General features: G+C 40.3%; 5 protein-coding genes and 2 long non-coding RNA genes across 9 annotated transcripts; 5 read left to right on the top strand and 2 right to left on the bottom strand.

Annotated features, from left to right (window-relative positions):
* Positions 1-10,996: 10,996 nt before the first annotated feature.
* Positions 10,997-12,709, top strand: LOC117623011 (trans-resveratrol di-O-methyltransferase-like). Its single transcript, XM_034353846.1, has 2 exons — positions 10,997-11,866; positions 12,401-12,709. The coding sequence occupies exons 1-2, from the start codon at positions 10,997-10,999 to the stop codon at positions 12,707-12,709; spliced, it is 1,179 nt and encodes a 392-aa protein (XP_034209737.1).
* A 14,756-nt stretch (positions 12,710-27,465) lies between these two features.
* On the top strand, positions 27,466-29,399 carry LOC117621738. The gene is made up of 4 exons (XM_034352293.1): positions 27,466-28,230; positions 28,306-28,455; positions 28,539-28,727; positions 28,845-29,399. The coding sequence occupies exons 1-4, from the start codon at positions 27,466-27,468 to the stop codon at positions 29,397-29,399; spliced, it is 1,659 nt and encodes a 552-aa protein (XP_034208184.1).
* A 152-nt stretch (positions 29,400-29,551) lies between these two features.
* On the top strand, positions 29,552-30,915 carry LOC117621737. Its single transcript, XM_034352292.1, has 5 exons — positions 29,552-29,892; positions 30,056-30,140; positions 30,248-30,343; positions 30,464-30,627; positions 30,738-30,915. The coding sequence occupies exons 1-5, from the start codon at positions 29,552-29,554 to the stop codon at positions 30,913-30,915; spliced, it is 864 nt and encodes a 287-aa protein (XP_034208183.1).
* A 6,685-nt stretch (positions 30,916-37,600) lies between these two features.
* LOC117621736 lies at positions 37,601-38,734 on the bottom strand. The gene has a single exon (XM_034352291.1). It carries the CDS (start codon positions 38,732-38,734, stop codon positions 37,601-37,603), a length of 1,134 nt encoding a protein of 377 aa, XP_034208182.1.
* Positions 38,735-41,206: 2,472 nt separating this feature from the next.
* On the top strand, positions 41,207-43,908 carry LOC117623484. 3 transcript variants are annotated; one of them, XR_004585136.1, is made up of 5 exons: positions 41,207-41,645; positions 42,293-42,338; positions 42,494-42,592; positions 43,415-43,470; positions 43,563-43,908. It is a non-coding gene; the product is annotated as an uncharacterized LOC117623484 (long non-coding RNA). The 3 variants fall into 3 exon arrangements; XR_004585135.1 differs by having other exon boundaries at positions 42,476-42,592; XR_004585137.1 differs by lacking the exon at positions 42,293-42,338 and having other exon boundaries at positions 42,476-42,592.
* Positions 43,909-49,662: 5,754 nt separating this feature from the next.
* LOC117622973 lies at positions 49,663-52,066 on the bottom strand. The gene is made up of 3 exons (XR_004585056.1): positions 51,943-52,066; positions 49,875-51,773; positions 49,663-49,777 (listed from the first exon to the last, which is right to left on the bottom strand). It is a non-coding gene; the product is annotated as an uncharacterized LOC117622973 (long non-coding RNA).
* An 11,780-nt stretch (positions 52,067-63,846) lies between these two features.
* Positions 63,847-67,584, top strand: LOC117621735. The gene has a single exon (XM_034352290.1). The coding sequence runs from the start codon at positions 63,847-63,849 to the stop codon at positions 67,582-67,584; it is 3,738 nt and encodes a 1,245-aa protein (XP_034208181.1).
* Positions 67,585-71,617: the final 4,033 nt, after the last annotated feature.

Below are 71,617 nucleotides of genomic sequence, written 5' to 3'. Positions count from 1 at the left end.
AAAAGCCCTCATTTGGGCCAAGGTGGGGCGGCCGAGGATGACGTTGTACGCTGTGGGACAATCAACGATAAGGAAGGGGGTAGTGATCGTCGTCCGCTGGGGTGCGGCCTCAATTGATATAAGGAGATGAATGCTGCCAATGGGCTGGACCACATCACCCGAGAAGCTCACAAGGGGTGTGATGCTTCGGTCGAGTAGGTGAGACGGGACCTGGAGTTCATTGAAGGCGTTAGCAAACATCACACTGACCGAGCTGCCGGTGTCCACCAGGATACACCCAACGTCGAAGTTAGAAATGTCAGCACGGATAATGAGTGGATCATCATGGGGGAGGATAACACCACGCTCCTCCTCCTCGCAGAAGGTAATGGGGGCCCAGCCAGACCTGTGGGTCTTCGGCAAGCGTCCCTGCTCGGTGCTGAAGACCTGGTGCGCATAGGTGGAGCGGACATAATGTTTGATGGAGTTGTTGGAGGTGCCAGCCAGGGTAGGACCACCACTGATGGTGGAGATCATGTTGATCTGTCGTTGGTGAGGGTTAGGCGGGGGTGGTAGGTTGTGCACATAGTTGTCCAGCTTTCCCTCACGGATGAGCCCTTCAATTATGTTGCGCAACGCAACACAAGATTCGGTGTCATGGCCGCTGAATTGATGAAAGCGGCAGAAGACCCCCATGTTTGGCATAGGCTTGCTGGATGGTCTCCGGGGGGGTGGCTTGGGGATGATAGGGGCTTCACGCACCAGGATGTTCTCATAGGTGGTGTTGAGGGTAGTAAAAACCTCGAACCTGGGCCTTGGCGTGCAGGGAAGTGGGGCCCGATCACCAGTCTTGGGAGGGTTGCCTCCGCTAGAGTGGTGGTGGTTGCCATGTCTGCCACGTTTGTTATTGCTGAAGGGATGCTGGTAGCTATCCTTCCGTTTTGGTTGTTGGGTACCCTGGGTACTTGGGGCGGGAGTAGAATGCTGAGGTGGGGCTGAAGCGGGTGCTGAAGCAGGTGGAGGATCGGCGAAAGTGTTGTGCGCCAGGTTGGCTGGGCCACACTTGGAATTGAAGTATTCAGCCTTGGCATGGACCGCTGCCTGCTTCATTAGCTCTATATATGTGTTCCAACTGTTGCTATGAACCAGGTAGCGGAAGTTGGACTCACAGAGGCCACTCTTAAAAGTGCCGAAGGCAGCGCGATCGTCAGTCTCCGGGCAGCGGGAGTATTCGTGACTGAACGGGGCTGCATATTCCCGAAGGGGTTCGTCCTCAGCTTGTGGAAGCATATACAAGTCGTCGGCAGAGTATAGGCGATCAGTCTGGATCATAAAATGATCCAGGAACGTCTGCTTGAGACTATCGAATGAGTTGATGGTGCAGGGGTGGAGTCTATAGAACCAATTCAGGGCCGCGCGGCTGAGGGTGGAAGGGAAGAGGAGGCACATGCCTTCATCAGTGAGGCCTTTGCACCCAAGGGCAGACTGAAAGGAGTGGATGTGGGTGAGGGGGTCCTCCGTGCCAGTGTAGAAAGCGATGCGGAGCGGCTGGATATCTTTCTCCTGGTGGTAGTGGAGGATACGTTCAGTAAAGGGCCCCGGTCGTGGTTTTGCCCAGAGGGGTTTATGGCTGCGACGTTGTAGCCTCATGGCCGGGTCGGCATGAGGAAGAGTTTCGGGTGCTGAAGGCCTGGGGGGTGGGCAGACAGGGGCTGTGGAATGTTCCCAATCTTCCAACGCCTCGGTGTGGTAAGTTGGCCAGGCTTCTGAATTATAAAATTCCCAACTATCCGAGTCCCCGACGCCCTCCTCGTCGGGTAAGCGGGCGGGGCCTGGTGAGGGGCCCAGGTGTGTCACCCGCTGGTCTTCGAGGTTAGCAGGGATAGGGATCGGCCCTGGTTGACGGTCCGAGATGTGGTCCCTGCAGTCTCGGTAGATCCTGACTGGTTCATGGGGCCGGTCCTTTGGTGGGGGAATGCAAAGGAGTCGCGACTGGGTTAGCTCCGGATGAAGATGGCCTTTATCCTTGCGGAGCCTAGATTGGGCCGGGGCACTGTGGCTGGAATGTACTGGCTGGTTTGGCTGAGTATGCCCAACATTCTGGGTGAGATCTTGTTGGGCATCCTGGGTGTGAGTCCTCTCCCAGTTCCGCTTTAGAGCACGATGGTCATGCTCTAGCTCAACATTCCTGCAATGAAGATGCTTGTATTTCTCCGACATTTTAGTAATACTGTCGCGGAGGCGCTCCACTTCTGCCTGGAGAGTGGCATCTCCCGAAGATTTCCTTCGGGAAGTACCATCGCGGGGGGTATGGTGCTGGGTATCGCGGCTATCCTTGGTCAGCATAGCAGAGTGTGGGGTGAAGAAGAGGCGACGGGGCCTGATGGGTGAGGGAGCCAGCTGGGCTGATAGAGAAAGAGGGGATTCTAGTGTCGGTTTCCCACAGACGGCGCCAAACTGTTGATGCTCAAAATGGCCCGGCCAATATTGAGTCCAACTTAGTGATGAGGTATGTGGAGTCTTCAGCATGGAAGAGGGCTGAGGCCCTTGGTGGAATAGGCTGGTGGGAGACCTGCAGAAGACTAAATGGTAGATGCAATCGTTAAGCTTCGGACACCGGTGTGGTGCCGGCCGAAGGCTCTCCGATGCCTAAGTCAGCTATATGTGGTAACTTTTGCAGAGTAATAGTAAAAGTGAGAAAGTAGTTACCCTTTTTACTTGGGTACTGTTCCCTATTTATAGGGAGGTGAAAGTAGGAGGTTTGCACAAAGTTTCAATGTGGGACTTTGTGCAAGTCGTCGTGGTGGCGACACGTGTCCTGGAGATTAGGTTTGGCAGTTTGGAGCTTCGGCAGGTGTCTGGCACCTCGGAAGTGTGTCTTCCTTTGGCAGGGAAGAAGGCGTGGCTGCCTTGGTGCTAATCGCTTTGATGTTGGGTCTGCTCGGTTCACTATGGTGTAAACAGAGTTAATGATCCAGAGTTAGCACTAACTTGAATGGGGTCGACAAGGCCAATCATGTTCACCATAGTTGCCATTTTCAAAACATCAAATAGGCAGCTAAATATATGAAATGATCCCATGAGTTTTTTTTTTTTTAAAGAAAGGAGAGTGTGAAATGAAAATTTGATAAGGACAAACCTCATGTATACTGCAACCACAATAGCCCCAATTTCGTCCATGGCTACAAACTGTGGAATATCTTCAATCATGATGAAGGTTTGACGATCAAAACAAAACACCTCCTTCATCTCCACATAACGACATAGGGCTTGTAAAAAAGATGGCAAGTCTAGCTTTGACTAATCTTGTACTTCTTGTTCCTTCTCAGAAACGTCCAAGCACTTTGCTTTGTGTTTTAAGAAATAAAGAAAAATATATAAGACAACTTGTACAACAAAGTTATAAAAAAATATATATATATATTAAAACTAAACCGTTGTGGTAAATCAATGCACACGACGATTCATAGAAAACACCGCCGTTTGAATAAAATATAAACGACAGTAACTGAAAACCATCATAGTATATAACTAAAAACCATCATAGTACAAATAACAACAATTTCACATATATATATATATATATAGAGAGAGAGAGAGAGAGAGAGAGAGAGAGAGAGAGAGAGAGAGAGGGATTGAGTGAGTGAAGAAAGATTGAAAAACAAGTAACTAAATACGACACCAACTCAATCCTTTATACTGTCGTGGTACTTCAAACCCAACAACGGTTTATTAATAAAAGAGACGTGGTGTAACAATTCAAACTTCGGTAATGAAAAACAACGACGTCAAATGTAATTTCAAAAAACAGAGAAATGCAAAGTTTAGAGAATTTACCATTTCATCTTACTTTTCTCCATCTGTGGATTTCTATTTTAAGAACTAAACAATCTAAACCATCATGGTAATAAAATACAAAAGACGGTTCCTTAAAAAATGCGATGTTTAATGAAAACTTATACGACAGTAACTAAACACCGGCGTGGTGTAAAATTTATTACGTTGGTAAACAAGAAAGCTATCGTCTAAATCAAATTAAAACTTCACAGAAATGTATATTCCAGAGTGAACCAACATGCTTTAGCAAAAATATAGATAACAGCAATTGCACACAGAGAGAGAGAGAGAGAGAGGGATTGAGTTAGTGAAGATAGCTTGTAAAACAAGTAAACTAAATACAACACTAACTAAATCCTCTATACCATCATGGTATTGAATCCCAATGACGATTTTTTTTAAAAAACAGACGTGGTATGTTTTTTCAAACGACGGTAAATAAAAACTATTGTTGTGTTGTGATTCTAATGACTGCAATGAACAATAACGACATCTAATTGCTTTTCAAAAAACAAAGAAATGCATAGTTTAGAGAAGTTACCATTTCATCTTGGTTTTGTTCATCCTTGGCATTATGATCCTCAAAATTTAGGGCATCAAGCGCCCCAAAGCAGCTTGCTTTGTCTGACATTGGATTTTTGGGACTTTGCTCTTGACCTTGGATTGGAAAGGGGTTAGTTGTCAGTTTGAGCATGCTGGGATCAAAATTTGGAAAGAGTTGGTGCAGTTGATTCAGCAAATTCTCCCTCTCAGCTTCTACCAATTGCTTCATTCTAGCCTCCATCTTCAAAGTCTCTTCTCCAAGGACATCTCTTACACTTTCCTTTAATTGATCGGCAAACGTTACCCTTTGTTGTTTAGGTAAATTGAAGTATTGCCTAGTGGAAATCCCAGCCCCTACACCTCTAACTCTCCCTGTATGCTCGGGACCCAAAGCCATAGTCAACACATTATTACTTCCAGAGACAGTAAGAGTGCCTTCATAAACTTGTTTTTGCAATTCATCCTAACACAAAGACACATTAAAGTCAACAAAAAACAGAAAGTTAGTTCCACATGCAAGTCTAATTAAAATTCCAATACAGTTTAATACAAATTTAAAACAGAGTGAGTGAATTTAGGCTTACAATTAATTATGCTTTCTCTACAACCTTTGGAACGGGGATGTTACCGTGTTTGTCTTCTCTAGCTTTCTTCCATAAGGTAGATCGATCAATTTCTACCCTGGGCATGGTTTCCTCCAAATCATTCTCCAAACCAGCATATCCTTGTCGTGACAACCGATGATTGTGCTTGTATTTCTCCCTCCTCTTGCTTGTTCAGTATGCACAGACACAAATTGTTCGGATAACCTTGAAGCTACAAAGACATCCCAGTCTGCTTTCTTGACGAATTTATATAGTTTAGGGGGTTGTCTTAACTTCTCCTTCTCATTAATGAATGGAAGGATATGATGCCTCGTTAGTGTAGACTTGAAATCCTGCCATTTCTTTCCAGCAGATGATAACACCATTTTTTGCCCCCTTGACATACCATGTCAACGGCTTCCCAAATATGCTCTTTTATATTCTTCCGGATTTCAGTCCATTTCTTGTCCACAATTGGGACCCTGGAGCTTGCCAACACACCAATGTAGGACTGCATCTCAATATGTGCAGGCCATATGGTTTCCCCTTTTATTATACTAAATAACTGGCTTGATTTTCTGCAATTTTATTTTCACAACACGGGGCATTGTGTTTATACCCCCAACTTGACTTTGGCTCCTTAGAAAATGTTGTCGTTCTGCCTGGTTCTGTCTCAACAGATGAAACAAACTTCATCTTCTTCGTGGACTTGGTTTGAGGTTTTGAAACTTTAAGCTCCGTACATTGATTTTTTTTTCAAACTAGAATCCTTACTTTGCGCTTGAGAAACCATGGTTATAGAGAAATCAAACCGGCAAGTGAAAATATTTTAGATTTTCAAATAACAAAAATGACGGTTATTTTTAAAAATCCACCTAGTATTCAATTTCACTCAACCCTAGATAATAACAATCGATGTAATAAGGAATTTATCACGTCGGTAGGTAATTACCGACGTGGTATTACAAAAACAGAGAAGTGGTTCTAGACCCTTTCGTTCTTGTCTTTATGTTTTATCAAATTTTGAAAAACGTAAAATGATTTTCACCAAAAAAAAAAAGTAAAAAAGATTTTCAAAACAAAAACCATGGTTACAAAGAAATCAAACCTGCAAGGTTATGGTCATTTAAAAACAACAGCGTATTATATCATTTCACACGATGCCAGAATCAGAACAACTAAAGTAATAAAAATTTTCCTGGTGGTATTTAATTACCATCGTGGTTTATGATTTCAAACCACGTAAATAAGAAGCCACCTTCGTCTTATTTAGTTGAAATACAAAATACAGAGTAGTGGTGCCAAACACTTTCGTTCTTTGTCTGTATATTTTATCAAACTTGGAAAAATGTAAAAAGATTTTCACCATAGAAAACTAAAAAGATTTTCAAACCAAAAACCTATAATGATATGCACATGCAAAGCAGGAACAAAGAAAGTGAGAAATGCTTACCTTTTGCGTGCAATGAAAGTTTTCTCTTTGAGTTGGGAGTTTCAGTTCAAAGACGAAGACGAAGAGGAGAGAAAGACAATGAGATTCAGATATGGCGCTTTGGGAAGGAAAAATGAGAGGAGCGTGAAATTTTTTCTCGAGTTTGGAAATAGTAAAAGTGTAGTTCAGGTAAGGCGAAAAGTTTAAATTATTGACTAAGCGTTTCATAACATGACGCTATTAAAAGAAACCACCCTAGTATTTACTTTTATACGCAATATAGATTAAGTTACCGCCCTTGGTACAACACTTTATACGAAACCTACTTTTCCGAAAACACCGTGTTTAGATGACATCACACGACCATTAGTTCTTCCAAAACGACATTGCCTGCCGTGTTCAGTTTCAAACACAACGACCGTATATTAAATAATATCGACGTTAAAAATTTTATTTAGAACGACCGTTTGTTTATGGAAACCAACTTCTGAAATTCTGTTTAATACGGCACTTAATAAAAAATAAGCGCCTTGGAGTTTGTTAATTTGACGACGTAGTTAATAATGTGACTGATGTGGTTAGGAAAGATTAATTTTTTAAATTGGGGCTTTTCATGCGTTCTTTCACTTAGGTTTCCAAGTTGAAATAAAATCACATTCTTCTGGCCTTTGCTCTCTCTCACCTCTTTGGAGGCAATAATTTGGATGTTAACGAAGTATGTATTTTGGTGTATCTCAAAGACACCAAAATGCATACATTGTTAACTTTCAAAAAATTGTCTTTCTCAAAAAATTGTCTTTCTCAGTCCTCTCTCTCTAGTTTAAGGCAAATTGTTTGCATTTTGATGCGTATGTGCCTTTGTGTATCTCAAACACACAAGGACACATACGTAATCAATGCCTAAAATATTGTCTTTCTCATATTGGTGGTTCAATTATGATGAGGAACATAGCTCCCACTGGTAAGATTTCTTATCTCTTGGGATCTCATTTGCAATTGTCGGCTATGACTATTTTCTATATAAACCGTCGTTGTTTTTTTTTTCATTCTTGTGATTTTGTTCATCTACCATCGTAGGCTACAAAAATCCAAAAAAAATCTTAAAAAGCAAAAGACATATAAAACAAAGGCTTATTTATGTACATGCCCTTTGTGCTTTCAAAGTTGTCTCAGATTACCACATGTTCTTTATAATGTCTCAAAATACCACCTACACTTTTAATAACTGTCTCATGTTACCTATTCTGTCCCTATTAAGAGACGTTCCGTTATGTGATGGGCTTATTGAGTAATTTGGGGTCTATGTTGGTGGTGGGTGGAGATTTTTGGGAGATAAATCTTCTGGAGGTTGTTGTGATGAGTGGGTGAGGCTTGGTTATGGGTTCAAAGGTTGAGAGGGTGAAGAGGAGGAAGGTGATGGAGACCAAAAAGGCACATATGGAAATTGTGGATTGGGCTTTGGATAGAAGGAGATTATTGATATTGGTTCATCTGAAAATTGTGCATGTTTTTTATGAAGAAGAAGAATAATAAGAAGAAGAAGAAGAAGAAGAGGAAGGAGATGGGGAAGAGGATGATGAAGAAGAGAAAAGCTTGTTACTTTTGTCAACAATGGTTGTGTCGTTGTCTTCTGGAAAGAAGACTAGAAGCAAACCCATACCCCAAAAAGTGGGAGCCACATCACATAACGGAATGTCTCTTAATACTGACGAAATAAGTAACGTGAGACAGTTATTAAAAGTGTAGGTGGTATTTTGAGACGTTTCAAAGAACATCTGGTAATCTGAGACAACTTTGAAAGCAGAGAGGCACATGTACATAAATAATAAATATGACAGTAATAATTTTCAATTAACGATGTGGTAAGAAATGTTATACGACGCTATAACTAAAGAAACCTACTGTCGTGGTGTTCAAATTAAATTCGTCTTGACATAGTAAAAATACAACGTGAATATTATGAATTTAGACGTCGTTATCTACTCTTCTAGTGTCGAGGTTCACTAAACCCTATACGATAGTAGTTTTATAAATTCCGTCGTAGTACATATATGGTAAAACGTCGATCATTTTATCTTTATTGTCGTGGTACATGGCTTGAATATGGTGCATCTTACTAATAGTACTGACGTGGATTTTGTTAAAATTATATGACACTGATTAAGAATACATGGTGTGTAGACCTAGAAGTTAACATGACAGCTGTTTTTGTAAATCGTCCTTTTTTTACTTTCTACGTCGGTTGTTTCCTACACGCTGTCGTTGATTTTGAGCTTAGAATTTGAGTGAGGAGAAAACATCTTTAATAAGACGACGCTTGTTAAGTTTGATGCGTCGTGTTTTTGAAATACCCACGTCTTTTTTCTGTTACCGTCGTCTTTCTAAACATAATGATGGTATTATTTTCTTCCGTCGTTGTTTTTTGGTCGTCTTTTTCCCGTTTTGTACAAGTGTAAGTTCTCTTCATAAACCTTTAGATTAGTATCTCTGAATATCGAGGTTCTTCATGCTTCAAAATTTGAGAAAGAAGATGGATAGAGTAGAGAACCGAGAGAGAAGAATTTTTCTTCCCTGGGTAAGGAGAGAATATAATTATTATTGAAGAAGGAATACATATTATATATATATAAATAATATTACATATATGATAGGATTTTTAGAACCTGCGCAATAAGGTTAAAATCACTGAAAATACTTGCAAGAATATAAGGTAATTGTAGTATAAGTGCTCATGCAAGCTCGTTGTCCCCAAAGATTGTTTGACTAATTTGTAATTAAACTAACTCTTAATTAATAACTAAAATAGATTTTATCAAAGATTTGAAGTTTATAAATTTGAAAAGATTAAATTAACAATAAAAGAAATCTGAAAGTTGAGAAATTAAAAAAAAAAAGAAAAACATTTTTTTTTATAAAAACAATTTAGAGAAAACTAGGGTTTAGCCATCACCGTCACAATCCGATGCAATTCTATCACCTGCATATGAATTTCCACATATATGCTTTGAAGGTTAGGTTTTCCTAATGCATATTTTCCTTGTGATGTTCAAGCGAAAACGTATATCTAACATACAATCCGTCTGTGATGTTCAGATCAAATATAAACATGCAAGACTCATTAAGTTTGTGAAAACCCTTTGACAAACCATGCAACCCTTAAGAGCGTGATGTTCGCCTGAAGTGAACTTACAACTACTAATCACAAGAAGCCATCCTCAATTTCAGGGTGATGTTCCAACAGAAATTGCATCAAATTAATTGTCTACATATCCTAATGGTGATCAGTCATTAAAATAGATAGATAGTTTGAAATCCAGTGATCAATAATTCAAAGCAAACATGCATCCATTCATAAGTAAATTGTTAAAATTACATTTTCATGCTAAAGCTTATGGCCTCGCCCTAGCAATTTGAATTAGTTACGTATACTCATAATTAAAATCAAAGAAAATATCATTCGAATGAATAAGAATAAAAACACCTTGAAGTAGAAGCTCTTCAAAAACCCCAGCCAAAGTCTCTGTCTTCCGCAGAATTGCATAAAAGAAAAGTCCCCAAAATTGCTGTGAAAACCAACTTAAATACCTCCTAAAACCTAGCTGCCCAATCCCCACAAGGAAACTAAGTAAAATAAAATAATACTAGGAAATAAAATCCAAATTGGATTAGGAGAATCTGCCCAAAATCTGCCCAGCCACGTTTTTGCCTCAAATCTCCACCAAATCTGGCCCAAGATAGCTTGTTTTAAAGATAAAAATATTATGAACACTTCTCCAGAAGGTCAAGAACCCATCCGAGGTCATCTTGGGCTCCAAAAATGCAATAAAATCCCAAAACGTCACTATTCCAGCACCGCGCACTGCTCCTTTATTTTATTGTCAGAAAAATTCGCCCATTTGATTATGTTTTACTGCATAGGAAGTCGAAAGTCCTATATTGGAAATCAATAACGCTACGGGCACCAACTTGTTTACCAACTTTTGGATACCAACACATGTGGCACATGACATGGCAACCTATGTCATATGCCACCTCATTTATTTTAATTACATAATTTATTATATAAATAAAAGAATTTTCTTTTTCTTTTTCTTTTTTCTTTTTTCTTTTTTCTTTTTTCGGTGTGAAATTCTTTTATTTATATAACAAATTATGTAATTAAAATAAATGAGGTGGCAGATGACATAGGTTGCCATGTCATGTGCCACATGTGTTGGTATTCAAAAGTTGGTAAACAAGTTGGTGCCCGTAGCATTATTGATTGGAAATATAATTCAAAATATCAAAATTCTTCCAAAATATTAACCAAAATATACTAAGAATGAGGTTAAATATATAATATAAAATCGACTCATCAAAACACATAATAATTAGATGAAACTTCACTTTGTCAATTTCTCCCTCCCACTTCAAAGTTCAATCTACACTAACTTCCCTCTACACATGCATAGCATATATTAGCATATAAGAACGGCCCCTTCTAGTATTATTTACTTAAATAATTGGGATGTGGATTGTGTCGTCGGCAACGACTATATAAGCAGATCCCCAGTATAGAAGACTTAAAATAAGAGCCATCGGTATTCTTGAGCTACACATATAAACATACACACTTGGATAAATGGGTTTGAGTAATGATAAAGTGAGTGCTACTAGCCATGAGCTTCTTCAAGCTCAAGCTCATGTGTGGAATCATATCTTCCAGTTCATAAACTCCATGTCATTAAAGTGTGCAGTTCAATTAGGCATCCCAGATGTGATTCACAACCATGGCCAACCCATATCCCTTTCCAATCTCATTTCCGGCCTCAATGTCCACCCTTCGAAAGCTCATTTCATTGAACGCCTCATGCGAATTCTCGTCCACTCCAATTTCTTTGCACAAGACCAGCAAGTTCAGCTACCACTTCTTCCAAACAATAACAACAATGAGAATATTGTTCATCAGGATCTTGATGATGGAGAGGAGGAAAAAGCTGTTGTGGTGTATAGCCTAACACCAGCTTCCAGGCTTCTCCTCAAGGAAGGTCCATTCAGCACCACACAATTTTTACTTATGATTCTTGATCCAGTAGTAACAGATCCATTTCATCTAATGGGCACTTGGTGCCAGATGAACAATCATGGAAATCATGATCATCCAGCTTCCCCATTTGAGATGGCACATGGTAGGCCTTTTTGGGGTTTGGCTGCTCAGCAACCGAAGTTTGGTAGCTTGTTTAATGAAGCAATGGAGGCTGACTCTCAACTGCTCGCAAGGGCAGTGGTTGAAGAGTGTGAAGGAGTTTTTGAGGGTTTGAATTCCTTGGTTGATGTTGGAGGTGGCACAGGAACCATGGCCAAGGCCATTGCCAAGGCCTTCCAGAACATCAATTGCACTGTCTTTGACCAACCACATGTTGTTGCAAACTTGCAAGGGACTCACAATTTGGATTTTGTTGGAGGAGACATGTTTGAGAAGATACCCCCAGCAAATGCAATTTTTCTCAAGGTAATTATAAAACTCAATTATTTCTCTCATTTGTATTATTCCTTAATTTCCTAATTAATTATTACGTTCCCGTTAGCAAACACATCTCACACTTGCCTTTGCAGAATTTTCTAAACTCTTTCCATGTTTTGCTTGGCTTTCAATCCGAGCTCTGTATTTAAGGAATTTTTATGGAGTTTAATAATAAACCTCAAAACGAAAAGACAATCTTGTTGAAGAATGTAAAGTCACACATTGGAAATTTAGACAAAATGTATAACATATGCCCTTTTGTATAAACCCCACACCAGCTTGTACTATGCTAGTGGTTAATTTGGGGGTAAATCGATATTGCTAGTAGTGGTCACGGGTCCGTTTCTTTGAAATCTTAACAAACCTTACGATTCATAAGTGAATAAGTAACGATGACATGCCAATTGATGCATGTACAAAGTATATTAAGCAGGTACCATACGCTAAATCTATGCACGGATGTGATTGTAGGTAGAAATTAAAGTAATTAACCATTAATTAATGTATGGCATCAATGATCAGTGGATTCTGCATGATTGGAGTGATGAGGAAAGCGTGAAGATATTGAAGAAGAGTAGAGAAGCAATTCTGAGCAAAAATGAAGGAGGAAAGGTTATCATCCTGGACATAAATGTGTCTGCAGATAATAAGAAGATGGATAAGAAATCAATTGAAACTCAGCTCATGTTTGATATGTTGATGATGGTCGACCTCAATGGCAAAGAGCGTAGTGAAGCAGAGTGGGAAAAGCTCTTTCTGACTGCTGGATTCTCTCACTATAAGATTACACATACATTCGGCCTAAGGTCTCTTATTGAAGTTTACCTCTGAAAAAAACATCACACTTTTAATTGCATGTTAAGTGCATGCGAATTTCATGAAATAAACCCTAAATCTGCTTTACCTCTTCTGGTGTATATGCATATATTATCTAAGTTTGGATGTTTCCTTCGTCTTTGTAATCTTTAAAGTTTATGATTTAGCTCTTAAGAAATAAAAATGGTACGCAGTATCTCTCAGTCTAATAGTGTTTCTCAATGACAATGACATGGAAGAAGTTTTAATTTCAAAACACACCACCTCATTAGTAAAAGTTTAAAAAAATAATAATAATTTGTGCCCCCAAAAAGAAAATGGAGAAGCCCAAATGCATGATGGACCAATCACACGGCCATGAATGAGAAACAGATTACATGCTAGTTCCAATCAATTTTTGGGAGTTAATTTAAAAAATAAATAATTAACAACAATTGAAGCGTGGTTTCCTACGAGCCATGAAAAGGACCACAGTCCACGTTTAGCACTTGAGAAAACAAAAGCAAGCCTCGTGCAATTTGTTAATAGAATAAATAGTCCATAACAAACATCAAACAGCGGCAAGCAAAAACACATGTTTCCAAGAAAACCAATTGTTTATACCATTTTTGACTGGCCAATTAATGAATGACACGTGGAGACCAAGCGTTGGAATCAGTTTAGAAATATTTAACTATAAACTAAGCAAGGTAATTTTTTTTTGGTCGAAAAGATCTTATATTCAAACATTACATATTATCAAATTACAGATCTCATCTAAGTCTCCCTCACTCCCTTGTCTAGATTATGGCCATGCCTCTACATCTAATTTTACGCAAACTAATTTCACATCTACACCAGATTTTCAATTAATTTAACATACCAAAACCAACACAAGCAGAATATTTAAGAATTTTTTACTTAACCCTTGCACTTTGAACACAAGACTTGACCAATTTGCAGCAAGAAAAGAACCGAAATTTCAATCTTAAATATAAAACTAAGTCATACCCACCTGCAGTGGTGGACCTAGAAATTTTTCAAAGAAGGGGCAATATTTCAAAGTCTAAAACGATATTTAAAAAGGCTAAAAACACTATATTAATCACATTAACCAATTCACCATGTTAATTATATACAAATAAACACAACATTGAAATATTAATCATTTAATCAAACCACAACAATCTTTATTAATTAATTACAAACTAAAAATATATACAAATAAATAAATAAAAATAAATACAAAATAACCAAAACAAAAACTCAATCAATTAACCAAAGCCCAACAATCCATCCTAATTAATTAAAGCATAAAGAGAAATAACTTTGAAATTTGAGAGAGAAATTAATTTTCCAAACAAATTGTGGAGGGTTGGTCCATTGGTGGATGGCTTATCTCTTCTGGTTTTAGAGCTGCCATGGCTTATGCCCACTTCACAACCCTTCTTTTGCCTCTAAAACAAATGGGTTTCCACCAAATGAATAAAAGAATACAGAGAGGGAGAGAGATCCTTTCAGGGTGTCGTTGCTGAATGAATGTAATGGAATTTACTTATACCAATTTGAGAGAGTGAGAGATAGTCAATGATAATGAAAAAAGCCCAAAGAGAAAAGCTAATGGATGATGAAGGCAAAAGAGGATTGAGAAAAAAGGGATGTGGTTGGGGAGTTGGCCGGTGTGGGTAGTGGTGGCCCTTTCTTTTTATTTTTTTTTATTTTGGTTTCACTTGGACCAAAACTATGCGTTTTGGACATATCACTTTAAAAAAAAAGAACCCAAATGGCCTTGCGCGCTGCGGCCTGCGCAAAGAGCTGCTGCCTGGAGCTTCTTTGGAGCAAATAATCAAACAGCTGGTGGGCAGTAGAAGAGGGGCATTTCTAGCTTTTGTAGATCCGCCAGTGCCCACCTGCCCAGTAATCTTATCAAGTTCCTTGATCAAATAAACCATGTTCTATGAATCCTGCCACAGGCTACGTCCCAAAATTAAGGGGTGTATTCAATTGAGATTTTAAAAGATTATTTTATGATAAATAAGTCTTGTGGTATTCAATTAAGACTTTTAAATAATTTAAACAAGTCTTGTGGTGTTCCATTAAGACTATTAGGATTTTTAAAAGATGGTGTCAAAATCACGTGGTATTCAATCAAGACTTTAAACAAGTAACAAAAAGTCTTATAATATTTATAATAAAAAATTAATGTAGAATTGTGTGAGACTTTTTAGTAGGAGGTTTAAATACGAAACCCTATGAAATTTTTCACATGGGATTTTTTTTTTTTTTTTTTTCTCTCAAGAAAAAATGAACTTACCAATAGTGCGAAAAGGCTTCTCTCCTTGCGTCATCCCAGTGCCTGAGTGGGAAAAACCTCAGGTGGTGCAGGAGGCATGGAGAAAACTAAAAGGGTTTGTGCCTAATCCCATATCTTCCATTACCTTGAGCACTTGGAATGGCAGAGTAAGGTAATTCCACATCTTGATGGACTCCAAGTGATCGACTCGGGATGCAGTGCTCACCTTTCCGTGGTACTCTTGAGCTTCTTTCCCCCTGTCAGCTTTCAGTAGGTAGCAATGCACAATTTTGATGAAGCGTGTATTGCTGGCCACCCAAACCTGCGCCACGCAGTCCTTGAGAAGAGCAGAGTCAACTAGACTAGGGTTAATCTGATCGGCTGAATCGCTTTTATCAACACCAATTTGTTCTGCAAGAACCTTAACCATACAAAAGTGTGAGAAGCACTTTTCCAGTATGAGAAGCATTTCTTCTTTGTTCAGGATAAACAGTTCCGGGATTAGGGAGGATTAGTTGAGAAGACAAAAGGGTTTGCAATACGAGGAATGGATGTATCACAACGCATACTTGCTAGTAGTACATCAGTTCTTGGAGGTAGTGCAAAATATATGTTCTCCATTGGTAGTTCCATTGTTTCTGGAGAGCTAAGATTTTCAAATTTTTTTTTTAATCTCAGTTATGTTAGTTTCTAGATTTACTAAGAGGAAACAGAGTGGGAGAATTGAATACTTCATTAAGTGAAAGATGGCTGTTAAATAGCCTTACAAAAACAGAAAAGAAACTTGCACGACTGATAAGTGTATTATTTCCTATATTTTTATACCTTTTATATATAGGTTTTGTAGGGAAAGTTAATTAAAAAGAGTATTATTACTTTACTTTCCTTATTTTCAGCTATTCTGCGCTCTTGGAAGGATTTCAACTGAAAGTCGACTTTTCGAATGAATTTTAGTGCAAGGCCAATTGTAGAAGAAACTAAGACATTGAAGATCATTGTATCAAAGTTTCATAATTTTCTACCAGGCCAAATGCTCCAGACCTGCAAGTCAAGACAGCCTAAGTTGAAATCCCATTAGAACTGCACTGCTGTGGAAGATTGAAGATTTGAATAGTTTTCCGATTTTTCCTAGTGGCGTGTAATATATGTTGGAAGGCTTAGAGATAAAGCTACGTTTCTCATATTTTTCCAGAATTTTCTAGGAAGTAGAACGACGTCAAAACATGCATGCAAGTTGGCTGACGTGTTTCCTAGTCAAAGAAGGATTCTTTCCTAGTTTGTTTCCCTAATTGTTTGAGATTTTGTTTTGCTTTAAGAGAGTTTTTCTAGACCTTTTTATAGTAGGGTTTAGTTATTTTACACTATATAAGGTCACCCTAAGGATCTCTTCAGAGGATCAAATTTTCTATCATCTTCCATATACAACTTTCATACACCCACAAATATATCAGAGAGAGAGCCAAGAATTTGCTGTCGCTGTGTTGCTGTGGGTAATCCAGAGATCAAGTCCATCTGCCAAATCGGTTTTATGACAACAATTCTCTTGTTTATCTTTTTTTTTTTTTGTCATGAACTAATTTTCCTTGCTAGGGCTACGATGTAGCCTAACCATGAATACTTAATTTTTATAGTTATATTAATTTTTGATTACTATTCCATGTTGAGTATTTGTTATTGTTCTTAATGCTTTGAATATCTGGCCAATATTTAATTGATTTGATGATCCAAGCGGAGACCGAGAGGAGATGTTTGGTGTTTTCTTCTTATAACAGATACCATGTCTTGAATGAGTGCCCGAGAGGGACTAACATAACTCATTCAGTTTTCTTGCAGGTTCTCATTGAACTTAATGGGTTCTTGATTTTCTAAATCCGTTGCTCGAGAGAGAATGGGTTGTTAATTAAGAATACTTTTGGTTGAGCCTGAGAGGGGATATCGAATGAATTAGGAGAAACCAACTATCAACATGGGTAGTAATTAGGGTTAATTGGCTATAAGAATTAAGTGGAATTGGTTATGGTGAAATCGGATGCTCTAGTGTCTCATCATCTTGATTTCCAACATTAATTAAATTGCTATTTTTTATAATTGTTTTAGCTTACTTAAATCAATCAATCTTCTTAATCAACTGTTCAAATAAATTTTAAATTAATCATAATTGGTAGTTAATAGGAAATTACAGTCTTCGTGGGAACGACACTCTACTTATTTCTATATTACTTGTACGAATTGTGTGCTTGCAATAATTTCACAACAACAACTCCATGACCTGCTGCACGATCGCATGACCAACAGCTCCTAAATTTAAGGGATCTTCCTAAAGAAATGTTCAAACTTCAGCTACTTCCCTAAAACATAGGATTATTCCAACTAAACAGAAATACTTTAATAAATATTAAATAACTTCACATCCTCCCCTAAACTGAAAAGTAATTGAACTTTCAGTTTAAACTCGAACTCAAACAAATCCCAAGTACTTCTCGCATCCTTATGTAAGCCTCCAACTTTAATGGCTTAGTTAGAATATCAGCCACCTGCATATCGCTTGGACAGCGTTCTAGTTCAATGACTTCATCTCTGGCAAGATCTTGAAGAAAATGAAATCTAACATCAATATGCTTACTCCTCCCGTGCATTACTGGATTTTTTTGATAATTTGATGGTTATTATCGCAAATGATCACAGTAGGCTTTTCCTGTTAAAAACACAATTCTTCAAGTATCCTTCTCAACCAAACAGCTTGGCATGCACATGAGGCTGCAGCTATGAATTTAGCTTATGTTGTAGAGAGAGTGACAACAGGTTGTTTTTCTCGAAGACTCTACATCAGCTGAACTTAACAGAAATACATATCCAGATGTACTTTTCCTATCATTAAGATCTCCAGCATAGTCACTGTCGCTGAATCCCATCAGTTTTGCTCCAGTTTTCTTCTTGTAAAATAGACCAAGATCAGGTGTTCCTTTCAAATAGCGTAACACTCTCTTAGCTGCTTGAAAATGAAGTTCAGTGGGTGATTCCATGTATCTGCTAATAAGGTTCATAGCAAACATTAGATCATGCCTTGTAGCAGTTAGATACATTAAATTTCCCACTATTTGCTTGAAGTGAGTGCTGTCGACTTTCTATCCTCCCTCATCCTTGATGAGCTTTGTTCCTGGAACTATGGGATTTTGAACAGAATTGCAGCCTTCCATATGAAATCTTTTGAGAATCTCCTCAGCATATTTCTTCTGTCCAATGAAAATCCCATTGCTTGACTGCTTCACTTCAATTCCAAGGAAGTAGTGCATTTTCCCCAAGTCTGTCCTCTTGAATTCCTCCATCATGGACTTCTTCAAGTCTTTGAACATATCTGCACCATTTCCTGTGAATATTAGATAATCCACATAAAGACACAGAATGAGAATCTTCCCTTCTTTACCATGTTTGACAAACAAGGTATGCTCATAAGGACACTTGATAAATCCAGTCTTCAAGAAATGTGACTCTATACTACTATACCAAGCTCTCGGAGCTTGTTTTAGTCTGTCTAGAGCCCTTTTTAGTTTGTAGACCTTCTGTTCTTTTCCTTTTTGCACATATCCAGGGGGTTGATCAATGTACACTTGTTCATTGAGCTCTCCATATAAAAAGGCAGACTTCACGTCGAGTTGGGAAATGGACCAATCATTCTGTGCAGCTAAAAATATAACCAAACGTATGGTATCATGACGAACTACTGTTTGGGCCAAAAAGAAATCCACGTGCAAGCCCATCTTCGCAAAGAAAGGCCCACAAAAATAAAAAAGAACAAAGGACTGGACTTCGTTTCCAAAGAAAAGAGAGGCCAAATCCACATCAGAAGCCCACATATTTTACGAAATGGTAGCGTTGTAAAAAACTCCAAATCAAATGGCAATTGACCACTAAAGCATATCAATAAAAATCTAAAGAGGAATTGGATTGGGCCCATCTTCTAAATGCTCACCATTGATCTCAAAACCCAGAGTACAAAGTCAGCAGATCTTTTTGGAAAATCTATTCTCAGAACCCACGTGACTACCTGACTTTGAAAAGTCAACAATTTCAACTATCAGGAAGAGAGTTGATTGAGAATTAATGAAAGTAGGACATTAGCAGAAAGACTTCCCTCAAACTCTGGGGCCAAAAGATCAGAATCTCTTTCTATATAATTTTGCATCAGAGCACGCATTATTTCCAAGGGATAAGCAGACTACATTTTCTAAAGAGATAAGTAGGGAGCAGAAAGTTGTTCATCTAAAAAGCAAATTGACCATCATTGCAGATTGTGTTCTTTCTCTTTACAAGAAACAAACAGGGAACAAAGAAGAGTTGGTTTTTCTTTTAGAAAAAGCAAGGAAAAGACCTCCATGAAAGCTAATTGTTGATGGCCTTTCTCTGCCTGAACAAATAACTTCCCTTTTTTCTTTGCATTTAAAATAAAAGATTTTGTTTTTGAAAAATTTGCCACCCATTATTAAAAGATTAGAAAGCCCCACTACAGCATTTTCTATAAATATGAGAGAATGTGAACAGATCAGAGGACAGCTAAAAAATCAATCAAAAACAAAAAACTCAAAAATGATCACTTGATCTCAAAAGCCTTCAAAACACTGAAGCAACCAAAAGCTCATTAAGCCACAAGAAACAAGTCAGCTATAATCCAGAATCTCTAACTTCAATTCAGTTTCAGAGAAATGACCATCCGAAGCGAGATTTCTCTTGTTACAAATTTGGTTCAACATAAGCCAAATCAAGTAGAGTTCGGGTTTTACAAATATGAAAACCTCAACAAATTTATGGAGAGCTCTGATCAAGCAGAACAGGTACTACATTGCAGTTCTAGCTCAGTAACCATCAAATCCAACCACTTCTGCCCCTTCTAGACTGAAGAGGTCCCAATTTTGCCAGTTCAAAAAGCCTTCCAGGGCTTGAAATAGATTAAAGCTCTGCCAAACTCGAACGTTGGTACCGATTTACAGCTGAAACTTGACAGTTGAAGGTGTTGACAGTCCAATCCAGCACAGACATACCCAATCCAGCCCGAATCAGAAGCATCTATCGAGGCAGAAATGGAAGTCCAGCCCTCTTTTTGTCTTTCTAGAGTTGGTTTTTCCTTTTTGAGTTTTGAAAAAGGCACTTTTGCCTAAAACAGTTTGCTATCTTATCATTCATTCTGGCCAGAACTACCAATTTTGTAGAGTGAAAAATTGTGAAGTCCTCACCAGTTTGAGGCAAGAAAAGAACTTACTTGGGAGATATTCCTTACCCAAATTCACAATTGCTTGCTTAGAAATCAGTAACTTGGGGCGCAAGTAATCTATTTTTAAGAAGTCTGCTAGAATTCATATTGCTAGCAGTGGCACGTTCGCATGCTAAAGAAAGTTGACTTGTTGACCAGTCAATGGTTTTCAAGGCAATGGGGAACTTTACCCTACCGTCATAGGAACAAATATAAAACGGGTGAACAACTACGAGAGCAAATACTTCAGAATAATCAATACCATATTTTTTAGTATATCTTTTAGCTACTAACCTGGCTTTGTGCTTGTCAATCTCCCTATATTCTTTGAACCTAGTCTTGAATATCCACTTCACTCCAACTGTTTTTTCTCCTGTAGGCATATCAACCAACTCCCATGTGTTATTTCTTTCAATTGCTTGTATCTCCAGGTCGATGGCTTTTCTCCATTTCGAACTCTTTACAGCATCATCAAACGTGTTGGGATCATTGCCAGCAAACAAGGCAAATTGAGCAATGCTTTCATCATTCGAGAGCTCATCACCACTCACATAATCAGTCATCCAACCAGGGGGTCTTCTATGCCTTGGTAAATTTGAGGAGACTTAATTAAATCTTGGCTCAACAGGTTCATCTTCACCTTCTTCAACAATTTTCTCAGTTTCAGTCTCTTCAAGATAAACACTAGCTTCCTTCCTCAGTTTATCATTCCAGTTCCAACCACTAGCTTCATCAAACACCACGTCTCTACTAATTATGATTTTCTGAGTCTCTGGATTGTATAATCTGTAGGCTTTTGATTCGTTGTTGACTCCGAGCATCACACATTTTGTGCTCTTATTATCAAGCTTGGTTCTTAAATTATCTGAATTATGAGCATAAGCCAGACAACCAAATGTTCGAAAATAGCTTACTTCAGGCTTCTTACCACTCCATGCTTCCTTCGGTGTAACATCCTTCACAACATGAGTAGGACATATATTTAAAATGTGACAACTCCTGTTCACAGCTTCTGGTCAGAATTCTTTTGGTACCTTCATTCTCGCAAGCATACTTCTTACCATATTCATAATGGTACGGTTCTTTCTCTCAGCCACACCATTTTATTTTGGTGAATAAGCTGCTGTTCATTGCCTTTTGCTACTATTGGAGATGGGGTTGATTGGTCCACATATGTCAGAGTGCACTAATTGCAGCACCTTTGTGGCTCTCCAGCTACTTTCCTTTGGAAATGTTTCAAGATGTTGCTTTCCCACAATACATTCCTCACAAACCGTTAAGGGAGCTTGCAATAGAGGAAGTCCTTTCACCATGTTCTTTTGTTGGAGTGCTTTAAGGCCATTGAAACTCAAATGCCCAAATCTGCAGTGCCACAACCATGATTACTCTTCAGTTGTGGATTTGAAACACATTTGTTTCTTAGCATATGCTTCTATTTTGAGTTTGAACATACGATTAGAAGTCATATGAGCTTGAATAATCAAACCCTTGTCAGGATGATGTATGTGACAAGAGTTCTTTTTTATCAAGATGATCATTCCTTTCTCTTGCAACTGGCCAAGACTAATTAGATTGTTTTTCAACTATGGAACATAAAATATCTCAGTTATGCAGTGCATCACTCCATTGACTTCAATTCTTATGTTGCCTTTTCACATGACATACAGACTGGAATTGTTTCCAAGTTTCACATTATCTCTGAATGATTCATCCATCTTTGCAAACAGCTGTTTGTTTCCACTCATATGATTGCTGCAACTCGAGTCCAAGTACCATGTGTTGCAGTTCTGGTTATTTCTTTCGTCAATAGATGCCATCAGTAACATCTCCTCCTCTATCTCAGCCACATTAGCCTTGTTCTCCTTCTCCTTTTGAGGACACTCATATTGGAAGTGTCCAAGTTCATGGCAGTGGTAGCACTCCACAGTTGACTTATCAAATGGACCTTGATGGCCTCTCCCTCTTCCACGACCTCTGAATCATAGACCTGAGAATCTTCTCAATCACAATGACATCTTCCATTCTATCTCCATGTATCCTTATTTTGTTTGCAACAGTCAATGTTCGAACAAAATAGTAAGTGACTGTTTCTCCATTCTTCATTTGCAACATCTCGAACTCTTTGAGAAGAGCTTGCAGTTGTGCACGTTTAACTCTAGCCGTGCCTTAATACTTTGTCTTCAAGGAATCTCAGATATCCTTTGTCGTATCCTTCTTCAGAATTGTCTCCAAAATGGCTCGATCAATGGCTTGAAACATGCAATTAATGCTTGGCCTTCAAGTTTTTGAGCTTCTGATCCTCTAAGGTTTTGAGTTGAGCTTCTGTCAACACCGTTCCTCCTGCATATGTTGTGATTCCATTCTCCACGAGACACTCTAGTATTCTTTAGATCTCAAAAAATTCTCCATCAACATGCTCCAATGATCATAGTGACCATCGAAGCGTGGGATTGATGGTTGAACAAAGCTACTTCCTTCAGTCGACATTGATACTTGCTACGGCAAGAGTTGCTACTTTCCTTTGCTCTTTAGGCCCCAATTTGGAGCTCTGATGCCAATTGTTAGTTTCTAGATTTACTGAGAGGAAACAGAGTGGGAGAATTGAATACTTCATTATGTGAAAGATGGCTGTTAAATAGCCTTACAAAAACAAAAAAGAAACTTGCAGGACTTCATGACCTGCTGCACAACCACATGACCAATAGCTCCTAAATTTAAGAGATCTTCCTAAAAAAACATTCAAACCTCAGCTACTTTCCTAAAACATAAGGTTATTCAAACTAAACAGAAATACTTTAATAAATATTAAATAACTTCACAAGTTAATGGTATTCTTCTGGGTATTGTATTATCTGATCACATTTGGGTTTGGTGGAGTGATTGAACAAGTGATGAGTATGCTTCCAATTTCAAAGTCTGCGAGGGTTAGATGTGTTGAAGTTCTTGATGATGCTATATCTGGTGTTCTTTTGGCTACAGCTGAGATAGACATTTTTTAGGGATGTCTCAGATGGCTTTTATTAATATTGTACAAAATACATTTCTTGTACATTGCCACCGTTCTTGCAATCCTGAGCCCTATGTAGGTTCCCACCATTTGTTCGACTAAATGCCTCAAAGAGGCTATGTTGCAGCAACTAGGAACTGATATGGGTTACTAGCATAATTGCAATTAGCATTGTTAGTTTCAAAAAAACAAAACCAAAATTTATTTAGCTGATGTGGTCCATTAAATCCACGTGGTCCTTTCAAATTTTATAAATCTTGATATAAATCTTTTAAAATACATAAGTAAAAAAATCTTGATTATAAAAAATCCATAAATAAAATCCTATAAATAATTATATTATGCTTAAATCCACTAGACTTTTTTTAATCTCTAAATAGTCTTTAAAATCCCAATTCAAATCAGAAAATCTCCAGTTCAAACAAAAAGGGAGGGAACCAAAATTTATCATATATAGGTCGAATTTTTGCAAAATCAAATGAGGTGCAAAAGAAAAGAAAAGAAAGAAAAGAGCAGGGAACAAACCGACCAGCAACATAGATGGAAGCAAAGATGGCGGACATAGAGACCAAGTGTTGGAATCCCCGGATTGGAAAACACGTACAAAACTTGATTACACATGAATTACAACAATGGATCGGTATGAAATTGAAATTTAGGGTTATTAGAAAAAAGTAACAATTGGGGAAAAAGAAGAGAGTTGTGATAGAATTGGGATACGTACTTCTTCAGCAGAGATGGAGATCTCATTGGCCTTTTCCTTGGCTTCTTGGTGAATGAACCCCATCATGTGCTGGATCTAATTTGAGACATCTACGTCGCTAGGATTTAAGGGGCTGGTAAAGAGGAAAAGTGAAATCTATGACCCAAAAAAGAGAGAAGAAAGGGGAAAATGAGAGAGAGAGAGAGAGAGAGAGAGAGAGAGAGAGAGAGAGAAATCTATTCCATGAACACATGAAATCGTGAGAAAAATAAGAAAAAGGAAGAGATAGTTGAGAGGGATATGGTGAAAACGAGAGAGAGGGAGAGATCCTTACCCATTCGTACAATTTGCTAAGAGGAGAGAGCATGATTCATTGATTTGTTGGGCAGAGAGAGAATGAGGCTCAAAATCGATTGTCTAGGGTTCCGACTTTATCCCTGTTGTAGTCGATGGCATCACTGCATTGATGGTGTTGCTACATCGTAGTGATGTGAAAATAGGGAGATGAAGACTTCAAAGATGTGATAGAGAGGGAGAGATAGGGTTTGAACGTAGATAGGGAGAGGGCTTCATTAAGAGGTAAAGGACTTTTCATCGAACGAAGCGTGAAAAATTAGGTTAAGAGAGAACTTAAGTTTTAGCGTGTTTTTGAACCACATTTTTTTAAAATAACACTGACGTGCTTTTGACAACTTAAGTTTAGCGTGTTTTTGATCGACGTTCTTTTTTATTATTGAGAATTGACGTGCTTTGATACCCTACCATGTCGCTTGTATAAGGACCGATGTGGTTTGTAGCATATTTTACAACCACGTCACTTAAATGAAATTCTGACGTCTTTTAAGTGACGTGGTTTTAAAATATTGGCATAGTGAAAGGGACGAGAGAGATAGAGAGAATGAAGAAAATAGAAAGTTGAGAAGGGGCATGGGACCCCTTTGGTCCCTATGTGGCTCTGCCATTGTATGAGAGTTCGAACTTAAGACTATTGATGTGCAAGTCACACTCTTTTTCAATAGAGGCTACACCAATCGACACTACTTGCATGTTTTAAATTAGTGTTTTCTAGTGCGATCTGCACTAGATTCTCCTTACATGTTTTATGTTAATAACTAATATATATATATATATAGATAGTTTCCATTGAGGGATCCTTCAAATTAGCTTATTTGAGGGATATCATTGTAGGGCCCACTCTGTATTGTATTTCACTAATCCAAACCATCTCTTTTGTAGATACTCATTCAAAGATCATCTCCACAAAAAATTACTTGAATCCGATATCATTTGACCACTCAATTGAATTATTGAAATTTTAGTATTTTCTTGAAGCACTGTGTTCATTGATTTTGTAGGACACAATTGGATATCAAAACAGTTTCCGATTTGTCTAATTTTTTTCAAGGATGATCTATGAATATAGACTTAAAAAATAGATAGTTTCGATCGTTGAAAAAAAATTTGTACGGGACCCTAAAGGGTGTCCCTCAAATAAAATTATTTGAACGATCCCTCAATAAAGGGGACTGTATATATATATATATATATATATATTAATAACCACTTTATTAGCGAGTAAGGATGATGACTCACTACTACAAAATAGTTAAACCACAACACAAAATAGATGATGGTGCATCTTAAAACTGTCGTTATGTTTTAAAAGACGATATTGTTTTTAAAATCGTCATGATATATCATCTTATACACTTGTCACTAACAAGCATCATCTTTTAAAACACGCTGAACAAAAAAAAGGCCACTTGATTTTTAAAAGATGACGTCTTTTAAAACACGATAAAAAAAGGCCGCTTAAATAAATTCGCGCTCGACAAATTTTGGGAAATATGCTGATATAATCAGTTTTCATAAGTGGTGTTCTGAAATGATCAGGTTACAAATTGTGTTCTGATATAATCACTTGTGAACGTGAAATGACCAAACTGCCCTCCATATAAAAGCACATGTATTGGGGAGTTATTGGCCTTTGATTGCCGACCTAACGCTTCTGGCTTCTCTCCCTTTCTCAGCTCTCTGTCACGGTTTTCTCTTCCTCTCTCGGCGGTTTCTGTGTCCATCGACCACCACCACTCTATTTCTCCCTCTGTCACGAAAACCTAAGCAGCACTCTGTCGTTCTCTCTCTGCAGTCAATGTTAGGGTTTGGTGAGGGGGCTCTTGACGGTGAAAGAGAGGGTTTAATCGTTAAATGCTCTCTCCCTTAAACGATGTCTCAGTTCCCTCTAAGTTCGAGTCTTGAATCGACGTCGTTCTCTTCTTCTCTGCTCCTTCAGGGCCTAAAAAAACCCTAAATTTTGGTTTCGGTTATGACTTTGTTCACAAACGTCCTCCTCCTTCTCAATCCTGTGACAGACAAAAGTCGCGATTTGCTGTAGGTGTTGCTGGGATTTCGAATTCGGTTCTGTGCAGAGAAGGAGTGATTCTAAGGTGGGTTTTGTATTTGTTATTGACTAGTTTGTGTTTTTGTATGGTTATCATTTGAGAAGGATAATTTCACTAACCTGTGACTGAATTTGTGAAGTTTAGTAATTAGAGATATTGCAATAATAATGTAATTTAACTGTGAAGTAGATCATGCTGGGATGAAACTTGTATTGGTGTATTGATTTTGCTCTATGGACGATGAAGTGCCTCAAATTGCTATTTGTCATATAGGATTGGTTCGTTTGTGATGCTTGTTTTCACTTCCATTTTATGAGTCATATTTAGTGTGGGAAATTATTCTGGTGGCAAGGGCTATTCCATTATAACACACCATTACCTCAGTAGGCCCTGAATTAGGTGTTGAGTAATAATGCACAAGTAAATTTGTTGGTATCATTGGTGTTTCAGCACGTAGTAGCATATTTTGCACCCTTCCAGTGTTAATGGTTAATTATGTGATTTTGAAATACTAAAGTTAGTTGGCGTGGAAATTTTCTGTTCCCTGTGGTATAAAACCTGCTAAATTGTGTTGTTATTCCTTGCTTGCAGCTTGTGATATATGTCTGAAAATGGTATTTTATGGGGCTTCAGTATCTGTTTAGAAATTGCATGTTCATCCATCTAGGTTTAGCAGTTGCAGTTGCAGTAACATTTTGACGTGTCTAGTTTGCACACAGAGTCCATAACTGTGAATACTGATGTTCCATGTGTGGTACTGTATTGCATATGACTAGACATGTATATAACTATGGTCATGAGTAGATTTTAGTAGGCATTGATGCATTTGGAGTAATTATTGTAGCCATTTCGCCCAAACCCTGTATGAAGTGGATCCGTGGTTGATGAAATTGTTTTCAGACTTGGGTGGTATTTGGTTTTTTGATGGAATGGGATGTACATTTGGTAGAAGGGAATGTAGATAAGAGGAGAGTGTGGAGAGAGTTGGAGAGTAGAAAAGAGGCTTAAAAACATTTATGGTTTTATCAAATGTATATACATATATCAAAATGGGTTGAAAGTATTAGTTTGAGTAATGTACGTATGAAATATGGGTAACCAATGATCCATATGTATGATGTTGTTGTGCAGGGAACTTGAGAATGGCTTGTAAAGCAAAGCTTATGATTCCTGAGGATGAGAAGTACGAAGGAAAGCCATTTGCCCTTTCACACACAAGGACCGCCATTACAACAATAAAGGCGAAGTTCAATACGCAGCAGTTACAGAGGTTCGAGGGAAGTTGTTTTGGTCATCTATTACTGATAGAGGACCTGAAGTGGAATTCACAAATTGTCCACGGCCTGTTGATGAGGAAGGCTGATCCTAAGACAGTTACACAGGTGAACGGGATAAAATTCATTGTGGGTAACAAGTTGATACAATTCACAGCCCAACAATTTTGCCTCATCACGGGGCTAAGGTTCGGAAAGCTCCCTTTCATTCCGAAGGCGACAAATGAAAATTGCTCGTTGAAGCGAAAATACTTCAGCACCAATAAACCTGCCACCCTTTTGGACCTACACACCGCCTTCATCGAGTGCACAGATGATGAGGATGCGTTAAAGCTTGGAATGGTCTATTTTGCCAATTTTGTTCTATTGGGTACTGAAAAGCATGTGCTTATTGACATGCGCTATTTGAAGTTGGCTGAAGACCTAGAGGAGTTTGACAAGTATCCATGGGGCGCAGTGTCATATGCAATGACAAATGCTTCACTGTTGAGGGCAGTTTGTGCTGAATACCAACGAGTCAAAGTGCCCCAAAAAAGAAAAATGCCCAAACAAAGTGGAAAGAGAGCGCAGACAAGAATGCGAAGTGGTAGACCAAGAGAGTACATCATAAGGGGGTTTGGCTTCGCTCTTCAGGTGAACACATATCCAGCAATTAACTATTTGATGTAAATACATTTACAGATATTGATGTTTCATTGTTGTGAACAGATTTGGGCTTTTGAAGTGTTCCCAGCATTGGAAGCATTGCATTTCACGGTCCATGAAGACAATAGGCACATCCCTCGAATATTACATTGGAGGAGCAACACGGTGGCCCGTTTTCGGGAGGTTATGAGTCAGGTTTTTGAAAACTTTGAGGTTAGATCTGTTTGTATCAGTGATGTTATGATTAGGAAAAAGTACAAAGTTAACTGATTTTTTTTTTTGTGTTTCAATTGGAGGTTGATGTGCAACTTCTCCGGCCAACAGATATTGAGAAGCAACAACCTTACTGGAGTTGGGGTGATGATGACAACGAAGAACCAATGGTTGAATTATTTGGGGATGAGGCCGAAGAAAAAACCGGCACTTCTAGTGAAGAAAAAGACGCGGATGTTGAGGAAACAGCCACCCTTCCCTCCTCTTCTAAGGTGAGCATGACCTTTTTCCAATGTTGTGAAAATATAGCGAATACGATAGGAATGAAGTGGAAATAGTTTCCTGGTTTTTTGTAAGCTTTCTAACTGTTGCATTATAACTGTATGCAGGCCAAAGGGTCTGTTAATGACGTTCGCAGTTTGAAGCATCAATTACGCAGCACTAAGGATCAGTTGGCTAAGCTACGTAGTTCAAATCGGGGGCTTAGGAACAGAGTTCGTGACTTGGAAGCTATTGTACAGAAGAACTGTTTGAAGCATGAGAACGAGTGTGACAGAAATAAAAAGGCTATTCGGGATTTGACCCTAAAAATTGCTGAAGTCGAACATTATTTGAAGTTGGAGATGGAGGAGTTAAAAAAAAATTATGGTGGAGAAGGCCATGAGGAAGTCTGTACTGCTCAGATGAATGAAGGAGGGCAGAATGATTTGTCACCCGTAAATGAACCTACTAGTCCGACTACAGCAGCACCTAAAATGGACACTCAAGTTCCAGCTGATGGAGTAGAACCCTTCCCAGGCATGCATACAGAACGGGGTGAAATGGAAGCAGCAGTCTGTGGTGATGGAGTGGAAGGCTTTCCAGCCTCAGATCAAGAAGGGGCTGCAAGGGAACAGAAGTCCCTGCTGATGGAGTGGAACCCTTCCCAGCCATGGAAGTCATAGACACTGAAATTGAAACTTCAGTTCGTGAGAGGCAAGTGGACCAACAACCTCACAAGGTTCCTACCTCTGAAGATGTGAAGCTTCCTAGTGTTGAAGATGCCCTCCTTCCTACTCCGGAAGATGGGAATGGGTATAGAGTTATTTGTAAAACAATGTTACATTTGTTAGAGGATTGGAAGAAGACAGAAATTGAGGGGGTGGGATGCAAGGTCAGGCCTCCCATGAAATGTAACATAACTCTGGTTGGTGATGAAGGGGACAACGAGGCTACTGCCACGGTTCGGAAACCAGATGGTGAAGGCAAAGGGTGCAGACTTAAGCGGGCTGCGACACCATTGTTGAGTCCATTCACCGATCCCTCCAGGAAAAAGAGGAAGGTTACTGATTTGCATGCACAGACACCTCAGCCCCGTTTTGATCCAACAAAACCCGTGGCCATGGACGATGTGAAGGCTATCATACAACTTTGCAGGGCTTGGAAAACTGACATCAGGTTAGGATTTGTATCTTGGCAAAACCAATATACTTGTTTTTTGATGTATGCAAACAATTTATACACAGCTATACTATACATGTGTGTGTCATTGTCATATTATACAAGGTGTTCCACTTGTGTATTATATTTTAATTTACCTTTGCAAGTGTTGTTTTTGTAGTGCGGAGCTGGAGCTCGAACCATTTGAAGTTGGGGCAGATTTTTTTTACAAACTGTTAGATGAAACTGCATGGATGAGCTCGAGGGTAACAATTTGAACCCGGCTTTATTTCGATCAATCTCTTATTTGATGACATTGACTATGTGTCATTTGTTGTGATATTGACGCGGTTGTTGTGTTCTGAAATAGCAGCACCTTGACATGGCCATGTTTCTAATACGCAAAAGACAACTCTCTCATCCGCAACTATTTGGAAGGGAGTGGACAACCGCCGAGTTTTGTCTGCAGGTAATTTTGTATCCATATTTTGTGTCACTGCAGTTCTTGCATTGGTAGGAGTCATGTTGGTCTCTCCTTTTGGTGCTTTGGTTTGGGTTTATGTAACGTGTCTTTCACACTTGGTTGCAGCAATTTTTACAGCCGTTTGCAATGCCAAGTGGGAAACGAGTCACGAGGAAACAATCTGCTGCAAGGACCGTTGACCCTCCCCTAACTACCTCAAAAATGTACACCACTTTGTCAATGGGTCATGGCAACATGGGTATGCGCAAGCATGGACGAAAGTGCGCAAGGTCTATCTCCCGTATAATGTTCGACAGTCCCATTGGGTGGCAGTAGAAGTCGACTTTGTGCGACATACTGTCACTGTCTATGACTCGTATTCTGATTTTACCTCCAACAGTATGCTTGTCCGATTCATGGAGCCTATTACCCATACGCTTGCAAAGGTGCTGCATGAAATGAGGTTTTATGAGAAATCGGAGGTTGAAGCGGTGAAGAGAAAGGGGACTGACATGTCAAACTTTAACCCATTCACAATTTGCAGAATTTCCGATGTTCCTCAACAAAGTGATGGGTAAGCTGTGTTCTTTTAAATCACTATACTCGGATGTTATCAATAGGTGCACTTCTAACTTGTCCACTGCTCGGGTGGACAGTACTTCATGTGGCATTATGACAGTCAAATATATTGAGTACCTTAGTGCCGGCATTCCTTTACATACCATTGACCCATCCAAGTTTGGCTACTACCGATTGAAGCTTGCAATCGAGGCTTTTAGGGGGGAGGCCTATGTATGAGGTAAAAGTCCTAATCTGACCTCATTGCTGCTTTATTGTTAACTACTGCCTTTGGAATTGCATTGTTATTTACTTCATTGTAGTTACGTCGTACGTATTCACCTGTGATGTCAGTGTTCATTTAAGAGAACTTACATTATGTTGGGAACTTGTCCAACTGTGATTACTAAAAATGGCTACTTTTGTTCTTCAAAGTTTAGGGTATTGGGGATTTGAACACTATAGATGGTAATGTCAATGTTTCACAACTGGCATCTGATTTACGTATGTCATATGTTCTAAACTCCGACTGTGTGTAATCCAAAACTTGTTTCATGTTCTTTATGAAAGGTTCAAACAATTACTTCTTCAAATTGAACATGTCTTATGACATCTCATTTTCCCTTTATATGAATGCTGAAGTGGCACATATGTCCTCCTTCTGCAGGTGGTCCTTCCAGCTTCATACCCATATTGACATCTCAGATTCTGTACATGTATGTGAAAGAAGTTGCAGGATGTTTTGTCGTATTGTGAATCTTGAAACTTAATCAGTTTTTGCGTAACATGGCACAATTTTTGACATTTTGCTCACCACGCGATAAAGTGGGGTGATTTTGTAGTAGGTTGCAGGGTGTTCATTTATGTAACGGAATTCAACTGTACTTGTCTTCCATGGTAGAAGGGCTGTATTCACTTTCCTTTGTTAGAACTAATTGTTGACATTCTGTGCTTAACAAATTCCTGTAAATCCATAATTTGGCACAAGTTGCAGCGAAATGCAATTTTTTGGGGCCACCCACATTGTAGCCTTTTTCCATTATTTTATCGCCACTATAGCGAAATATTCGACTCTCATTTGGCAATATATTAGGGTGTTCATTTTCGTGACAGTTGAAAGTATATATTGGGTGGCTATGTCATGGACCTGTAAACATGAGACGACAGTGCATTGTCGACTGTTTAGTTTAGTTTAGTTAGGTTGAATACTTTGTTTTGTATATGCATTTTTTAAATCCGATCCGGACGGAAATGTCGGGGTTGGTTAGCACAAACATTATCATTAACGCTCGGCTGGGCCAATTACAAGCTCAAATATTCTATTGTTTGACGTCATTGAGTTGTAGTTTTGGGAGGTCCCTCACCGTCAAATATTTAGTTCTTTCTCATGTTTACGTGGAATAATTGGTCTGACGATTGAGGCTGCATAAGAGTTGATACCAAAATACCTGAGCCTGGGGTTATTGGCTATGCCTTTTGTGTTTGCCTTTTCAAACCAAGATGAAATAGAAAACGACCATGTCTGCCATCACTGATTTATAATAAATAAAACCTGTTCCATTACATCCATAACCTAACCAACTTTAACCTGCCAACTGTAGATGACCAGGAGTCCTATTACATTTGGAAAACAACAAATAAATGACCATTCCAACCAAGAAAACAGAGACCCAAAACCATGGGTTTTTCATCTTTCCTTTTCCAGCGTTTTGTTCTTCTTCCAAGCGGTTTATTTTCCTAAGCAAGCCTGGAATGATGTGCTTCGATCTGTCACACATCTCTGGGTCAGCCCATTCCCAAAATGTACATCCATTCCTCTGCAGAAACGGAATCAATGTTTTCAAACAAAGACAGCCAGCATCAGATTTGGAATACAGACAATTCCCAAATGTCAGCTAAAACTTACACATAAATAAACTTACCCTTGCACATACTTGAAACCTCCTTCCAGGATGAGAAACCGTCCACGATGTATGCGTTTTGACAACGTTCCCACAGTAGCACAGCCGTGAACACACTGAACTCGCAGCTTCCATTTCCCAGCGAGATCTTGAAGTCGCGTCTTGACCGGGCAACCGAGACGTCACTGACTCACCCTCACCGGTACGGAGGCTCCTCCTACTCATCTTCTTGTTTTGGAGGGTATGAATTGTTGTTCACGTTGTGCGATATTTAGGGTGCTGAAGAGGGTCATCCCAAATTCAAAGGGTTACACTTGCATGTGCACAATGTTTCAGTAACATGGTGTGAGTGCACAAACATGAAACCTGGAGTTAATGGGGTGTTTTTAAAAAGGAAAAAAAAAATTTCCAATATTTACCATTGCCAACAGTAAGTATAGATTGGGCCCAATGTTATTCATAGCCTTAGTTTATGACAGATACGGCATGGTATACACTTGCATATACAGTACATGCCATTCTTAGTTGTCTTTATATTGGTTTATGAATGACGTATTGGTAGGACAGTGGCACTATATTGGTATCATATTGTAACTTTATTGTATCGCTATTGATTTGTATTGGTTTTATAATGCCCGATATTGGTGTTATATTGGCATTCCAATGTAACCTCAGCATTATTTGACATTGGTACAGCTATTATAACATTTTTTATACTGTCTTACGTATTGGTTTTGCAATGTCATTTAACAAGTCTACAAATATGAACTATGTGGAAGGTAATTACGTTATATCGAATATGAAATGAATGCAGCCAAACTACATCAACTGCAGTTATCAAAGTTCCTGCATACAACACAAAAGAAAGGCACCTGAAAGGTACATATAATACGAAGGCCACCTCAACCTGGCAGCATACAAAATAAAATAACAAGCCAGGTGAAACTTACAGAAGACAAAATTTACAAAGAGGTGACCTCAAACTTACAGAATACAATCTTAACAAAGACGGCACCTGCAGCTTACATTATACATATGTACCAACGAGGCCCCCTTTCCCCAACAGAAAACAAACGAAAAAAAAAAGGGCACCTCATACGTATATATTACAAAAAGAGGGCACGTCAAAAATTCCACTGTACTGGGTTTGTCCCCAATAGTAGCCATGGTAATATTACAAGGCAAACCCTCTCGCTGTGGCCGAATTTCGAGTTGCATACCCGTCAAATGCGGCGACCGCGACCCATTAAGTTCATGACCCCTCCCACAGTGATGTCCCACTTTCCTTCTGCATCCACAATTTGTGCAAACTTCCTAAATAGTTCGAAGCCGGATTCCAGTTGTTGTTGCTTCAGCTGAGCCATTTCGTCTGATTCTTTGAATGCAATAACTGCACTGGCAGGGGCATTTTCAATTCTACCTCTGACAGCCTTCATATGTAGGAGATGCATCCGGGCTTGATAACGCGCCCGAATTGTGCGCTTTTTTATGACACCCCACCTAGCTTGGCCCTCTTTAATTTTGCTAACTATGTTTGCATGGAGATTTTTCCAGAACATGGTATTGGCTCGACATTGCTGCAGTCCATGGACCCAGTCTTCAGTGTCTTCTGTTGCTGCTTTGGCAGGTGTTTCAGTGTCCCCTCCTTCAGTAATGGCAAGGGTTGGGTTTGGTGTGGGGTTGGGGTCCATGGGTGTTGGGTATTTACTGTGGGTTGGTGTGGCCATTAGTTTGACCAAACTGCCATTCATTGTGATGTAGGTGAAATAGCTGCGCAGGCAGGGGGGTTTGACGGAGTAAGTGTGATGGAAATGTTGGGTGGATGCAGCTGGGTTACAATTAAATAGTGGGAGGTATTAATGACCAGGAGTAAATGACTGTGATGAAGAGGCGGGAGTTATTGGCGGCAGTTGTTGGGTCCAATTTTAGGCGGGAGTTATTGGCGGGAGTTGTTGGGCAACACATTTGACTTGGCCTGTGCATAATAACAGCTGTATATAACTATTCTTTACCATTGGTTGGTGGTTGTTGTATGGGACCCATGTTGAATTTGCAATTTATTCCTTTTGTCCTCTTTCCCCAATTTCCCTCCTGTACCAAAACTACAAATTGTCCCAAATATATGAGTACGGTAATTTGACAATAATTGGCCAATTACAAAAATGGACCATGAAAGTATTTGTAGGTGGATTCATCCCACCTGACGTTGACAGGTGTGTATTTTCGTATTTGGTCCGACTGTAATGGGCATTTGACAATGCTGTCAGTGACAGAGAGGAGTAATGACTGAAGACTGATTTTGTAATGTAGTCATTGAAAGCAATATAAAACACACAACTTCCTCTATATAAGAGGGTCTAACCTACTCATTCAATTCCATATATATCATACACGAAAGCTGTACTAAAGCTCACCCTATTGTTGGTAACGAAAAGGAAGCTCCAGATTGATTTTGTAACGTTAACTGTTTTTCAGGGTGCATGTGTGCATTATCCCCATTTGAAGTTGAAGATGTCAGACGTAATCCCTCCAAACGAGGTTGTTAGTTACCCAGGAGACCAGCCATGGCATGTCCCTTTCCCATCTCCACCTGGGACTCCAAATAACGATCCCACGTCATCCGGAAGTGAGGCAGACAACATTGATCCGCTAAAGAAAATAGCTGAAGTGAAGCATCACCTCCAATATTTGTGTACGGCAACGGATTGGTGGGAAACCAAATGCGATATTCATGGCCAGGTGATGGGCAACTTGACGAACAAGCTGAACAAAGCATTTGCTAGAGAAGTTAAGCAAACAATGAAAGCCGAAAGTCGAAGCGCGAAGTTAGCCTCGTTGACGTTACAATTGGAAGAAACAAAGAAAGATGCTGTCCAAAAATTCACTGAATCTGAAGAATTTAACCATGAACTGGTTGAATGTTTTAACAATGGGTTCGAGATGTTCCGGGATTATGCTTCCGTCGTGTCACCAGACTACAATTGGAGCGAAATAGATGTTGGTGGTGTCTGGCAGGTGCTGAATAAGGGTGGCCAGGGAATGGCTGATCATATCCTTGTGCATGCAGCGAGGAAGAAGACCAAAGAATTGGATCTATTCATGGACCTGTAAACATGGTGATTTTGTGGAAGGGTTTCTGTAGCTGGGTCAGGGTAAGTACGGTGGAATCATTTTGTATGTATTTGGTGGCTTTTGTATGAATGTGGTGCCTTGTTTACGCCTTCCTCTTATTCTCACCGTTGAGTGGGAAATTACTTAGTTTGTATAAATATGAAGTACTGTAACGTGGAGGTGTGCTTATTAAACGTTTATTGGCCTCATATTAGAAGCATTAAGGATGTATATTGTGTTTGTATTGTATAATTATTGACACATATTGTAATCGTATTGTGCTTATAGTACGGTTTTATTGCTGCTTTATGGATATACACCTCATATTATAGCCTCTACATCTGAGTAATTATAAACAGTGACTCTAGCAATGGTCGTATATATGGAGGGTTTCGGACAGATCGATGGTTATGACGCGCGGAATATCCATGGAAATATGGGACATGTATTGATACCTTAAGGCAATTGGATACAAACCACGGACACTGTAAAAACATGAAATTTTTTACTAACAAGACAAATAAAGTTATGAAAGCAATAATTAATTAGGAAAAAAAAAAGGATTATAGACATTTAAGTAATGAAGTAACAATTTGAAGGGATAGGTGGTAATATTCAGTACTTATTAAGTTCAGTAGTTAGTCATTTCAGTACTTATAATGAACATTGGAAGTAAATAAGCAATAACAAGAAATGGATGAAATAGGAAAGAAATGAATGACATTAAGTAATGAATTTTGTGAGCAACAATATAGAACACTAATAAATGACTTTGTTATTTTGCAAAACAGGTTGGATTGGAAGACTTATAAGTACCAGAGTCCATAGGCACTAATCACACACCGATGGGGTGTGCGTGTGGGGACGTAGCTCAGAACCTAGAAGAGGGGAAGGGTTTCTTCCTCTGTGTGTGTGACTTGAAGTGAATAATTAACTATTTGAAAAGTCCATATAACGATAGTAGTGCAGGATGTTCACCATGTGTACCTGCATGGATAGTTTCCCAAAAACTATATATAGTTTGGTCTATGGCAATCAGAACAATGAGAAATCATGAAGTACAATGACGCTCCCAGTAATTGCGTAACATTTGCATTTGAAGGAGTTTTATGTACGAGATTACATTTTAGTTAGCCTTCTAGGCCCTTTCATTTGGGACAGAAACCGTTTTCATTACACTACCAATAGCCGTGCAACAAAGGTACAATACAATACCAATACGATGGCAACAAAGGTACAATACAATACCAATACGATGGCAACAAAGGTACAATACAATACCAATACGATGCATATAAAGACAGGACATAACGTTGTGTAGGAAAGGAAACCAAGTGATGCCAACGTGACTACAATCACATTTCACAACACCAAATCGAATACAATTTAAATGAAAATAAAAGGTACATCACAAACGAATAGAAATGCTAATCTGTAAGACACATTGGCCAGTGGAACAGTGTTAAATAACAGCTGGTTTCAATAAAACAGGTGGAACTGTATGTTAACAAATTGCTACTAATAATAGGCTCTCATTGCAAGGAACTTGTTACCTTGTTCCATATGCTTCACATGACCGTTTAATTGACGGACTTCCATCCCTGCAGCATCACCGAACCTATTCATGAACTTCACAGTTGATGACAAGTGAGGTACAAACTGAACAACTGTGCAATATGCGCAATTAGAGACTTCAGTTCTTGAGAGGGACAGATTGTTTGCATGTATTTCGGTAGTGGCCCTTCACACCACACCTTGAGCATTTTTTTTGCCGGGAGTCCTCTCCTTTGGAAGGTACTCTTTGCATTTTGCGACGGCCCGGCATAACCTTACAAACAGGAGGAAGGATTTTGACATTGTTCAAATGTTCGGGAATAACCCATGTGCCTTTAGGTGGTACAGGATAAATAGATTCAGCATATGCAGCTGCCCATGTAGCTCGTGTATAATAAGAAGAGGCAAAGGAGTAGGGGTTCAAATTCAAGTGCCGACATACCGCAATAGCATGCTTGCACGGGAGTTGCTCCAAGTCAAACTTCCTGCACGTACAACTACGGTTTGCCAAGTGCACCAGACCGTTCAAATCACCATCCAGAACATTATACTCAACATCATTGATTTTGACCACATTCATCCTTGACGCAGCGTCTAACCTCTTCCTTAACTTCTGTTCACCCAAATCAGGGCACAATGTAGAATGACATTTCATTGCTAAATCTCGACGTTGACTAAACCAAGTGAGAAGTAAATTTGTGATTTCATCGATCAAGTGTAGGACCGGAAGCATCCTTGCAAAACGAAGAACTGAATTAATGGACTCCACAATATTCGTTGTCATCACATTATAGCGTCGTCCATCACAGTGGGCCCGTGACCACTTCTGAACGCCTGCACGTAGTAGATAATTTCGCACTCGCTCATTGTTTATCATCGAGAAGTGACGATTGAACTCCGCTAGACGATAAGACTTCGCTGCCCTTATAAAATACCCCAATATCGGATCCCGTTGCTTCAAGTGAAATGAGGCTTTCATATTGCCCTTCAAGTGATAAAAGCAAATACCATGGCTTGCCCCAGGAAAAACTCTACGCAACCCATGTTGTATGCTAACATTGCGATCAGATATGACAACAAGATTCGAGCAATCACCAATTGCACAATGTAATTTTCTCAAAAACCACTCCCATGCTGCATCGGTCTCCAAATCTCCAATCCCAAAGGCAACAGGATATATGTTGCGATTTCCGTCAAATGCGGTCGCAACAAACAAAACACCTTTATACTTGCACTTCAAATGGGTAGCATCAACAGCAATCACGGGCCGCATTGACGACTTAAATCCTCGTATGCATGCACCAATTGACATAAAAAAATATAAGAAGTGGTCGGCTGCATCAGTCTGAATGTATGTCAAAGTTCCCGGATTTGTACGCTCCAACTCATAACAATAGGAAGGGAGAAGGGAATACGACTCTTCTGCAGACCCTCTCATTGTTTTGAAAGCTAACTCTCGGCTTCTCCAAGCCGTAGAGTAGCTTATGCTGACACCAAATTTTTTTTTTCACATCTGTCTTTATATCAGCTGCAGTATAAATGCTGCGCGAATCCTGAAATCTCCATTTAACACAGTCAGACACCAATTCGGCCGTAGCTTGAGGATGGTGACTACTTACAAACCTCAGATCACATTCATGAAGTGGATCGTATTTAACAACCTTAAACTCATGTAATCCAACTTTATATGCCCGAAGTTTCCAAGGGCAAGGCACCTGCCAACAGCGAACACAAAACCGACGCTTCCCAGATTGGACTGTTCTGAACCGAAAGTGGCCTCTAATTGCTGCTAAACTGATGGTTTTTAAAAGGGCAATCTTATTTGGATAAACTCGGCCAACCTTCAAATTTGCTTCCCAATTTATGCACGAAAGTCCTCCACCATAACCAATATATTCCACACTCTCACCATGCTTCGAATCAACCCGAATTGTATGCATTTCACTCGAACTTGATTGCCGGGGAGGTTCAGATTGCACCTGTCTACACTGCACAGTGGAGGGTTCCGCACCGCTGTCCTCATGAGGATGCACAATTGGTGCAGAGTATGGTTCCTCTTCATTGCTAGGTTGATTGAAATCAGCAACTATGTTTTCACCGCTTTCAAAATGAACTTCTTCAACCCAATCACTCCAATTAAAACCATTCCCACCATTTTCAGTTTCATTGTGCGAAATTGCCACATTTCTTCGTTCCACAACAAAGGTAGCAGGAGCATTGCTACTCTCCACGCTTACAATGCCATTGCACCCTTCAATACCATGACCTTCGATATTTTTCAAGCTTGCTACTAAAGGGGTTACTTTAGAGGCCATAACATCTGTGTTGTACTTGAGAAAATATTGAACATCATCATTGTCTTCAACCCTTATCTGCTTACTGACAGATGCGGATACAGGAACTGAATACTTCAATGTGACACTATATTTCGTGGGCTCTGCATCCATGATCTTATAAATGCGTTCAACAAGTTCGGAAAACGTTACGTTCCGTGACACTATTATGCCTTTAGCCTCCCCACCTTCATAACTCTCAATGTTATCCTTCTTAACCCAACTTCCATTGTAGCATACCAAAATTCCAACTGTATCCATTTCTGCAAAAAACATAAATAATTACTACACCGATTCATAACACTAAAAAATACAAAATAGATGAATAAAAACATGCACAACAATCATTCCACTACACATATCATCTTCTAAATCCTCAAATCTTCAAACTCAAATTGTAGCTGCTTCAACAATTAACTTTTATTCCTTTTTGTTTTTTCTCTGATTTTGAAGATGATATCTGTGGGTTCCAAGTTATTAACAAACTAACATACACATACAATGGCAGAAATATGAACCCTCTAACCCTCCAAGTCTTTTGCACAAATGTAAACACCTTCAACAAAAGGATCAGGTTGTGATAGAAAGCGTATAATGTAGTACAAGCTCAATTACCAAATTCAAAACCAAAACACACAAACTATACTTCTTACCAAAACAAACCCAGAATGCCAATAAATTCCCCACATTAGCATCTAAATTGAGCCTAACACTAGCCGTATTTACAAATTTTTAGGCCAGACAAAGTTAACATATGATTTTTCTGTGTGCTGTTATTTTCACCATTATCAAACACATTGCACTACATTATACACGCATTCGGTCAATTTTAAACAAAATTCAAGTTCACCAGACAGCTCCCACTGCAGATAATATCACAAACTATGAATTTCAACATATCACAACAAGTGCAAACTGAAAATTTAAGCTTTTATGCCCTCTGTGGTGAAAAGGGGCTGAACGATTTCATAATACACATACACTACCAAACCAATATCACAACTCACATCCGTTCACAACGACACCGGAAGTCGCCACTTTCCCTTCTCTGTGGAATCGCAGCAGTCAGCTCGATCTGGAGGTCAACAATGGAGGCCGTGCCTTCCGGCTTTGCTGCGCCCAAACTAGGGTCCCAAATTTGAGGACATCTGGGTTATGACGATGGATGGGTTGCGAACTGGATTGCTCAGTGGGAACATGTCTCGCAACCTGGAGTTCCCCCAATTTTTGCCAACCTTCCAACACAGAGGAGAGAGAGTTTTAGGAGTTCAGACAAGTTCCCTTTTAGAAAAGGGGTGGCAAAGGGTTGCTACATCTGCTTTTATATGAAGGGCAGTTTGGTCATTTCACGTCCACAAGTGATTAGATCAGAACACAATTTGTAACCTGATCATTTCAGAACACCACTTGTGAAAGGTGATTATATCAACATATTTCCCACAAATTTTCATATTTTCCCCGTCTCTGAAAACCTTCTCTCCCTCCTTGAAACCCTCCTCAGCTCTCTGAAACACCCTCATGAAACTCTCTACAAAATCATCAGAAAATCGATATCAATGAAGGAGTTGAGAGATTGAGGTCTTCGCAGATCCACAAGATAGAGAGGGAGGTTCCGTATTTGAGAATCAAAGCTGGTTGGATGGTGAAGATCTCGATCTCCACGCTCTTTAACGATGATCTCCATCTCAGGCGTTCAACTCTCTCATCAACCTCAGCGGCTTGGTCCGGTTAGCTCTCCAATTTTGTAGTCGCCCTTGGCCCTCGCACTCCTCTGAACGTCCAAGCCCTATAATTGTCCTAATCTCCTGATAATTGTGAAGATCGAAACCCTAGCCTCCTACCTTTCGAAAGGTTTGATTTGAAAGTCACCTAATCTCTCAATACCCTTATATATCTTGCTAATGAATTTAAGATAGTCTCTTTGCGTTTCTGGTATGTTCGTCTCCCTGATTTCAGATTTTCTGTCTCTCTTGATTTGTCTGGTTTGTTTACATATTTTTTTTTATTTCTGGTGTCTTTTTAGATTTTTTGATTTGGTTCTCAGGAGACGAGGAGGAAGCTTGGGATTAATAGTTACTGAGATTGGTAGACATTAACAACTTTATGAAACAATTAAGCATACAAGATCCGTTTGCAAACCTGGATTGACAGGCTTTTTCAAGTTTTTCTCAATTTTGTCTTCTTGTTCTTTATTGGTTTTATAAATAATAAATGTCTGTTGAACAGACTTAGAAAATGGAGAGATTATCTGTTGAAATTAATTGCGCTTTGCTTTTATTTAGTTTTTTCCACCACCATTATGAATAGACTCAAAAAATGGAGAGATTGATAAGGGAATTAGGAGAACAAGTGCTGGAGTGACAATTTTGTCAAAATATTGCAAAATGTTTTAAGTGAGTTTCATTTCATGGTTAGAATTTCATATTGTACTGATTCTTCTTCCGGAGAAATTTGTGTCCCTACTCTAAGTCTTGCTTTGGCTTCTTATGCTTATGCAGTCACTCCGCCGGTCGTGCTGGGAAACCGATTGTGAAATGGACTGAGGTTGCACATTTCATTCATGCTCTCTCTTCCTTTACTTTTATTGCAGTATAATACCATGATATTCTTGTTACTATTGTTACTATAAGGTGTCCTTGATTAATCATTTTTAGAGCCCTACTCTGTTGCAATTGTCTAAGGTGCAAAGTTGGTTGCAGAATAGAGCGCAAGAGTTGCCAAACATATCCAAAATATCTCTGAGCAATAGGGAATTCACCCTTCGAATGAGGCACTCAGAAGTTCTGAAGTACCTAGAGGTGCTTCTCATAACCTCTTGTTGCTTTTATGTCTAGGCTATAGTAATATGCAAGCTTGTAAGGCTTTTTGCAAACTGGTTAAATATGATTATTGTATTGTGAGCTCATTTATTATAGCTAAAATAGAAAAATAGTGAACCACAAGCCGACCGAGCTACTTGAAGTTTTGAATTGTATTATATACACTAGTTTATAAATTTGTCATTCTATACCCGCCAGCCACTGAATGTCATATCTAATAAGTTATTTCAGGTTTGAACCGTTTCTGTTTCACATAATATCATTCACATATCATTTTATTATTTTACTATTGTGCATTTGAAAGTAGAAGAAAATACCGGAAACATATCAGAGTTGGAATTTGAGGCAAGGTGATCAAAAAATGGGGCATGGTTAGTACACAAACAAAGGTGACTTTGTCATTGGATTTCTTGGTGGTCCTTTTATGTTTAGGGTGACTCTACACGTCTTGCTTTTACTGCTATATCGGGAGTTACTCCACGTATTGCTTGACGTAAAACAGATAGTGGATTTGTTTCTGTCTTTTGTTGAATCTTTTTCATGGCTCGATAGATAATTTGATAAGCCAATGATTTTTTTCCGTATTTCAGAATACGGTTGTCAAAATTTGAAGGTTGGAGACCTTGTCCTCTGCTTCCACGTAATTCCCAAAGTTGTAGGTTGTTGTGGTATACTATAACCAACATCAATTTCAAGTTGATAGTGTTCACGTTTTGGTGGTTTGAGTTTATATTTGTGTTGTATTTGAAACATTTATTCCTTCTTATTTTTGCCCTTTTATGCTCATATTTTTTATTTCAGTTCTCTACATGGAGCACTTGGTGTTGTCTTGTCAGCTACGGATACTGTCCCTTCAGGTATGTATATTTTCCTCATGGCCATGTTTGTTGAAACATAAAATCAGTGAATAGCTAAAATAGTATTATTAAGTTTGTATCTGATGTGGCAGGTGCTTAAACAAACTGTTCTATAAACCACTCTGTCTCAAGCTTCATTTGTAAAGATTGATGTTAATTTTACAAGCCAAGAAGACACGCTGTTGCTGATACTGCCACAGGAGAGGGGAATACAACATGAAAAATGTGCAAGAAGACAGAGCTAACTCACTTACTCAAGAACAAATTGATGTTCATATCGAATTGGTAGAATTTGTGAGCAATCACATGTAGCTTCATTATTTAGGTTAATGTTATCGATGTGATAGGAAGTATGTATGTGGTAGGAATAAAGATTGGTTAACTATGTAATAACTATTGAAACTTCAAGTTTTATGAAAGAAACAATTTTTGAGTGTATATATTCATTAATAAAGCATTATGGTTAGTTTTCTAGTCAAAATAGTTGTATAGAATCATAGGAAACTAAAAAACTAAAATATAACAACCTAGGAATTTTTGAGTGTCTTTACATACAATCACGATGATTTTTAACCAAAAAGGGTCATCTTTACATTCCTTTTTTTAACAAAAAACCGTGACCTTTCTATACAATCAAAGAAGATTTTAAATAAAAGTCGTCGTATTTTGCATACAATTAATAAAGGTTTTAACAAAAACGTCATCCTTACCCCTAAACAACAATGATTTTTTGTCACAAAACGTCGTCTGTATAACAAAACGACGACAGTTCTTTAAAACGACCGTCGTCTATATAACAACACGACGACGGTTATTTAAAAAGGGCTTTTTATCACAAATGGTCCTTCACGTTTACGAAATTATCACGAATGGTCATTGAGGTTTTTTTGTGACACTAATAATCCTTAACGTTTGGACTTTTTATCACAAATGGTCCATACCATCATAAATTCTGTTAAGTGTCTGATGTGGAAGATAAGTGGAACCCACATGTCCAATCACATCGTGACATGTGGATTAATAAACAAATATATATATATTTTAATGAAAATCCATTAAAAAACCATTTAGCCTCTCTCTCTCTCCCCGTCTCTCTCTCTTTTCCTCTGCCCTCTCTCCTCCCTGTGCTTTCCCTCTCCCTCTGTTTTTTTGTTGCCTCTACAACCCAACCACCACATGCCCACCAGCTTCACTCAAGCTATTAGGTTTTGGTCTACAGCATTCTTATGTTGTGTATCCACCTGAAGCGCTGAGACCTCCGTCACTAGAGGAAATGAGAGAGATGGCGCGAGAACTAGCTAGGAAAAAAATGCCCGTCGATGCTTTGTTTGGGGTTCTTTTCTTTTGTCACTTGTAAGTGCCTGTTATAGAGAAAACAAAAAAATGTTGTGTTTTGCATTTAGATTTCAGTAGAAATAATGGTGAGGCCAAGTGGGTTTTATTTCAAGTTCAAGTGTGGCCTTGTAATGTTCCACAATCCCACTTAAATTTTCAAATCCACTTTGCCCATTTCATGCTGTGTGTGGAGGACGAAGGAGCTTTTGCGACTCAGGATGTAAATTATATGTTGTGATAAACCATGGATGGATTTGAAAGTGACCAAACATCTACAATATTCCTCATGTACTGTTGAACTTTCATTTTCGTGTTCTTTGTGGAGTTGGAATCTACTTGAAAGTGAGTTCTTTTTGGTTTGCTTTTCTGGGTTGTGCTTGAGTGAAGCTGGAAGGTTGAATATCTGGAAGGTTTAATAAAAAATAGAGGAGAAGAGCAAAAACAAAGGGAGATGGTAGGGGAGTTGGGCATGGGTTGCGGGTTGCGAGAAGAGACGGAGAGCAACTGTATATCTTATATTTTTTCTTGCAGGTGGTAGAGGGAAAAAAAACAGAGGGAGAAGAGATGGAGAGCAAAGGGTGGAGAGCAGGGGCAGAGGAGGAGAGAGACGGAGCAAGGAAGGAGATGATAAGTTGCAGAAAAATAAATGGAATTTTCATTAAAAATTTATTTAATTATTTTGTATCCACATGTCACATTGTGATTGGACATGTGGGCTCCACTTATCTTCCACATCACACTTAACAGAATTTATAACGGCAAGGACCATTTGTGATAAAAAGCCCAAACGTTAAGGACTATTAGTGTCACAAAAAAACCTCAAGGACCATTCGTAATAATTTCGTAAACGTGAAGGACCATTTGTGATAAAAAGCCTTTTAAAAAAAACGCCGCCTTTACATCTAATAGACGACAGTTCTTTCAAAAAAACGGTCGTCTTTACATCTAATAGACGACATTTCTTTCAAAAAACCGTCGTCTTTACATATAATAGACAACGGTTTTGAGTAAAAGCGTTGTCTTTATAAATAATAGAGACGGGAATTTACCGTCGTGGTTTTATGCATCAAAAGATGTCGGTCGATTTCATGACGGTTAAAAAACCGGATACATGACGGTGGATTACCATCGTCTATTGCGATTTTTGTAGTAGTGACTTTTACATGATTCATGTTGTGTGGATTAGTTTAGTTTATAATTCCGTTCCTCTCCTGACCCTAGCAATATTTTCCAGTTTTCAATAATTGTCTTGCTTGCACAAACCACATTTTACTGTGAATCTTTGATATTTATTTGCTGTAAGAGTTTACATAACAGTAATTGCATACAGTAGAAGAAAAAAAAACATGGGTATCCCACTTTCCAATTATATCGCTCCCTCTCTCCTTTACGGCATTAAGCTCCTCTAGCTCCCCTCCACTCCACACAATTATATAAAGAGATGTGCATCAATCCTAATTCTCACCAAATCTTGAGCCAATAGCAAGCCATGGGTAGTGAAGTGAGAGCAAGTCATAAGCTACTCCAAGCACAAGCCCACTTTTGGAACCACATTTTCAGCTTCATAAATTCTATGTCCCTCAAATATGCAGTTCAATTAGGTATCCCAGATGTCATCCAAAAACATGGGTGTGCAAGCAAAATAATTAGGCCAATTAATTTGGGAAATTATTTGACCTAATTGGGAGTTACCTAAATTAATTGGGATGTTATCTGATTTAAATGGGGTGTATTTGATTCTTGCCTAAATTAGGAATTTGATTTAAATCAAATCCATAAATACACCAATCTCGCCAAATTAGGGAAGAATAATTCCTTTCCATCTACGGAATTATTCTTATGAAACCCTAGCCTCCAAGGCCCCCTTTAAATACTTGGCTACGCACAAGGGTTGAGGTACATTTAAATTCCTACTGAAACTCTGCAGAAATTATCCCTCACAAACCCTAGCCGCCATACTCTTTCTCTCTTTCATACAAGGCTCCTACCACCAGACACGGCTCAGGCCACTCGGTTTTCCTACAAACACCCAACCTAACTTAGGCATCAGAGAGCCTTTGACCAACACCCCTCGAGTGTTGTCCTTTTACTCCTATATGTTTTGCAGGGAGAAAGAGAAGCGAAGAAGACAAAGGAATCTTAGGAATATTCTTGTGGGACAAAAATCACTCCCACAAATTGGTGCTTTCGTTGAGAGCACAAAATAATACTCAAAGCGTGCTCCAAATCCATTTTCCATACTTCGTTTCAAACAACCATGGTTGATACAAGACATACGAAGAGTAACACACCACGGCGGGCCCATCTCAGGGTTTCGTGGTGGAAACCTCAATGCAACCACAAGGAATCGTGGCTACCAATACCTTGCAGCAGTCTCCTAGTGCGTTGCAGCTGCCTTCAGCTGCTGGAATTGCAGAACAACTGCCACATGACCTCGTGATCTCCACAGCCTTGCAACCGCAAGCACTGATTCCCTAAGCTGCTCTGCCGCGCCATCCTGCTGGAGCTGCTTTGCCGCGCTATGTGCTATCGGAGCACAGCAGCAGCCACACCACTCAGCTGCCGGAATTGCTGCACAGCCCCACGACTACCAATGCGCTCAAGAGGCTAGGCCCACAGTCCAATGTCCACACTCGCTTTGGCCTACAAGGAGCTCGAGTTCATGAGCAGTCGCATGACGAGCTCAACGATTGACACCCACCAGCCTTGTTGTAGTCGAATGTGGGGGAGCGCTTGGCACGTGTCATTTCCTGTTATAAGAATTTTTTTTAATTGTATTTAATTCTTAATATTCATAATAAATTTTAAAAAATTCAAAAAATAAACCGACAACTACTATGCACTCATTGAGAGATTGTCTTCCCCCTAAAGCTTTGAAAAATGTAATTTTAATAAGAATATTTTTTATTGTATTTAATTCCTAATATTCATAATAAATTCAAAACAAATCCAAAAAATAAGCTGACAACTACTATGCACTCATTGAGAGATTGTCTTTCCCCTAAAGCTTTGAAAAATGTAATTTTAGTTATAAAAATTACAAATGATAACAAAACTCAAAATTGTTTGTGGACAAATCACAATAGTACTTATACTTTCATAACATAACCCTAAGGTTTGTGTGATCCATTGGTGGTCATAAATACAAATATATGAAATCCTGATTTTAGCCTTCTAATATAGAAGGCATTATCATAAGGAGTTCGTAGCAATTTTCGGTTTATTTTCCTCTCAATTGTTTTTGGTCAATTACGCCCTTGGTCACGCGCTTTCGAATCCCAAGAAAACCATAGCCCACCTAATTATTTTATTTTTAAGACGTCGGTATTAGTTTTTGCTCCGTGAAAATATTTTACTATGATGTTTTCCATATACTACCAACCTATTAAACACTTATAACGGCCCTATACATGTTATAACTGTCGTCTCCGTCGTGATCTTCAACGACGTTTTTGTTATCGTTTTGGCCGTTGTTTATAAATGTGGGCCTTTGAAATATTTGACCACGATCTAAAATTTTCAGAATTCGCATTTAGTGTTTGCATGCTTTTCATAATAACTCTATATTATGGGTTCTTAATATATATTTGGTTGGTTATGGGTTCATGGAAAATGACTGGGAATTGGAGATTTGTTTTCTAGGTTTTTGTAACCTACGACGACGGTCATTGGAGCAAACCATCGTCTGTATTGTCGTTATACATCGATAATTCGGTAACTTCTGCCGTATGATATTTGTATTGCATTTTGAAGAACAATTTTCTGGGTTTTGGTAGCCTAAAGACAACGATTATTGGAGATATCGTCGTCTGTATTACTATAACACGACGATCGTTTTGTAAAAGCTATCGTCTGAAACTTGTATTACTTGCTCTTTTTAAAAAAAAATTATACTCTGCTATGTGAATACCGTCGTCTATCATTGCTTATCTTTTCACTTTATTATATATATGATTGTATAGTGTGGGAGATGGATAAGTCATGGATGCATGCAGATAGAAGATCGAAGGCATATGAGTTAGGTAGGTGTGGGCACGGGTGGGATTGGAATGGTAGAAGGCTCTTCCTTTAACCGTACCAAACCTTTCGGTAGAACAATTTCTCTTCCATTAACCAACCATTAAACCCTTTAACTGTTCGGTTGGTTAACCACACTTTTAGGTCGGGTTGGTTCCGTAGACCGGTAGTAGGAGTGGGCAATCAAACTGACGAGCTGGAAATTCAAGCCAAACCGCATAGAACCAAACTGGAAAAAAACCAAGTTGACCAAAAAGTCAACCGGTCAAAAATGAACTTGGACTGGTTTGGACCGGTTTTGCATCTGGTTCCATGTGTTCAAAAATCGGATCAGGCTGAACCGGATAGGTTAAATTAAAAAATATATAATTTTAATATATAATTATTTTTAATGCTATATTTTTTATTTCACAAAAAAAAAAAACTAATATTTATCCAAGTTCAATTTCAAAATATCTCACTTTTCTAACTTTAATATTTATTTTTATATGAAATTGAATAATTTGTTAATTTTCAAGTAATAATAATAATATTTCAGTCGAGAATTGTATAAAAAAATTAATTTTTATAATCCGGTTCAAAACTGAACCAGACTAGAACCGAACCAGACAGTTTTTGAAAATTTTTATTTATTAAAACCGAACTAAACCAAACCGTGCCCACCCCTAACTGGTAGTACCAATTAACAAAGTACCTATTTATAGTGTAATAAAAATACAATTTATAATCTTTTCACATAACATAAGGTCATTAATAAATACTCCAAATTACCCAAGTAATAAATGGCAAATAGTGTTATAAGCCAACAGGAAACTATTTTAAAGTTTCAAACTGTCAAACGCGGGAACAAAGTATAACATTCCATAAAAACAAGGGCCACTCTTCAATACAACAACTTCAACAAAGTACTAGGTTGTGCCAACTTGCTCTGCCATTTGAGATCAAGTGTCCACTTCTACATGATTAAATCAACAATGAAAGTTAGAAAAACATATATTTCATATGAATGCAACTAAGAACCAAAATAAATTAGAAAAATTAGAAGTTTTTACCTGTCTCAGTTTTCTCCAAAGCGTCATAAAATTCAAGTTCCTCCTCGGTGGGTTCTTTGTAAAAAGAGAATTCTTCAACTTTCAATCAATCACTTGTGCAAACCAAGGCTTCCACCATTTTTGGAGTCAAAGAAGCACGAAAAGGATCTACAATTCAACCACCCAAACTAAAGGCAGATTCTGAAGCCACGGTAGAGATTGGAATCCCAAACACATCCTTAGCAATTTTGGATAGAACCAGAAACCTTGGACTATTCTCACTCCACCAAGACAACAATTCAAAGTTTGGATTTTTAAGATTTTGAGGTTTCTCAAACAAATACTTATCAGCCACTTTATACACCTCATACATGTGCATTAAAAAGTCTTTCACTCCTTTCTGTAACTCGTCAACCTTGGAGGGATTGGATTCTATATCAGAAAGGCTAAATAAGAGATACTCCATTTTGTATCAAGGATCAAGAACAATTGCAATAAGCAACATCTTGTTAATATCATCAACATTGCCCCAATACTTATCAAACTTTCTTTTTATTGAAGTTGCTATGCTTTTCATGAGAGAATCCTCACTTGCACAAAACTTTTGCAATTGAACATAAATAGCACACATTTGAGGGAAAACTTGGTGGGAGGTGACTACCTTTGACCCACTAAATTTCAAAGTGGCTTCGTAGTACAACTTCAAGAACTCAATCAAGACTTTAGCACAATCCCAATCATTTGAGGTAGGAGGCCCCACTCTTTTTTTCCTTTTCTCAACATCATCATCCATAAAGAAAGAAACAAAGTGTGGGTCTACATCATCCTCCAACATCCTTTCAAAAGCCTTTTGATACTTCAATGCCCCTTCCAACAATAAATAGGTGGAATTCCACCTTGTACACACATCCAAGGGTACAATGCCTTTGATATCAAGGTTCTCAAAGGAAACACACTTTCTCCAATTTGCCAACCTTGTGGCGGAAGAGTGGATGTACCTCACCAAATTACTAATGGCCATATTTGAGCTATCCAATTCCTTCATCCCTTCAAAAACAATTAAATTGAGAATATGGGCACAACAACGCACATGCAAACAATCACCACCAAACATAAGTGTCTTCCAATTAGTCAACTTACCCTTCATGTAACTTATCATTTTATCATTAGGAGTAGCATTATCAACCGTAATAGCGAACACCTTTTCTATACCCCAATCATTCAAACAAGATTCCAAAAGCTTTCCAATGCTTTCACCCTTATGGTTTGGAATGACACAAAAGCTTAAAATTCTCTTATGCAAGTGCCAATCAACATCAATAAAATAAGCCGTGACAACCACAAGAGATGTCTATGTGTCGGTGGTAATAGACACTTTATGTGATTGGTGATTTAAAACACTCTTGATCTTACCCTTCTCTAGTTGAAAGAGGTGCCACACATCTCTAGCAGTTGTCCTACGAGATGGTGGAGATCAAACTTTAGTTGGACTTCTAGCATTAAATCTCTAAACCCCATATTCTCTACATGACTAAATGGAAGCTCATCACGAATAACCATCCGTACACATGCAAGTCTAGATCTCTCCTTACTAAATGACCAACTCATTAGATTTCTACCATCCTCCTTCTTGCCAAAGTTTAGGACTTTTTGAGAATTTTTTTTTGAAGTGGAGATGTTTTACTAGTCTTTAAATGATACCACACTGAGGAAGTATCATTACGAGAGTCACATCTGTAATCAAACTTACAGTACTTACATATGCACACATTTGATCCCACACATTTGATCGAATGACAACTTTTCTTTTTCCCAAGTTATTAGTTGTTGGAAGTGGGGGAAGGGAACTGTGCATATTTGGTGCAGAGGATGGTGTAGTTAAACTTGGCTTTGAATTCATGTAAAATCACGATACGTACCCTGTCATAAGTCAAAGCCAATATATATTCTCATATTAAACAAGACAATATAGAAATTGAGAACTCTAGCAGATTTGGGGTTTTTAGTTAATATCTTTTGGGCGATTTAGGGTGGTGCAGACAATATAAAAATTGAAAAGTCTAGTAGATTTGGGGTTTTTAGATAATACCTTTTGGGAGATTTAGGGTGATGCTACTACTGATGACCAGGAGATGATATCGATTAGAATATGTTGATAGTAGCGCAGATTTAGGGGATATGAGATGAGTTCAGAGAGAGGTGAGAGAGATCAACTCCATGTGTGGTGCGGCAGAATGGAGATGTGAGAGAGGGAAATGACTTAGCTAGCTAAGTTATTTAGGGTTTCAGGGGGTTGTTCAAGTGTTACGCAGCCCACCAATGTATTCCTCAAAGCCACTAAAATGTTGGCACATGTATTTGTATTTAAATAATAAAATATTCTTTATATGCGGTTTGGTACGAGTTTCCGTGATTTTGAGATATTGTTAACCGTTCTTTAACCAAAGGCTTTGGTTCAGATCTGATCGGGAGAATTAAAAATTTAAAAATAATAATTTAACCAAACCAAATTAAACTGTCGGTACAGTACAGTCGGCACGCGGATTTTTTAGTTCAGATGCCTACCCCAGAGTTAGGGGTGGAAGGATTTTTTAATTTTTCTATAGAAAATCTTGGAAATACAACTCATATTCATTGTCCATGTGTTAAATGTGGGAATATTCAATTGTTTGAGGTTGGAATTATAAGGGACCACTTATACTTTAATGGAGTTGACCAAAGCTATAAGATTTAGACATGGCACGGAGAACCTTGGGAAAGGACTACTAACGCTAGTATAAATGCAGAAGAAGATGACCAAAGTAGGTATAGTTTTGTTTCTGAAGAACTAAAGATGGATGATAATGATTTAGGCGATATTGGATCTGATCCTTATGAGTTTGCCAATGTGATTGGGGATGGAGATCAACCCTTGTACCCTGGTTGCAGTAAGTACACGAAGTTGTCAGCTTTGGTAAAGTTATATAAGTTGTCAGCGTCGATGACTGATGTATGTTTTACATAATTATTGATACTTGAAGGAGATTTGCTTCCATAAAGAAATACAATACCTTCTTCTATGTACGAGGCAAAAAAGACTATATCTGCATTGGGGATGAGTTATGGGAAAATCCACGCATGCCCCATTGACTGCATCTTGTATAGAAAGGATTATGAAGATTCAACTAATTGTCCCACTTGTGGTATCTTAAAGTGGAAGAAAGGCAAAAATTCAATCTTGAAAGAGGGTGTGCCAGCGAAGGTGGTGTGGTATTTTTCTCCAATTCCAAGGTTTAAAAGGATGTTTCAATCACGTAAGACAGTTAAGAGTTTGACTTGGCATGCTGATAGAAAATCATTTGACGGTCATATGTCTCATCCAGCGGATTCCCCGTCCTGGAAACTTATTGATGATAAATGGCATGAGTTTGGTAAAGAGCCGGGAAACTTGAGATTGGCTCTCTCATTTGATGGATTCAATCCCCACAGTTCTTTAAGTAGCAGATACAGTTGTTGGCTAGTTATCTTAGTTACATATAATCTCCTACCATGGCTATGCATGAAATGAAAGTTCATGATTGTGAGCTTATTTATTTCTAGTCCTAAACAACCCAGAAATGATATAGACGTCTACTTATAGCCTTTGATTGATGATTTAAAATCTTTGTGGGATGGATTAGAAGAGTGAATGATGCACATAGGAGAATACTTTAACCTCAGAGGTGTATTACTGTGGGCAATTAATGATTTTCCTGCTCATAAAAACTTATCTGGTTGTGTCTTTAAAGGATATAAAGCTTGTCCAATATGCGGCGATGATACACCTAGTCACAGGTTGAAAAATGGCCACAAAATTTGTTATGTTGGGCATAGAAAATAGTTATTGACATATCATCCATATCGGAGGCAGCGTGCAGCTTTTAATGGAAAACCTGAATATGACACACCTACCGAGCCATTAACCGGAGAAGAAGTGCTGCAAATGGTTGAAGGTATTAATTACAAATAGGGCTTGAAAAAAGGGGGAAGTGTTGGTGAAAATGATGGTGACAAAGTTTGTTGGAAGAAGAAGTCAAAATTCTTTGATCTCGAGTATTGGAAATACCTTCCTGTGAGGCATGCCCTAGATGTTATGCACATTGAGAAGAATGTTTGCTATAGTATAATTGGTACATTGTTGGAGATCCCTGGAAAAATTAAAGATGAGATTGCTACTCAGTTAGATTTATTGAACATGGGGGTCAAAACTGATTTGCAACTAGAGTATGGAGAAAGACGTACTTGCTTGCCTCCAGTGCCTTGGAATTTGTCAAGCAGTTTGCAATTCTTTCTATGGTATGAAGATCCCTGAAGGCTATTCTTCAAATATAAAAAATGTTGTATCTTTACAAAATTCAAGACTTCTTGGCCTTAAATCACATGATTGTCATACCTTGATGCAACAATTGCTCCTTGTGGCAATTCGTTATGTTTTGGAGAAGCCTGCAAGGTATGCAATCACTCGATTATGCTTCTTCTTCAATGTTATATGTGCAAAGATGGTAGGTGTTTCCAAGCTAGATAAGTTGGAAGAAGATGTAGAAGTTACTTTGTGTTTGCTTGAGAAATACTTTCCCCCTTCATTCTTTGATATCATGGTTCATGTAGTAGTACATCTTCTCAGAGAAGTTCGTCTATGTAGGCCAGTTTATTTTTTATGGATGTATCCGTTCGAAAGATATATAAGAGTGCTAAAGGGGTATGTTTAGAACCGTACTCATCCCAAAGGTTACATTGCTGAGTAATATGTAGCCGAAGAAGTTGTAGAGTTTTGCACCGAGCATTTATCTAATGTTAGTACAGTTGGAGTGCCAATAAAACAAAAGATGGGACTTTCAAAGCCATTATCAAGTTGCACAGTGAGCTTTGTTGATCGGGACATGTTGAACCAGGCACATCTATATGTCTTGGAGGATACGGAGGAAGTCCTACCTTATATCGAGTATGAGCTTTATTCTGTAAGTAGACATTTTAAATTATTCCTTATGTTTATCCTTTATACAGGGGCCATAATGCTTGAATTTTTCGTGTCATGTAGGGAACATATGATCCACATCAAGACCACTTATCCAAAATTTAAAAAGAGAATAAAGTTGCTGCAAGATAAGCACAATAACATTTTCATTCAATGGCTACGCTTTAAGGTATATGTTATTGAATAACATATTGGACTTTGAATTTTCTTCTTCCTATGTTAGATTGAATTAAGATATGATTAATTTGCCGGTCAAAGTGAACTTAATAGGGAAGACAGTAATGGCATATCAGAAAATTTGAGGTGGCTAGCAGCTGGTCCAAGCATGGCAGTGCCGTCATATAGGAGCTGTCTTATTAATGGTGTTAAATTTAACACCAAGGCACAAGATGATGTGCGAACTGTCCAAAATAGTGGAGTTTATTTACTTGCACATACTATGCAAGTTGCTAGTGCCAAGGATAAAAACCCTATTGTCTCCAGTATGGGCTTTTATGGTGTCATTTAAGAAATTTGGGACCTTGACTGTCGAAAGTTAGAATCCTAGTCTTTAAGTGTGATTGGATAGATAACACTTCAGGCCTTGTAGTCGACGAACTTGGATTAACCCTTGTAGATCTGAGTAAAATTGGACATTGGAATGACCAATTTGTTATGGCTTCTCAAGTCAAATAAGTATTTTTTGTTGACGACCCAATGCATCATAGTTGGTCGGTAGTGTTATCAATGCCTAATACATAATCTATGATGTTATTGGTGATGATGTGCTAGGTGATATTAGAATTGAGTGTGAGCTATTTGCTAGAGGGATACCTAGTAGGTAAGTTTGGGAGTGAAAGTATTAGAGATGGGTGTGAAGATATATGGATGTTGAGGTAATTCATAAATTTCATATAACAGGGGCACAAGTGTTGTACATGAAAATTGACATTAGGTACAATTTGTCTTAATATCTTGGAAAAATTTGGTGTAGAGGAATGGAAAAAGGCTTGAAGATGAGCTGCCCCTTGAAGCAAATGAAGACTACACCAAGTCAAGGAGGAGGAGATTAATTAATGGTATTTTATGGCTGTTGATGAGCATATGTTATATCTTAATGCATATTCCTAAAATATATTTATTAGTCCTTTTTATCTGATAAATTTAATTTATTTTGATGAAATTTTGTATTTAGTAGAGTTAGAGACATAAGGTTAAATTTGGTGCACTACTTTGACTAATTGTGGCTTCTATTTGTTATTGTTGGAGTTTTTCTTTTCTTTTTAATTTTATGTGTTTCTTTTGAAGGTACAATAGACACGTTGGCTGGACATTTATTTGGTAATATGTTGCAGGTATTTTTCTCTAACAACAAATGAGTTGGAGAGATAGTCTAGAATCCGAATCTTTGCATCGTGAGGAGGATATGGTTCAGTGGACAGAAAGTTAAGGCCATGGGCTAAAGCTTTGTAGGCTGTTCTATTTGAAAACCACAGCTAGGGTGGTGCATATCTCCGTGTTTTGACATGGGTTTATCAAATTGTTATTGGTTCTTGAATGCTTATGTGATCTTGATTTATCATTGACTGAAATAACTCCAGGAGATTATCTACATTGATTCCCATTTGTTACGCATACTAGGCAGGAGTAAGAGTAGCAACATAGTAGTCATTTACTTCAATTTTCTTTAGTTGCAACCTCCACCCCAAGCTCGTTATTCTGAGCTAGATAATCGCGATTGGCGCGGCAGATATCAGGTGTTCAACTGATCGTGTGGATCTGGCTGAAAATGGTGCCTCCCAAGTGTTCGATGAAAGGTCTGAACACAACGTCTGAGGCAGGTGCTTTGTTTTGATTATAATTCAGAATTTTTTTCCTTTCTAATTTTTTTTTTTTTTTTATTGTTTTAATCCTCTTCCTCTGTTGGCAAGGATCAACGCCACTACCCCATGACCACTGTTTGCTCCATATTTTGATAAGAATTCTTTATTTTTCATTTCAATTTTAATTTGTTTTGGTGTTTGGGGTCGAATCTATCTTGGTATTTGGCAACATTTTTGGTTTTTAAAACTAATTAAGTGAGAATTGTTGATGTTCTTTTTCAGAGAGGGTCAACTTAGAGATATGTGGTGAGTCTTCAGTAGGGAAGAAGGTGAGGACAGTTTGAAAGGAAAGAACCCTGCAGAAGACAAAGTGGGAGAAACAGTCGTCAAGCTTCGAACACCGGTGTGGTGCGTGCCGAAGGCTCTCTGATGCTTAAGTTAGCTATAAGTGGTAACTTTGACAGAGTAACAGTAAAAGGTGAGAAAGTAGTTACCCTTTTTACTTGGGTACTGTTCCCTATTTATAGGGAAGTGAAATTGGGTATTTTGCACAAAGTTTCGATGTGGGAGTTTGTGCAAGTCGCTGTGGTGGTGACACATGTCCTAAAGCTTAGTTTAAACAGTTGGGAGCTTTGGCAGGTGTCTGGCATCTCGGGAGAGTGTGTTCCTTCAGCAGGGGAGAAGGCGTGTCTGCCTTGGTGCTAGTCGTTTTGAGGCTGGATATGCTCGGTTGTTTGTGATCAAGAAGTACCTTATGTGTAAGAACCCAAAACAAAATATCTAAAAAGAAAGAAAATATCTAAAAAGTAAGGAAAATATCTTTTAGCGAAAAGACAATTTTGCCCTCGCATTATTTAAAGGGGAAAATGTGAATTTTTGATCGAGAAAGAATTTGGGAATTCCGCTTACGCCATTGCGTAGAGCGCGGCGAAAGGAGTTCGTAGACACGAAGTAGACCCGAATCGGAACCGTAACGAAGAAGTTATGGTCTAAAAACCGCGAAGGGCAAAATGATAATTTGGCCAAAAAGTCAGATTTATATACCCCTCTCTCTCTCTCCCCCGTCAGCTCTCTCTCTCCTCGCGATTTTTGCCCAGCAGCCGACCTTCGCTCGCTTTCGACGTCGCCACGGCCACCACACTTGGAACCTATCTCCGCCGTGGGTATCGTTGGAACCGTGACTCAACCGCCGTTCTTTTCCGACCAATACCAGCCTCGGGGATGCCGTAATCAGGCCGGAAAACCATGGTTTCCGACGACGGTTCGTCCGAATGCAACCCGAACTTCCAGCTCGAAATTTTCCTTCGTTTCTCCACCAAATCGATTGAGTAAGGTATGATTTTTGAACTATTTTTCGTGCTCTAGCTGATGGGTTTATGGGCTTCGTCCGATTTTAGCTCTAAGGGGTTCGATTTTGAACTTGAAAATTCGGCCGAACTTCGGCCGCTCAAAACTACCATTTCCGGTCACTTTTTGGGGGTTGTCCAAGAACAAAAGTGACTCCAAATGGGGTGTTTTACCTAGGGTAGGAGTTTGGAGTCTCGGTTCCATGATTTTTCGGCACACCCGAATCGCTTTGGACACCCGATCTGCCCGCGCGTGTAGCAGCGCGTGGGCCAGGGTGGTGGCATGGCTCTGGCCAGTTTTGAGGTCCTCGTGTCGTCACGAGCACGTGGGATTTCGCGGATCTCGATTCGAAGTCCGTTTGAGCCCCGAACGGATTTTCCATATCACGCGATCCGTGGGTGCAGTGTCGTGTAATCGTTGGATCGCGCTGAATTTTGGATATGTCGGTCTACGTGACTTCAGGATCGTGCAGGATTCGACGGATTGCGAATCGGAGTCCCGGATACTCCGGAATCGCGAACCCTGGGGCTAGGGTTAGGGTTTTAAGCGATAACGCGATTTTGGTCAATCCGACTGTCCGATTCGGACCAAATTCGCAGAACATGGTTCCCGTTCTATGAGAAACCTTCAGGGAAGTCCAGATTGGCTATCGGAGACCGTGGACCCCACGGGTCCCAGGTCGGCCGATCTGATAGTTATCGCTTAGCTGAGTATCGGACCTCCCAAAACTGGTCCAACTATCCGAAAAGGCTAATGTGGGCATAGGAGTAATTTGAATTGAAAAGCACGTATTTTTAGGAGCCAAGGGCAGGGTGTTTAGTTGAAATTCGTTTTACTCAGCAGTTTACTAATTTAATCTTTCGGGGTAATCAGGCACCAGGAGCCCGACAGAATTGTAAAAGAGACTTTCGAGGGGTCGAAGTAGCTCGGACCATCTGTGAGTGGACCTTCTTTCCTAAATCAGATTTTATAAATGAGTTTATATTGATTTTATATAAATAAGTTTTTAGAAATGAGTTTATTGAATAAATTTCTTATTTGATCTTGAGCAAGTTTTACTACAGTTCTGAATATGATCAGTACAGTAACAGTTTTATAAATATGTGCTGCTTATTTATAAGTTATAGAAACAGAGTTTGAGCTTGAAATTAAATGAGACAGCAGCACAATCTGAGGTTTCAGTTTTAACTGGATTTTCTAAAGGAATCTATTTTAAACCCACCTCGTACCCATTTTCTTTATGGTGATTACCCAGAGTCGGACCGATGTCTACGGACATCCAGCCTGATTATAGTTCAGTCAGTGCACTTGACTTTGCCTCACGAGTTTCGGGGACGCTCGGACCGTGAGTGCCAGGATTTGCGGCTCGGCAGACTTGGTGTCCCGAGACTTGCCAGGATTGCGGCTCGGCTGACTCTGTGTCCCCGAGACCTGCCAGGATTGCGGATCAGGCCGACTACGGTCCCCTGCATCCTGCCAGAGCGACTCGAGCTGACTTGGTGTCATCGAGGAATCTGCCGGCGGGACAGGCTGATCATAGTCCCCCGATTTCGCCAGTTTGCGGCTCGGGTAGCCTGTGTGACGCCCGAGACCTGCCAGGGAATTGACGGAAATGACAGGGGTACAAACTGGTGGTATTTTCAAAGAATTTTGAGTTTCTTTTATATAATTATGGTTTTCAGTTATTTTATATCAGCTTTTCTGAGTTTCCAGGTGTTGAGACCCAAAAAATTCATGATTGGGCCCGAATAAATTACCAGCCCGATGTGCCATTTTTATTAAGAAAAGGCGTAAAAAAAAAGAGGTACCCGAAAGCTTGCCACATGCAAATTGAAATTCATGCGCCATGCTAATTTACCATGCTAGCTCTACAAGCCCATGCCAAAATTAGAAACATAAAGCACGCCAAGCGACATGCCATGCCAAGCACGAAATCGTCGTTCCACACCCAAGCACGTCACAAGCCTAGGTGGGCCCAAGCCACTCAAAATGCCCGGGGCTTGCTTGAGTGGGTTGTGGTATGGATGGTAACAGGTTGTCATGAGGCCCATTGATGGGACGAGAAATGGAGGTTCCGGGTTGCTTGGGAGCCTCGGGACCCAAGCCCATTTCTTAGGCCCAAATATATGGGTGAGCAAAAAAAAGGAAAAAATAACTCAACCAAAATTAGCCTAGTCAAAGGATAGCCCAACCAAAAGCCCAATGTTTAAATAGCCCACTTATTTAATGAAGTACCTTAGCCCATACAAAATTTCACAATAAGCCACAAAAGTCCCAGCCCTTTGCTAGAAAAAAATAGAAGCCACGTAGAAGAGGTCTGTAGGATCACTAAACAGAGCCGCTGGAAAATATCAGCACATGGGAATGGATCAAGTTCCAAAACAAAACACCAGAGAGACCAAGGGATATTAGCATATAAGTTGTCAGGAAGGGGAGTACCCTTTCAAACCAGCATATACACCCAGTTGTTTTCCTTTATTAGTGCTGCTCCAGGAAAGAGAAGGAAGAGGGTAGCCAAGAGTGGAGCTTCCTACTGAAGCAGCCGCGGGAAAGGGGGTCTTGAGCTCCAAAACTCCTGATTTTGTGCAAATAGATAAGGGGAAATCTCACCCAGATAGGAAAGTCAAGAGAGGAAGGAAAAAAGGATGGACAGACTTGCCAAGATTGGGAAGAAACCATTAGGGTTTCTTGGGAAAGGATGGTTTCCCGCAGCTATAAAAGGAGGTCCCCTCCACCTAGCAAAAACCAACCCAGGCTGAGAGAGCAAGCTTCCTCTCTTACTAGCAAAGTCCAGTAACCTTATTCACTCTTCTTCTTCGTTCTCTCTGCTTGACAGATTATTTTCAGAATCTGTCAAGCTGCCGGAAGAAGCATGTTCATCTTTTACCTCCTTTCAGCCAAGATCACCCTGCAAATCTGGTTTCCCTCATTTTAAACACTCACATTTCTCCTTAAGAAGCCTTATTTTCCTCTTTGGTGCTCAACTCATGCTGACCCTGCTCCCATGCCACAAGCTCTTCATGCTAAGCCAAAATCTCATCTGAAAGCAAGCACAAAACACCTGTAAGCAGCTGTCATTTTCATTGGTGAAGGTAACCAGAACACTTCCTAAGGTTTTGCTGCCCTTTCGAAGTGCTTTTGGGGCTTAATTTTCAAACTCCAGCACAGGGGGCAATTTCAGTGATTTCCCTCTTCTGGCAGCCCAGCCCATTTACAGCTGCCGGGAGAAAAAAGACCCCCACATAAATTGGCGACTCTGCTGGGGATTAAGCCACTATCTTCATCAATGCCTCCAAAGAGGAGGACCAGAAGCAACAACATGACTTCCCAAGATGGGCCTAGCCATGGTGATTCAAAATCAAGGCACAATGCCTCATCCAGAGGAGAGGAACGTGCAAGTGAGGGAGCTTTCACCCTCGCAGACCTTGTTACAGCCATCCATGCTTTGGGAGAGACTCAGAGAGAAATGGCGGAAACTATTAAGGGGCTGAAAAGTGCTGCTAAGCCAAGCGAAGAAAACGAGAGACACCCGCAAGAGGAATCTGCTGCTGCCGGAAAGGGGTCTGAACAAAAGGGACCATCCTTTGTCACCCAAGAAGATGTCATTGCCATGCTGGAAAAGGAGCTGAGTCGGAGTCAGGAGGATTGGAAGTATCTTCCTCAGCCACCATACCCATCAAGCTTACTTCAGCAGCCCTATCCTAAGGGCTATGAGGCACCAAACTTTGTTCTCTTCGATGGAAGGAAGGGGAGCCCGAAGGAGCATGTCAGCCGCTTCATCGATGCTTTAGGGCCACATGCTGGAGATTATAATCTCCGACTTAGAGAATTTTCGAAGAGTCTTACCGATCGTGCTTACACGTGGTATACGACGTTGGCACCAGGCTCCATTCGCTCTTGGGAGGATTTGGCAAGCAAGTTCTGCAAGAAGTATTTTCAGAATGAAGAAAGGGTTACCACCACTCAACTCAATAATACTCGCCAAAAACATGGTGAGGATCCCGTGGACTTTGTGCGTAGGTTCCGGGACCTGGCGCTGGATTGCTATGATGAAAAGGATGAGGAGGCACTTGTCGAAATTTGCATCAGCAATATTGTGGCAGATTACAGAGTCTATTTGGAGAATATTGGCATTAGTCAGTTTTCTCGGCTGCTGGAAGCAGTAAGGAGGACCAGCATGTCTGTCAAGCCAGCGAAGACTTGGAGGAGTGATAGGAAGGAGGCACACCAAACACTTAGCCATAGATGATAAGCCATCCAACGACTACAACTCACGCAAACGGAAGGATAGGGAGACATATCCGCCGCTACCATGTAAGGATGAAGAGTTCCATGCCATCCTTGATACAATGATCGCTGACGGCGCAATCAAACCTCTTAAACCCTACAAAGTTCCTACTAGGGAGGAGAGGAATGATCCTAGGTACTGCCGTTATCATCAATTTGTGGGCCATCCAACTACTGCCTGTCAGAGTCTAAGAAGGATTTTACATGCTAAAATACATGAAGGAGTCCTTGAGCTCCCTTCTAGGAAACAAACAATTGATGAGGACCCCTTGCCGAAACGAAGGGGCAAAGAGGTGGCTGCTGTCATCACAAATTCCGAGGATTTACTCGATGATGACGAGTTGTGCCACCCATGGAGGAATGACCCAAAGCCGCCAGAAGCTATGTGGGAACCTTGCGGAAACATGGAGAAGGCATACTGGTGCAAATATTCGAAGCCTTCAAGTTATAACACGCCATGGCCGCTCGCTGATGGATGGGATGACGACTCAAGTAATCAGATGTTTGTTCAAGACATGCCGGAAGATTGCTACTCGGGGGCTTCATTGGGACAGCAGGAAATAGCTGCCGTAACATTTCATAATGTTACGGAGGCTGAAGCAAGCGTGTTGGGACGTTACCTAAGTCTGAAACAGGGGCCCACAGCTTCACAGGCCCTCCAAAGGAACCCAAAGTTCAAGTCACTCTTTGACCAACTTGGCTTTGGGCCTCAAGCAAGAGAAGCAGCTGCTGTAGCTCTCATGAGCATCTCTGCGGCATCTGACCCTCATTGCTTCACTGTTCAACCACAAAGTTCATTTTTGGGAAATGACAATGCTATCATCTTCACAGACGAGGATATGGAAGTTCCTTACCCGGACCACAGGAGGCCGCTTTATTTGGAGGGGCAGATCAACGATGTGTTTATAAGGAGAGCCTTGGTAGACACAGGTTCCTCTGTCAATATTTTACCCCTATCTGTGCTTACAGCAGCTGGCATTCCGCTATCTAAGATCGTGCAATCTCAAACAAGCATCAGCGGGTTTCGGGAATAAAAGTGAAGTCACAGTCGGGTATATGCAAGTAAATCTGAAGGTGGGACCGATTCGAGCACTTACTAAATTTTATGTTGTGGACGTGGATGTGGCTTACCATGCTTTGCTTGGAAGGCCTTGGCTCAACAAGCATAAGCTTGTGGTCTCTACTTATCACCAATGTGTGAAGGGGAGAATTGGGCTGAGACCAGTACGCATACCCGAAAATCAAGCACCATTCAATAAAGATGAAGCTCACTACTCCGAGGCAGAGTTTTATACTGAATGCACAGGTGCTGGAAGCAACCCATCAAAGAATTTCGGGACCTACCTTCCTTCGTGGACTGAGATTCGTGATTTAAGCAATGAAGAGCTTATCGCCAGTCATTGATCGAGAAAAGGAAAAGCATCCGAAGGATAATAATCAGGTCCACCATCATCCCCAATGCACAAAAGTGACGCTGCCGGATGGGCGCACCATGTATCGCTTATGACGGGATTGGGGGCTTAACCGTATTCTACGGGAAAGCCCCGAGTACGGAGGAGAAGCAATGCAAGCAAACAGCCAGGATAATCAAGAAGATCAGGCACCCCAGCATTGTACTTTCCAGGAACCAGTGATGGCACCTAAACACATGCAGGATGGGTTAACAGCGGTAGCCGAGCAGCTGGAGACAATTGATTTAAGTAATGACCCCTTTGCCCCAAGGCCCATCTCCATCAGCATCCATTTGACAAACGAGGAGAAGGAAGCGCTGGTATCTTTGTTGAAGGAATTCCGGGATGTGTTTGCCTGGAGCTACGAGGAAATGCCTGGCTTAAACCCAAGCTTGGTAAGTCATACTTTGAATATTGAGCTTGGTACGAAACCTGTTGTACAGCCAAGGAGAAACTTTCATCCTGAGATTGAAAAGCAAATTAAGGCGGAAATTGAGAAACTGTTAGCTGCTGGATTCATCAAGCCAATCAAGCATCCAACGTGGCTGGCAAATATTGTTCCTGTGAAGAAGAAGACCGGAGTAATTAGAATATGCACGGACTACCGAGACCTCAACCGAGCTTGTCCAAAGGATGAATTTCCGCTCCCCAACATGGATATCTTGATCGATTCAACCTCGGGTCAGGGCATGCTGTCATTCATGGATGGGTTTAGTGGCTACAATCAGATCAAAATGTCACCCAAGGATGCGGAGAAAACAGCCTTTCGAACACCATATGGGAATTTTTATTACACGGTCATGCCGTTTGGTCTAAAAAATGCTGGCGCTACCTATCAAAGAGCCATGACGGCGGTGTTTCACGACATGATGGGGAAAGAAGTCGAAGATTATGTGGATGATCTTGTAGTAAAATCCAAAACCCGAGAAGGCCATCAGGAAGTTTTGAGGCGGGTGCTGGAAAGATGCCGGATGTACGGGTTGAAGATGAATCCAAAGAAATGCGCATTCGGAGTGTCATCCGGTAAATTCTTGGGATTCCAAGTACATCAGCGTGGCATAGATGTGGATCCCGAGAAAACTAGAGCCATAAATTCTCTTGTGCCACCTAGAAACTCAAAAGAATTAAAAAGCTTCATGGGAAGATTATCATATATTAGACGCTTCATTCCGGGCCTTGCCGCCACTATGAGTGTTTTTACTCCCTTACTTAAAAAGGGTAAGCCATATGAGTGGAGCAGGAAGTGTCAAGAGGCCTATGAGCAGGTGCAGCAAATAATCACTAGGCTGCCCACCATGAGAGCTCCTATTCCGGGAATCCCACTCAAGCTTTATTTGGCCGCAACAAACACAGCCGTAGGGGCCTTGCTTGCTCAAGATGATCACAGTGGAGAGGAAAGTCCTATTTATTATGTGAGCAGGCAACTAAGAGGAGCTGAAGCAAAATACCCGAAGACGGAACTCTTGTGCCTTGCCCTTGTCTATGCCGCACAGCGCTTGCGACACTACTTCCTTGCTCACCAGTTACAGCTCATAGTGAAACCCGACCTTGTAAGATATTTGCTCACGAGGCCGGTGTTATCAGGACGGCTTGCGCGTTGGTTGCTACAATTGTCCGAATTCGATATCACATGCATCACTCCTAAGGCAATTAAAGGACAAGCCGTGATTGACATGCTGGCCTTATTTCCTGAAGTTGAAGGATCAGCTATCTCTCAGGAAATTCCAGGGGAACTGCCGGAAATGGTTGCTGTCGCCACAGAAATAGAACCATGGACCCTTTATTTCGATGGGTCCTCCACAATGAAGGGCGGAGGAGCAGGTGTAGTGCTCATTAATCCTGAAGGGCAAGCTACAGCCCTCTCATTCAAGCTAAATTTTCCCTGCACAAATAATACAGCGGAGTATGAAGCTTTTATCATGGGAATGTCCACAGCAAGAGAGATGGGTGTAGAGAAAATTAAGGTTATCGGAGACTCGAATCTAGTGCTGAGTCAATTGCAAGGGGATTTTGCCGTAAAGGAATCAACATTGGCTCCATATCGTACAGCTGCTGAAAGACTTGTTCAGTCCTTCAAACAAGTAGTATTGGAGCATATTCCGGGGGTCACCAATAGATACGCTGACGCATTGGCTACTTTGGGGTCAAGGCTCTCATTTGTTGAAGAACAACCCAACATTGCTGTAATCAAGAGGGATATGCCAGTGATAGAAGTAATGGCTGAGGTGGAGCAGTTAGAAGAGAATGACTGGAGGAAGTCTGTAAAAGAAAAGATAAGTAAGGGAAGTGACATCAAGGAATTAAAGGATTATGTGATCATCTTTGGGGAGCTGTACAGGCGCCTTCCGGGAGGTATTTTGACCCGCTGCATAGGGACAACAGAGGCACGAGTGAGACTCCAAGAAGTACATGAGGCCACTTGCAATTTGGAACCAATAATCAGTTTGTATCGACGTTTGCAACGCAAGGGTTATTACTGGCCAGAAATGAGGAAACAAGCAGCTGAAGCACAAGCTAATTGCCCCAAGTGTGCAACGATGCCCTCCACCGAAGAATCGTTCACCATCTCGTTTACAGAGGATTGGAGGGCTCCGTACTTGGCGTTCTTCATCGATGGAGTCTTGCCAACCAATCCTAAGCATGCTCGCAAGCTCAAGAAGACAATGAGAAGATATTTCATAGATGGGTCAACCCTCTACCGTAAAGGGTTCAATGGTGAGCCATTAAAATGCTTGGGAGAATCAGAGGCACAGCAAGTCATGCAAGAAATTCATACCGGAGAATGTGGTGAGCATCAAGGAATGAAGAGGCTTTACCGGCAGTTATTGAGTATTGGGTATTATTGGCCTACGATGAAGAACGACGCGTACAATTTTGTGAAGAAATGCCACACATGCCAAGTTCATGCCAATTTGAGTCACAAGCCTCCCACGCTGCTGCAGGACATGCGTACTCCTTGGCCCTTTCACACTTGGGGGCTTGACTTGATCGGCACTATTCACCCACCGTCCGACGGCTATATATGGATCCTCACAACCACTGAGTATTTCACAAAATGGGTTGAGGCAGTCCCTCTTCGAAAGGCCACGGGGGCTGCCGTTGCAAATTTTATCCGTGAAAATATTGTATGCAGATTTGGGATCCCATATAAAATTGTCACCGACAATGGCACCCCGTTTGTCAACAAGCAAGTAAGTTCTACGCTTAGTGGATATGGTGTCAAGCATCGACGCTCCACGCCCTATTACCCACAAGGAAATGGTCAAGCGGAAGCCACAAATAAAACTTTGTTGAGAATCCTGAGCAAAATGGTGCATGAGTACGAAGGAGGTTGGAGTGTCCACCTGCCGGATGCCTTATGGGCTTACCGCACCTCTCCCAGAAGCGCTACAGGCTTTTCGCCCTATTCACTTGTCTACGGATCCGATGCTATATCACCTGTTGAAATTACCATTCCCACCGCTAGAGTATCGGCCGTTAATGATCTCGAGTGGGATGCAGTGGCATGCTCAGATTGGCGCCTGCTGGACCTTGAAGCCTTGGATGAAAAAAGAGCTGAAGCAGAAAAGAGGACATCACTCTACCACGGAACTGTAACCCGAGCCTATAACAGGACAGTCAAGCCTCGCGCCTTCAAAGAGGGAGACCTCGTGCTAAAAGTTGTGGAGCATGTAAGAAGACAGGTATCGGGACCTTCCAAGTTTGCCCCACAATGGGAAGCCCCACAATGGGAAGGCCCGTTTGCAGTCAAGGAAGTTTACAGCAGCGGCTATTATCGCTTGGTCTCTGTCAAAGAAGGCACGCTAATAGATCCCATCAACGGAAAGTGGCTCAAGCTTTACTACTGCTAAGTTAACTTCATTCCCAGCACCTTTTACTATCGTATTTTTTTTTTTTTTTTTAAAAAAAGATGAATTCCTTCTGTCTTACTTTCATTTTTGGAAGAGACACTTTTGTATGATGCACCATCATGGTAGCAGGGGCTTTGCAATGAGAATGAAGGAATATTTTGAAAAAAAAGGGGTCTTATCTTGGAGTTCTATTATTACTTACATGTTTTCAAACACCTTTTACTAAAATAAAAAAAAGAAAAAAAAAAAAAAAAAACCAAATCAAAAAAAACGCATAAACTTACAAAAAAAAAAAAACACATGCAATCTTGAGGTGCTGGAACGACGTGATACGCATAACACTTGGGAGTTGTATAAAATCATGCACATGCTAGCCCGACTCTTTTTGTGAAAGGCAAGAAGTTGCTATTCAAGCTTAGAGGCTAGATAAGCCATGCAAAGGAAACTTTAGAAAATCGGCTCCTATCAAAATTTTGGCAGCATATACCTTGTTTTCAAAAGATACCCAACCTGTCAGAAAATCTCAAGCAAACTCGAAGAGGCAATTTATGTCTAATCAAGCAATATATATAAAGCATGCAGGTTACGATACAAAGCATCCAGAAAATAATACAAGCTTTAGCGGTTCAATGTTACACCACAAGGTCATAGTTGCTGGAACATTCGAAAGAAAATACACGGTTATGACAAAATGATATAAAACTACACGTGCTGAAAAGGGGTATGTCCCATGGTCTCGAGAAAGTATGTGCTGAGATGATGAAGCACCAAGCCAAGAAAGGACAACCTGCAAGATGGGAGAAAGCATGTCAAGACTGAGTGGTGCCGGAAGAAGAAGGGTGAATAAGCACATTAAAATATATATATATATATGTATATATACATATATATTACCTTAAAAGCTATGGAGAACGCCTGAAAAGAACAGAAGAGGCTCTAGAAGACGATCTAGCTGCTGCCTCTGTCACGCACTCAGCGTTGTCAGCAGAAATACCCTTGGCTAGAAGAAGGGCGTGCATTTCCTTACGCTGGTTCTCCAGTTCCTGCTGTTTAATGTTCAGGGCAGTAGCGGCAGCTGTTACCTCATCAGAACCACGCGATGATTTCATGCTATGAATGGCCCGCGCTCCAAAGACAGCCCGTGCTAGGCTCTTCACAAGGTCAAGGAGGAAATCCACATGAAAGCCTAGAACCATGGCCTCACATATCGCATCCCGCCAACAGAGTAGTCTGTGATCAGTAATATCAAGTAGCTGCATGGTGTCTATCCCGTGAAGCACTAAGCCAAGGGCTCGGAAGGCAGTACACCTTGAGAAGGAGGAGGTGACACTAGTAGCTTCCATCAAATCCCCATATTTATCCATGAACTTCTTCAAGGCCTCAACTGTCTCTGGGTACACAAGGGCACCTTGGAATGCCACGTAACCGTTAAATCGGTGGCAGAGCGGACGGAGCTCGTCAATGGACCTAAGGATGGTGACCCCGCCATCGAAGAAAGCTTTGAAGGCTGTAAATGAATCCTCCCAGTCTTGCCAAGACATGTCCTTTTCAAATAAATGCCCCACATTGATGGAAGCATTGCCACCTTTATGGCTGTCATCAATGGTCGTCTCGAGAGGCAACGCTGCCGGAAGCTGTGAAGAGGTGCCGGCTGCCGTATCAGGTCTACCCAGGCCGGAAGGAGTGAGGGGCAATGCGGCCGGAAGCTGTGAAGAGGTGCCGGCTGCCGTGTCAGGTACACCCAAGCAAGAAGGAGTGCAAGGTGATGCTGCTGGAAGCTGTAAAGAAGTGCCGGCTGCCGTATCAGGTCTACCCAGGCCGGAAGGAGTGAGGGGCAATGCCGCCGGAAGCCATGAAGAGGTGCCGGTAGCTGTGTCGGGTGTTCTTAGAGAAGGATGAGCAGACGACCGCGCTACTGGAAGGTGTAGAAGGGTAATGGCAGCAGTGCTAGGGGTCCTAAGGAATTGGGTAGGAGGCGTGGCCCCTGCGTCTGGTAGGACACTCCCAATCTAAAAAAAAAAAAAGAGATGTGTGAAAGGAAATAAACAGAATAGCTAAAGACACGAGAAAGGAAGAGCAAGACTAGGAGAATGAACCAACAACAATACCTCGTCGGCAGCCTGTGTGTTGTCGATAAGAGCAGCTGGAAAATCGAGGATAGTCTCTGACGGACGATCTGCAGTATTTTCAACAACGGGCACAACCTGCATGAAAGTAGCAAGGCAAGAATTGTGAGATGTAATGGCAAGCATACAACGTATCTACACCAAATAAAACAAGCAAAGTAATGAGTCAGTACCAATTCTACGTCAGCATGCTGCATATAATCGTTAGCAAGTCCTGAAGGAATGTCTGAATCGGCTGACTCTTCCGAACAGGTGGCAGGGCCTGTGTATGTACCTTCGCCACGGTTGTGGTGCGGATTTGCACCAAGGTCCTCGTCTTGCCTGCTGCCCTCTTGCTCGCAGCTGCCGCTCTTTTGCTCGCAGGTAGCAGTTTCGAGCTCCACAATATTATCCTCGTCATTTCCGCTATCATCAACGGTTACCACTACCTTGGGTCCCGAGTCTTCACCCTTGTTCTTGCGGGTATTGGCGAACCTCGATTGGAGAATACGCATGCTTCGGCGCTTCGAGATCACAGGAGCTTCTCTACCTTTGCCTTTGTTTTGGGAAGCCTCTGTAAATAAAGAGAAGAAAATGAATGATGGTAAAAAAAATATATATACATATACGTATGTAAAGCAAGAAGGAACAAAGGAATGACGGGACTTACTGCTAGGAGAGAAAGTTTCTGGCACTGTGCGTTTGCTGCCGCCGGAACCGGCAAGTTGTTGCCGCGGTGAAGACTCCGGAAGGGCATCCCTTTTTGAGCTAGGGGGACCACTTGCTGCTACTTTGGGAATGAACCTTTTAGGTTCAGTAACAGCTCGCTTTTTTCCTTCAACACTGCTGCTTTCCTCTCGTTTTCGCTTCACACGAGTGGTACTTCTTTCGGCACTATGAGGGGCTGGCTTCTCCATTTTCTGTTTCAGCCTTGAAAAGTCGCCAACAATTGCTCCGCTTTTTGAAATGAAGGGCAGATTCCGCTTCTCACTCAGGGAGATAGCCTTCTCTTCCGACACCAGGCGAGCATGACAAATGACGGTAGGAATCAACCTGTCACAATGAGCAGCATGAAATCGGCTAAACGAGGCAAAGCAGCGATTCCAATAATTCTGGTAGGCCTTTGAGAGACCACCAACGCGCCGCCGGTCAGCCAAAGCAAGGGCGATAGGTCTGCCATCTCCCGGCACCCTGTCCTCAGTCCAAAAGATTCTATGCAGTAGTGAAGAATCTCCATGATTAGGGCTGGAAGGTACGCCCTGGTCAAATCCAAGCTGCCGTCTAACCCGATAAGGGGAATAATGTACGGAAACCTCTAAGTGGTCGTCACCAAGTGTGGGCAAAGGGAGGCATGCAGCACTTAACAGCGCCTCTCTGCGTACTCGACGACCTTGCACTGGCGCTACCAGGGCCTCCACCAAAGCATCAGAATCAGCGTAGAGAGGCACATTACTAAAGCCCTCTGATGAAACACAGAAGGGGCGAAAGTTGAATTTCTCAACATCATCTAGCAACTCTAGAAAATTTTGGCCCTTCCTCTGCATTCGACGGGACCATCTGCAGACCAACGGAAGACTATCCGGCACATAGGAACCTTCGCTGGAACCAACAAGCAACTTAGCCTTCGGGTAAGGAAGTGGGGATACCTCTATCCCTTTGAAGCGCTCCCATAAGAAGATTTGCAGAAAGCTGGAATTCACAAAGGTCTCTACAGCCATGGTTCCTGCCGCCCCTTTCTCAAGAAATTGGATCTGGTCCAGCAAGCGGTATAGGTGCCCTAGAAACATGGGGGCTAGGGGGAGCATGCTGCCCCGCGCTATCGCCAAGGCCAACGGAAACACTCTCTCATGTAAGCAGTCTTGGGAGAAATCACAAAAGAGGAACCTCCCGAGCCATAATGATATGAAGGCAGTAAGATGACATGGCGT

Source organism: Prunus dulcis, chromosome 3 (assembly GCF_902201215.1).
Source record: "Prunus dulcis chromosome 3, ALMONDv2, whole genome shotgun sequence".
NCBI classification, from domain to species: domain Eukaryota; kingdom Viridiplantae; phylum Streptophyta; class Magnoliopsida; order Rosales; family Rosaceae; genus Prunus; species Prunus dulcis.
This window is presented reverse-complemented; position numbering and strand designations above follow the sequence as displayed.

Bases quoted from the DNA above. Each gene is read 5' to 3' on its own strand.
- LOC117621735 (XM_034352290.1), top strand. From the start codon at position 63,847: ATGCAAGCAAACAGCCAGGATAATCAAGAAGATCAGGCACCCCAGCAT.
- LOC117621737 (XM_034352292.1), top strand. From the start codon at position 29,552: ATGTTACATTTGTTAGAGGATTGGAAGAAGACAGAAATTGAGGGGGTG. The intron at 30,141-30,247 runs GTAACAATTTGA...CTGAAATAGCAG, and splicing joins CTGCATGGATGAGCTCGAGG to CACCTTGACATGGCCATGTT. The intron at 30,628-30,737 runs GTCTATCTCCCG...TACCTCCAACAG, and splicing joins CATGGACGAAAGTGCGCAAG to TATGCTTGTCCGATTCATGG.
- LOC117621736 (XM_034352291.1), bottom strand. From the start codon at position 38,734: ATGCGGCCCGTGATTGCTGTTGATGCTACCCATTTGAAGTGCAAGTAT.
- LOC117623011 (XM_034353846.1), top strand. From the start codon at position 10,997: ATGGGTTTGAGTAATGATAAAGTGAGTGCTACTAGCCATGAGCTTCTT. The intron at 11,867-12,400 runs GTAATTATAAAA...ATCAATGATCAG, and splicing joins CAAATGCAATTTTTCTCAAG to TGGATTCTGCATGATTGGAG.
- LOC117621738 (XM_034352293.1), top strand. From the start codon at position 27,466: ATGGCTTGTAAAGCAAAGCTTATGATTCCTGAGGATGAGAAGTACGAA. The intron at 28,231-28,305 runs GTGAACACATAT...TGTTGTGAACAG, and splicing joins GGTTTGGCTTCGCTCTTCAG to ATTTGGGCTTTTGAAGTGTT. The intron at 28,728-28,844 runs GTGAGCATGACC...AACTGTATGCAG, and splicing joins CCCTTCCCTCCTCTTCTAAG to GCCAAAGGGTCTGTTAATGA.